The sequence below is a fragment of the Poecilia reticulata genome, chromosome 4 (assembly GCF_904066995.2).
Source record: "Poecilia reticulata chromosome 4, P_reticulata-male-v2, whole genome shotgun sequence".
NCBI classification, from domain to species: Eukaryota; Metazoa; Chordata; class Actinopteri; order Cyprinodontiformes; family Poeciliidae; genus Poecilia; species Poecilia reticulata.
In genome coordinates, this window is record NC_088833.1 from 13,012,613 (window position 1) to 13,084,701 (window position 72,089).

Sequence of the window (72,089 nt, forward strand, 5' to 3'; positions counted from 1 at the left end):
CAGTTCCCATTGTTAATTAAATAACAAATAGAAACAATCTGACTTTGTCTGATTTTCTTTTTTTTAAATGCAACACAATGTTGAAATTTCTGCAGAGTGCTTATAAAAATTAAGGAAAATCTGATCTGAGTTGAATAAGTTTTAGTTTTGACATACATTTTTATTCATATATTTTCTCAATTTAGAGAAAGAAGCCTACAAGAGGGAAACCATCCAATATGCAGTTCTATATGCCTTATCGTCGGAGGCCAGAGGAAATTGGATTCAAGATAATGAAGGTACAGCAATTTGTTTTACTAAAGTATTACTACATACCATTACTAAACACATAATATGTGAAGCCCTGAAGCTGATGGGGTGCAGCAGCAGCAGCAGCAGTAGAAGAAGAGAAAGAGTGCCACTTCTGGCAGCTAATAACATGAAACTGCTTCAGTTCACATAGGTTCACCAAAACTCGATAATAACAAATTGGAAAGATGTTTCCAATAGTTGGGGTCAGTCTTTGACATAAACAACACAAAAGCATGGTTCCATCTTGCGTTGTATCTACAGCTGTGGTGGTGTTGAAAATATTTTCTTGGAATGATTTGAGCTCCTCAGTACTAACTGAGCAGCTGTAAACACCACAGCTCAATAGTAATACTGCAGTTCACTCATATTCATCTTTTTATGAGCAGATTATGTCCACTGATGGCTGTTTCCAGCAGAATAATGGCCATGCCACACAGCTCAAATCATTTCAAACTTTATTTTCTTGAACGTGACGAAGAGTTTACTGTACTCCATACGGTCTGCGCAGTCATCAGATCTCAATTAAGTAGAGCACACTTCGAATGCAGTGGAACACCCTAGATGTGCAGCTGACAAATCTGCAGCAACTGTGTGATGCAAATATGTCAATAAGAAGCAATATATCAAAGTTTCAAACACCTTGTTGAATATTTGCCAGTCAAATTTCAAGCAGTTCTAAGAGTATAAGGGGCTTAAACCGGGTGAATCTAATAAAGCCACCAAATGAATGTTGGGGAAAACGCAAAGAATTAGTAAGAGAAGCAACAAACAGAGGAATGTGAGCAGACAGAGAGGGACTCAGGCAGTTGTGAGCACTTAAATCAAAGGCGCCTGTAAATTTGGAAAGTGGAAATGGAGGTTGGTAGTAATTATCTAGAAATTGAAGTACATTTGTCATCAAAAATATTCAGCTTCCAAAGACATTCAAAATTATATATTTTTTTCTCTTTTGCAAAAGAAATAATGGTGTTGCTTTAAATCTTTAAATATCAATTTTTACTGGATTCTACTGATTAGCTTTCAATGCAGTTGTGCCATACAGCATTGATACTGCAATTAGCAAAATGCAGAATATGTTCATGTGTAAGTTGAATACTGCAGCATTTTAATAGTTGGACAGAGTACAAGAGTAGTTTGTGCTGCTACTGTTTCACAAACGATAAACAAAAAAAGTCCCAAACATTTCAATAAATGATTTAACAACTCAATGAGTGACTCCATATTTAGCTAGATAGTTTTTTCCAAGTGCAGGTGCAGACACATCTGTGTGTAATCCATCCTTGTGTTTGTGTAGAATTGTTCTGCATGTATGGATTTACAGCTCGTTCCTTCACGGCAGCTGTACAGTGGCGCGGGGCAGAGAAGGGCCTGGTCAAGGCTGCTTCCTCCTCCTGCAGCCCTAAAGGATACAGCCTGCTGACAGATACCTGCTCTGAGCTGACAGAACACTTCCTCTTCCAAATTATGTACACATTTAGCTGACACACTGTATCCACAGTGACTTCACATACGCACGGACGGCGGCTGCGTTGCTCCTGTGGTGTTTCTGACGCAGAGAGGCTGCTCTACAGGTTAAGTCAGAAAGTATTACTGCACAAAGATTATCACTAGAAATTCCCTGCAAATGAAAAATATATTTCATTAGAACACAGTTACTTGCCAGCTTGCTGAGGTTAGTAGGATTTCTACACTTTCAGCTGCTGAGCTGTAGCATATCTTTGGTTTGGTTAATTCTTATATATTTAAAGACGCACACCATTTGAAAAGTGTGTCTTTGCGCCTTACCTGAATGCCTCCTACTGCGTGCCCGTTAGTCTTATTTTATTTTAGACATATTGTAATTATTATTGTTGTTGACTATTTCTATTACACTGTTATTGCTCCTTAAAGTTATGATGTCATCAAAAGTTAGGATGTGGTTTAGTACCACAGTGAATGTTGGGACCCTTGCTAGCAGGAAGTGGTTGTTGTCTGAGAAAGTGTTGGTTGAGTTGTCCTCTGTGAGCTGCCCAACTACTGTTAGAACTTAAACCAGGTTCAGCTCAACCCCGGCTGTAAGCTTCTCGATAATAATTTGCTCCACACTGTTGTGGGCATTCCTCATGTATGGAATGCAAAAAGAACACATAGGAACAAAAAAATGTAATGCAACAAATTTATTCACGTTCATCAAAAAAATATGACTGACTGCAGCAAATCCATGAACAAGTCTACTCTGGAGCATTTTGAGTTATTTACAGTTTTTGAAATCTTTCCAAGGATGTCAAACACATGGAAATCAAAAAGACTCGTGGGATAAAAACACGATAATGCATCTATATTTAAACTAAAAACATGAAAAAATCATTTTAAAACAATGCAATATATATTATATGCTTAAATATGTAGTTTGTTGCATCTAAATAAAGAAGTACACCTGGCAGGCAATTAACTTGGAAAACAAGTTTTTCTCTTTTAAATTAATTGGTACATTTATAGTGTACTGAATCATTTATTAGGCCATTTATATATTTTTGTTTTTATTTTACTTCTGTCAGTTTCTCATTCTCAGTACTTAAGGGAACATGATAGACTTTGACATTTTAGCAGGATTCTGATATTGTGATTGATAAGGTACAGTATGGATACATAGCTTACAGTTAGTGATGCACACTAATCTCTATTGTAAAGTTTAAAACATTGTTTTGACATTCTCTTAATGTGACTTTCTCTCTACTTCTAAAATAAAAAAGTATTGACCTATGGCAAGGAGACCTGTAATAAGCATTTGGCGTGACAATTACGGCAGTTGAAGATAAATCGGTATTAGCTACAATCATCAACAGGTCAGAGTTGAGGTTTACAAAAACTGGAGAAGAGAAATTGGCCACAAAACTCTGATAAATATGTCATTTATTATCCACATCACAAACATGCCAACACACTTGCTTGTAATTGTCCAAAGTTTACATCCAACCCTCTGCTATTGGACTTGTTGGACAGCAGATTTTCAGCAAAGCGGTCTCATCACGGCACACTTCAGAGTCAGCATGCCTGAACTCTGTCCAGAGAGCTGTGGTCGTTGTCACAGGAGCTCATTGTTATTTTGGAAGCAGCATGTGTTTGTCTTACTGCGGCTCAGGTTTCCCATTCGTCCGGAGAGGCTCGGCTTGCTTTGGTCTGTGAAGGGAGTCATGACGGATGGCGTTCCCCTGCAGTCCCTCGCTGGCCCCACCTCTCTTTCAATTTTTCTGAGGGCCAAAATAGAGAAGACAGCGCTGCAGCTGCAGTGAAGTGATCAAAGCAGGTGTTCGTTTTAAACCTTTAAGTGAGTGTGTATAAATATGACCTCTTTTTGGATTTGTTTTATAAAGGCATGGGTTTCCTTGGTTAACTTTAAGCAGTATTTAAAAAAAATACACTTAGGTATTTGTACAAATGTAATACAGTTTGGAGGCGTTTCCAGTGTGTCTTGGCCTCTGGGAAAGAAACTGTGTGTGATCCATAAAGCTGGTATCATGGCTCTGCATGTGAACATGAACCTACCCTCTTACACTTCATTTGTTAATTGATAGAGAAGGTTAATTACCTTGATCAAAGGTCAGGAGATTTAGTATTCTGAGGCTGGGCTGTAAGATTTGAATTGGACACGTCAAATGTTTGTAAAATGAAAACCCGATGCAGTCATGGGACTTTAGCCAATTAAGAACATTAGGAAAGTTTTATTCTAATCGACGGTGATATCAGTTGCAGACGTCCATATTAAGCTTGATGAATATTCATGAAAACTCATCTCAGAGCCTATCGAGCGCATATTAATATCAGAAACGTGTGTCTGGAGTCCAGAGACGTGATCACATTTCCCTCTAGCATCAATCCTAATATGCAGATGAATGCTCTTTTAAACCTAACACTGGCCTCTGAGGTACATTTGATATTTCATTCATGTGAACAACTACAGAAAAAAGGAAATGGCTAAAACAAACAAAAATACCCAGAATGCCCAAGTGTTAAATCTCTTGAGGTTGTGCGTAATTACCCTAAAGAGCACCGTACCTGAACACCTCCTGCTTCCTGTCAGCAGTGCACACACGCAAACACACACACACACAGGACAAGAGACATATACCGGCTTTACTTTTCTCACACACGGCGTCACAAAAAAACAAACCAAAAAAAAAAAAAAACATCTCTTTTCTTACTCTCTCTAAAACACACTTAGACATTAACACAAATATAAACGCACACACACACACACACGCACACACACACACACACACACACCCACGCACACACACACACACACAATACTTAGGCCAATGCATCAGCAAAGAGCTCTGCGGCTCTGTGGCCAACCGCACCGTTCACAAGGGAGAAATCTTCAGCTCATTTCTGACCCAGGCTGCCGAGGTGTTAATTGCCCTCCTGAGTTGGCAGAATTTTCAGGGTAAAAGGTGCTATCCTTGATGGATCAGCACTGTTGCCACCAGTGACTGATTCTTTCAACTTGGATGTGTAACATGCATATCCTATATCTCATTAAAACAGCCTGTAGGAAAGAGAGATCAGGCACATTTGAGTAGATCCATGAATGTTTATTAAGATGAGTGGATGAGATGAACTTATATTCAAATGGCAAAAAAAACCAAAACAGGTTTTGTTTTTAAACGAGATAAATTTAAGATGAATGTAACTGAGTTCAGTGGCGGCTAAAGAGGTTAGAAAGAACACAGGAAACTGATGAGTCTGCAACTTTTACAATTTCTGAGTTAATTTTCTCAGTCAACAATCACAATAGGTTTTTGCTTTTTGCTTGTGCACTTATCTATGTTTTAATTACAGTACATAAAGCAATACATAACACACAATCCTATCCCACACACCATGGGACTCTTTCCGGTGTGCTGCAGTTTGTTTTCATGTTGCTGAAAGACTTAGCTAAGATCTGATTATGTCTTAGTGACTATTTACAAAGTTCAAATAAATAAGCTTAAGGTTTTAAAGACAAGAGAAAACCTGCATACATAATAGGATATTTCATTTTTAATTTCAACATATTTTGACATCATGATATATTTGTATTAATTTTTTACTTTAATATTCATCAGAAGGATGCGAAAACTGAAGATTTGATTGTAAAAATTTGAATTTCTTTATTTTAATGTAAGAGTTTCCAGTACAGAAACACATGTTGGATTAAGCAACTCTTCAGCGGATCACACAGGAAGCTACTTTAAATTATGTTAATTTAATAACAAAAAAAAGTGTGTGTGTGTCTGGAAAGTCTTTATATAAAAACACTCACGCATCCAAATTTGAATATTTAACATGACAGACACAGTTAAATTTATTGCTTGATCATGTTTTAAATGGTAATCTGATCTGGCATATGGTGGGATAATCTCTGTAAAAAAATTACTTCTACTTCTTCAATGTTTATTGTTTTTCAAGCTGCTTCATGTTCGCATCTTGACATTTTACTCAGAATGTCCTCGCTGTTGGTAACATTATATGTTTTGTGGAGAAAGTTTAAACGGTTCAAAAAAAAAGCTCCATTTCTAAGCTATTTTACAACAAACTCTAAATTCACAAGCATGTGCATGTTGCAAGTACCCACAGCACTAGCTCCACACAAGCTGAGATTTAGTGGCAAAACATGTTTAAAGAGGGAATCCATAAGCACACAAATACAGTGAAAGCAGATCCATGTGCATTTGGCATTCACACGTGGAGAAAAACTGACATTACCAATTTGGTAACGTTTCTCTCAAAATCTCTCATGACCTTACATTTTTTTGCTTCACACGTTTAAATCTTGGCAAAACTTCCTATTTCTTATGAAATTAGTATGATCTTCTCTCCAAATGCCCTGAATATTTGACTGCATACTTTCACAGGACTCCTGTCAACTATTAGCCGTCATCAGAAACCTAAAACACTGCACAGTATCCTCACCATGAGCACTTCATTTGTGTCACAGAAACAGCTGAACCGAACTTAAAAAAAACACTAAGCTGTTCATAATAGAGTTAAAATGATTAAAACAGTGGCATAAAAATATATATTATTTGATGCACTACAGCTATAAGAATAATCTGCATGCATTCAATCCGACAACTGAATTGTCACTTGATGAAACTCACCATTATTGTTGATGCTGCCTGCTTCTGCACATTCTAAGACACAGAATGACGGCAGGTCCTCTGAATGTTGATGCTCAGTCATGTAAGATTCATTCTGGCCTTGAGGATAATTTTTGTTTGATATGATTGATTCCAGAGAGAAACGAGTCCAACGATGCAGCTAACCTTAGCAAAGCGTGAAAAATCGACTGAGAAAGCGTGCAGCATGACGGAAAAATGAACATTTAATTACGTGTAATTGTCCATTAAGAATAACTTGATCTGCTGAGTGGAGCTCATTCAGTTAACAAGTGGCTTGTTAGAGCCATCAGCTATTTGCTTCCTGTACTTGTTGCTTAATTTATTATTTGTTTTTAGAAGCGGTTTCACATGCTTTTTCCTAAGGCTTCTAAGTCAACAAATGGTGAATAGAAAATGAATACTAGAAGACGTAATTTAATAAAAAAATAAAAAATAGAATAACAGTTAAATGTCTAAACATCATATGCGGTATGCTTGGGAGACAGAGACAGGCACAGACAACATGAATGCAGGTATATAGCTCATTCAAGCACTAAAAAAACCCACACAGCAGGGGATCCTGTGTGAAACCCAAGATATATGACTCCAGGCCCACTCCCTGATTTTCCAGTCCATGGGGACATTATGAACCGGTTCCAGGCCCTGTGTCACCCCTGTCATCGGTAAGGAGTCCACTAAAACACCTGTTCCACACATCTGGGAACTGGCAGCACAACTCGGCTACTACATTCAAGATTTATCTGGGAATCTGAGCGTGTTTGCTCGCTCCTGTAAATACGTGCATAACTATGAGCAAATAGTTCAACGTTGCACTAATCACAGTTTTGGAGTTTTTAAGCTTCAGTGTTAAATAAAGGATGCAGAATTTTTTTTCAATCTGACTCATTTATGATGAATAATATGCACCCTAATTTTATTTAGGGTGAACATGTATTACAACTGAGATGTTAAAAGGAATATTTTTTAATTTCAGCTAAAAGCTGCAAAATTCAAATAAGCTCAAATATATTGGAAAAAAGCCGGTTTGCATCAAAATATCTATACTGACTGAAGATAGGTGCTGTACCTATTTTGGTTATTGTAGTTTTAATCACCATCTCATTTTTTGCAGCTTGAAGTTTATTCTAGATCACTCACCAAACCTGTGTGGTCTTTACTAAAACAATACTGCCATCTAATGACAGTCTGACTACACAGGGCCATATCCTGTTTGTGAATGTAGTTTTTTCTTCTTCGCCTGTACACTTTTAATTTAAGGTGAACAAGGTGACCAAAACTTGGGAAAAGAATGGAAATATGTTCATTTGAGGCCTCCATGACGGACTGAGGGTCTGTTTAGGATATACTCCAGTCTCTTACACTCCATCCTCAAGGTTTAGACGGAAAAATGTTTAAATGTTATTGCAAAAATATTTTATGTTTTTTTTCCCTGTTTTAATAATACTTTAAAATATTACAAGATACCTAAAAAATTATACAGACTATCTAAAGGATTTCCACTAAATGTATTTTAGAAGACTAAATTATAAAAGGATTGAAGAATATAAAAGTAAAGAAACTATTTCATCTAGATTAAACTGTAGCAACCTTTGAGAATTTACATGGGTTTATATCAGCAGACTGAAAAGAAAGGTTGACATTTCATGTGAAATTAATCCTCTGCAAAAAAGGAAGAAAAAAAATGAAACAACACCACAAAAAAAAACAGAGTAGGGAAATGTTCCTCCTCATGCTGGATGACCTTTTCTGGAATGAACGTATTTCTGCTTCACATTTCAAAGCATTCACATTTCCCCAAATCCCACAGCCATCAAAAGAGATTCCATCTCAGATATCCTCTTTTGTACAGATAGCTGAGTCTTTCTACATCTATGAAGGCAAATTTCAGACTGCAGTTAAAGCTGTTATTTTACATGTGTTGTTTCCTAAATGACTAAATCCAGAAAAACACTCACTCTCAAGGATTATTTCTCTCTTTATGTGCATTTCACCCCAGTTTGGGTCCATCTTTTGTAAAAATTAAAACACCAAACAGGCTGAGTTCATATAATATGATGGATAAACACGAGTTATTTAGCTAAGGATTGAGAGAGTGTATTTCTCTTTCTTTCTATTTGGATTATGGCAGGTGAACAGGTTTTAGCAGAAAAATTAAATTGAACCTGTACCACAGAATAATACCAAGAGCACCAGTAATATTATTTTAGGTCCACTTTTCTTGTCAGTTGGTTGGAAGCCACAATGGGTTTTTTTCCACATATTTTATATATATATATATATATATATTTTTTTTTAATAATTTCAACAAATTTCCTTTAGTAGATATTTATCAACATTTACTTTTTTTCAAGATATATTCGAGACATATTTAATACATTTCCAGCTCTAAATAAGCTTTATCAAGCTGGACAGAGGATAAAAATGACTTGGGATTGTAAAGGTTGCAGATCCCTCGATTAGCATGTTTAATTTCTGTTTAAATCGAAATTCTGATCAACTTATATCTTTCTGAGAAAATTCCCTTACAAAACCAAGATTAGATCCTAAGCTTCTATACTTGAAATGGGAATCACAAAAACAGTGGTAAAATTAATTTACTTGCAAAATTAAGCAGGAAAAGAATATCAGTACCTGAATGAACACTTTAGGTTTGAAAGTGTTAAATTCAGCTTTTTTGTAAAAAGTGAGGACCTGTAATTTACGTATTTTGTGTTGTTCGGTGCCAATGTTACCCAAATATGGTTTGCAGAAAACAAATTTCCTGAGTCATGGTATATAGTGAGGAATAGTAAAAAGGAAAATATATATATACACTGAAATAAATGCCAATTAAACTTAATTTAAATAAAACGCTACATGTATTTATTTATTTTTTTTGGCCACTTGAGCACATTCGGAGAACACAGCTGCATACACAGGCAAAGAAACAGAGAAATATAGTTCTGCATCACCCTGGGGCACAATGAACCTTGAGCTGTTATAAAATGTGTTATTCAATCAAGGAAGCGCACAACACAGGCAGCTAACCCAGAGCTGCAGGTCACTGGGAGGTCATCCACTCACTGGCGTGTCGTCCACTTCACATTCATGTCCTCAGCCCTTTAATCAAATCCTAAAACATGTATCTGCAGCATGATTAAATGCATTATTGCTGCACTAAAAAAATGTTAAAGGGTAAGTTTCGGAATATGAGAAACATATATTCATTTTTTTTCTTTATTATGGTCAAGTGTTTGGTTGTGCTATTGCATTTTTACCTATTTTGTGTAATTGTAAAGTTCAAAATGCAACCTTCTTGAATAAAACCTATTTTTTTTGTCATGTACAGCTATGTCACGCCGAATATTTAAGATTTTTTTTTCTCTGAAATGTACAAAGTAGGACTGATACTGTACATGCTGAATCATTGCCTATTGACCATAAAATGTGTGGTTCCACAGAGTGGCCAGCAGCCGTATGTTTGCTGAAAATGGTGTCAGGGCTGATAACTCATCCCCTCTTACTGGTCTCCGTCTGAGTCCCCTCTCCACCATCCCTCTTTTCTCCAAATAGTCTGTCCCAGAGGGTCCCACGGGAGCATGGTCACCCAACGGGGACCTATTAACGGAGATGGAGGGCGGGGGTGACAGAGTGGTAGAGTGGGGTGAAAGAGAAGAGTCGGAGGCGGGTCAAATCACTTTGTGGCCAAGCAGGACTATCATTTACTGTAATTCAGATTGTGTCAGGCTGAAGGAGAGGGAAGGTGAAGTGGTGTGGTGTGGAGCATCCTGGCTCTCATCAATCTCTCCCGCACCCCACCTATCAAAGACAATAGCAGGCTGACAGTAGCTGTTGTATGGGAGGTTAGGTACGGGAGATGATATAACAGCTACTGTGAGGCCTATCTGGTTGGAGTTATTCAAAGAATGTAGCTGTGCAACATTTCACATTTGATGCACAGCGCAAACCAAATAAAGGCTCAATACATTGAAAGTTGCTTTTCTTCAGCTTTTTGTTCAAAGTAAATTAGTAATTAGATTTTTTGTGAAGTATCTACAACTGATGATCAGTTATGGTCATTTGCAATTAATATGTAATGTTCCATTTAAAAAAAAAAGAGCAATTAAATCAAAGTATGGGCTGAATTTAATACCTGAAAAACAAAAATATTGCCCAGCATCCATAATCCCCTAGATACCAAGCTCTACCCTCAGCACAATGGAATCAGTCTGGCGTTGTTCTCCTTATAATTGCCAAAGACATGTCCAGATAAGGTAGCATGATTTGCTTCCTAGATTTGTTTTTAGATTTGTCGCTGCTCTAGAGTCCAGATCCAGCATGCTTTACATCGCTGCATTTTGCTTTCCACTCCACAGTTGTTTCTCCAGATGTTAGAATTCTGTTCCATGAAGTTCTGTACTGTCCTTGAGCTAATCTGAAGGTTACAAGAACTTCAAGACACGTGCAAGGTTTTGGAATGCCTAAGTTGAATAATTTGGAGGGCTGACCCAATACCTTTGACAAAGTATTGAGTAGGACTGATGGTGTGATGGGGACATTTTGGGTACAGTATAATGACACTTTGATGTATGATCTCTAGGTTATAGTAGAAAAAAGGACAGTAAAAAGACCCCTCTCCGATCTAGCAGAAGCAGCAGCATTTAGTTAATGTAACTCTAACAAGTTTGTCTGGGTGAAATTAAAAAGCTCATATTGAACAGTACTAATTTCTGGGGTGTCCATCAACTACTGGGACACCTGAGGCTCAACATGAGCAGTTTTCTTGGAAAAGTCCAACTTTCTCCCTGGACTCATCTTCAAGTAACCCTAGGTAATGTACTAAACCCCAAGTAGCCTGCTGATCTGTACCATGGTGCATGAATATCCTCAGCGGTCATGACATTGCCCCCTGTGATTAAAGGAGAACACTTTCTTGATGTCTGTTGATTGTATTTTTTTTTTTAAGTAGAACTAACGCATCCAGGGTTGCAACACAGACTTGCATATAACACTTCATATTTAACAAATCAGCATTTCCATAGTGACACCTGACTGTAAAACGGTCCACTACAGGGTCTCGCATCATAACTTTGTGTCCATCCTGTACATTTTATTGCCTCCAAAGGGCTTGGTCTATATGTTCATTTGATGAAACTTAGTTGCAACAAAACCTAAATGTATGATTTTTCTTTATTTCCAGTATGCCTTGATGTTACTGTCAAATGTTATTATAATATAGTGTTTTAAGATGGGATTGATTGTGTCCAAATACTGGAATCATTTCTTATTGGACTGCTATGGCTTTACTTGTCACTAGAGGGCGGCATCTTACTTTTTATTGACATTCAGCAGGAGAAAGAAAACAGCCAAACAGCATGGGCTTAAGCCACATGTTTCGTTCTTTTGCTTAACCTCTTCTCTGAAGGGTTTCTGCTCCTGAAAATGCAATTAATCATTCAATTTAAATCTTTCTTTTCTTTGTTAAATTCAAAATTTGTAAAAAAAAAAATGTCCCCCTCAAAATTGAAACATTAATTTTACAGTCAGCTTGCTTCCAATGTGCAACATATCTACTCTTTGTACCCTGTTGGTTATGTTAGAAATGGGATTTGGGTATTCTGTGAAAAACTGACAATAATCAGCATGCTTTCTGTAATTGTGATAATTTAGCTGTGTCATCGTAAAAAAGTATTAATTATTTTATCAAAAGATGTGTCAGAATAAAAAGTGAGATGGAACTATTGCAGACATAGAGTTGATGCTGTCAACCATTTGTGCTGCTAAAGACACCAAAACAGACATGGGAGAATTGATCATGTTCTTTAGAAAAGGTAAACAATTTAAATTGACACACACACTAGTCTGATGATTGCAGAATGGCAGAGGGATCGACATAATAAAATGTGCATTACTAAAACAGCAACCTACAAGGCCACATTAAATCATTTTAAATTGCATCCGAGTTGACCTGATTCTGAAGTATACCTCATGTCGAAATCCGTGCAGACAATAAGGAGATGTAATATTTTTCTGCTAGACAAACTGTGAAGTGTTTTGATTTGTTTCCTTTTTTTCAGCATTTAATTATTTAAGTACACGAGTGCTAATAAGTCAGTCTGCAGCAGACACAGTTATGTCCTTTGTCTATGTCCCACCTTTTAACAACAGTGCTCCTGCTTATGTTTCACTCTCCTTGAGTCTTCGAAGGCTTTGGTTTTGTCACTCATCTGGTAAGTAAGGTTTGCGGATATAAACCAACACGTCCCCAGCCCAAAAATAAGCCCTCTATGACTCCAGCTTTGAAATGGGATCTTAAAAACAAGAGCTTGGCTCAGCCACACTCTTTAATTAGGGAGGCCCACAGATGCCTGTGTTCTCGTCCTTTTTACACACACACAGACACACATATACGGACGAGTACACACTGTACACATTGAAATTGCACTTCAAAACATTTAAAATATTATAAAAACAGAAGGGACCAAACAGAAGAGCACAACACAATAGATTGTGTATTTATAACACCTTTTTCCGACAGATGACAAGTGTTGTTTTTTTTTTTTCTTTTGCTGTGAACTGAAGCTGCCTGTGCACTAAAATGCCATGAATGGTTCCTTCCCAAAAACCTCGCTGGCACACCCATTGGTTTCTGTGTTGCGTGAATGAGCTTGCTGTCATTTTCTATCTATGCGCTTTTTCAGTAACGTGTCACATGATCACCAAGACAGCGCGATGCATTCTTTATCATGCTAATGTTTTTCAATATTCCTCCACAAAGAGCGTACATTGCTCATACAAAAGATGGCTTCTCACAGACTTGTTAAAGACACACACACATACGGACTTGCACACACACGCACACACACACACACACACACACACACACACACACACACACACACACACACACACACATTTGACAGAGTCCCATTTCAGAGGCCAGTGACAGTGATTTCTTGTCTGATTCACTCACTGATACAAGGAGGTTCATACACTAACTTTAGGGACAAACATGTGTAAACAAGCACAATCATTTATCCAACTGAACTAAAAAAAAAGGAAAACATTCTGGTGTCCAAATAAAAAAATGATTGTGCTCATTCATAGGGCCTCAGGATGAGAGCAAATTGATCTTTTTTAAATTTCTTTCTTTCTCTTCATTTGCAAATTCACTCTGTTAAGAATTTGCATCCTAATTTGTGTCCTCCATGTCTATCCCATAAAAAGCTTTAGTTATTTACTAATTTCAATAACGTTTTGTTTTTTCTGCACTAAAACTGTATAGATACATAATAGCACTGTGCTCACATTTCTCTTTTGTTCTTTTTTTTTGTCCAAACAGATTTTCTTTAGTAGGCTATTATTAGCAGAATAAAATGGTATATATATTTAAATATATATAACCTGGATATTTAAGAAAAAAATGCACTGTAGTCTAAATATATGATACATCAATCAATCATCTTTATTATCCTGAAGTGGCACTTATTGTACTTTATGAATGATTCTGAGTCCCATTATGAAATATTTTTCTAAAGACTTTATGCAGCATTGTGTTAAGTCATTTCACAATTCTTCTGTCTTCAATTTTTTTGTTAGGTTTTCCATGTTTTTCTGTTTATTATGGCGATCCAAAGCTGCCGTCTGAGGGGAACGCAATGTTCTGAAAGTTGTCCTCACTTCAGGCTATTGTGTAAAAACACAGATGCACACAAACGCACAGATGCATGCATACATGTGCAGTATGCCGCTCCCCCTTTGCATAAATTGACACATGGAGCATATAATTCTCCATGTAGGGGCCATTTAAGGGGGCATCAAGGCCCATTTTAAAATCTCATTAGCAGGGCAGCTGCACTTTGCACCCCATGCTGGTGATTGGGGCTCTCTTTTTGTTTTGTTTTTATTGTACTTGGGTCCCATGCAGAACCGTTGCACACCCGCCACCTTCCCAATTCTCAGGCCTCTAAAAGAAATAATGGCACCCTCAGAGGCGAACATCGGGAGGTTCAGAAGGTCGGATACTGCACATTTACTTTACTGAGCGCATAGACGGATCGTCTCGCACTGTACTGTAAGATATAATACACTTACAGTAAAGACAGACCAATTACAGTCAAAACACATATAATTATGTTTACACAACTAATTTAATAGAAAACAGCTGATTTATTTGTCACCAGATCACAGGTCAAAGACAACCACACAGTTCATATCCAGGCCATTCTATAATCAGTTTTAATCGGTCTAATTCATTCCAATGAGATATAAAGATATAATTAGGTGTAACTGCAATTATATCAAACCAGTTCAATCAAAATACAATACAGAAAAATAAAGTTTATGCTTTTAATGCCAAATGATAAAAATCTGTATTTCAAATAAAACTGAGCTGATCACATCAAGTTGTTGACTTTGCAGGAATTCATCTCTTGAGCAAGCATGAGGTGAAATTGGAGACTAACACCTCAACTTTAAAAAGAAGAAATCTCCAGGACAAGAAGGATCAGTTCAGTCGGCCATTTGGGGATTGATGAGATAGAAATGAAAGAGGAAAAGCATAGAAGAGCTACTTCAGTAGATTGTGTGGCAAACAAAAACAAAATAAATATGATGTAATTAGAAGCAAAGCTCTACTAAGGGCCAGGAAAGTCCCATGGAATTTAAAAGATCTGAAGCTGAAGTTGAAGATTTAAACAGATAAGAAGTAGAAATTTTCTACGGTAATCAGAAATAAAGAGTACTTAATTGCTGGAATAGCACAAAACTAAGTCTAAGAAAGAAAAAATTGCTGACAAAAGAAGCATATGTGCTTTATGGGGAAATAATCCTTGTTGAGTTTTAACACATAGGTAGTGGCAGCAATAGTGTCATCAGTCATTTCATTCGATAAATAAACCTGGATACAGAAGCACTGAACTTGGAGTACTTTGTTTAAAAGAAATACAGAGACTATAAATAGTTAATTGAAGCAGTAGCTGTTTTAATAACTTTTTCATGAGACACAACTAGTTATTGCATAACTAAGCTACAATTTATTGAAAATATAAACAAAGGAATTCAATGGCATCAGTAACTCCATCAGTTACTTTATTCATAAAAAACAAAGCTAAGCACAGAAGCACTGTGCATATAACATAAATTTAGAGATAGAGATTGACACAAAGTTAATGACGTCAGCATATCAGACAAGTACTTACCATGTAATTAAAAAGAACAAAGTTTATCAGAGAAAGCAGCAATAGCTTTGTCAAGGTTTTTTTGTGCAAGGAGCCCAGCTGAACACATGAGCCTTGAGCCAAGAGTAATTTCTGTAGGAAAGGAAAACAAAGACCATAGAATGTTTTTTTTTCTTTTACAAAAATAGCTCTGCTCTTCCCAAACTCTTCCCAAAACTAAACACAGAATCACTGAGTTAGGGATTCCCTCTATTGAGAGGAAACTTACATCTAACTATTAACAGTTAATGGAAACAATAGCTAAATTAAAGAGTTCATAACAGTTTTGTCACTGAAAATAATATTTTTATTATGAAGCTGTCACAAGAATGCATGATTAAAAAGAAAAATGTTAAGTGTCATTGGAAATACATTTTCAATAGTGCTTTCCACTTAAACAGCCTCTGCCCTTTGCTAAAATCTCTGTGAAACAAAACATCCCAGAGAAAAAACTTTAAGCTCCCTGAAGCTTACTTTTTGCATGATGGGAGCTACAAATCACAAAGTGTAAAAGGGTAAACATCCTAGGTGGCTGGTACACACCTTTGGGCACAGATCTGGCACTGTCTGTACAGAAGGCAATGAAGGGTGAAGTAAAAGTGGAAGTGTGAGAAGAACAGCAAATAAATAAAACAGCCTGTCAAAATAATTCAGCAAAGTGTGGATTTTAGCAGCAAGTATTTTTACACTCAACACAACCTCAGAGGCTGTACTTTGGGAGAAGGTCATGCAGGACAAAGTAGAGAAGTACCGTAAATGAGGTGCTGGCAAATGTCTTTCTTTTCCCTACACTTCCTGTCCATACTTCCTAAGCTTTGTTTCTGGAATTCCTCTTCTAACACGCCTTCTTGTCTTCCAAGTAGTGCACAGCTGGGCATCTTTAAATTAATAGCTAATTATATTCCCAAGAGGGATGAGCAGCAGTGCTTGAAATAAAATACTTCTCTGTTTAAGTGAATGATGTTAAAATATAATGAAGTGCAGCCTGTGCATATTTTGTTTGGGTTTTGGTAAAAATGGCTCTACAAATGGGAGGAGTTGTGTTTTCCTACAGGCCCCTCTGAGTGAGTCAGTTTTGCTTTAGCGGTTATAACTGTATGCCAACAGCAGGACTTTTTTTTTTTTTCTTTTTTGCTCCAGCTAAAGCAAATATTGGTTTAAAATTCAGGCAGTGCGCAAAAACCTTTAGATGGCCAAAAACATCTGATATAAACTTAGAGTCAGAGTTGTCAAAGTTATAGAGTCTGAACAAAATTCCCTTTTAGATCACTAGAGGCCTTAAGTTCTGTTTTAAAAGCTTTATAGTTTTATTTGTTAGCTTTGTGTGTGTTGTCTTGCAGAAGCACTCCCATATTTTCATGTTTTGGCAGCCATTCAGGGGTGCCTAAACTCTTCTTCTCACAAAGTTCTGCCAATTTCCGCAAAGCTCGTCCTTGGAGTTGCAGTTTCCAGCCAAGCTTCCGCAACTTTAAGAAGTTGCTGAGATAAAAAAATTGAGACGGAAAATTTTCATCAAAAGACAGCGTTCTGCAGGACTTTTGCACCTCCAATCAAATGTACTCGCAATCTACATAGATTGCGTGCGATCTGGCCACATAAATGCACATACATGTTTTTTTGGGGGGTTTTTTTCTGCTTACAAAATTTAGCACTCCTTACTTGGAATCTTTGTAGATCAGTACCATAGAATGTGTGTCTCCTAAGTAATTGCTGAATGTCCTTGCCACAAAACGTAAAAAGAGCCGAAGGAGGAGAACATCAGATAGCACTGTGCCCACCTCTCCACACGCACATGCACCACATCCAGCAAGATGGACTGATAGACGTGATTCTGATGGAGAGAGTGTGTACTTGAGACAGGATATTAGAATGGACATTTCCTTCTTCCCAATGCCAGGGGCAGGGCCCTCTTCCATTTGTCTTCAATGTGAAGAGACGCAAGAGAAAGATAAAGACTTGAGCTGAGCTGACAGGCCGCTGGAGTGCCGACCTGCTTTTGCTGTTTTTGATTTGATCCGGAGAGCATGATGCTGATGGGGAGTTTTCTTTGGGATGATAGATGGGTAGAGATGATGCACGTATAAATGCCTGAGGTTGTATGTATTTGATGGTGAGGAGCAATAATTGTACATTAATTTGTCCTTTGTTGAGTCATGTCTCTCCAGGCCAGGCAGAAGAAAGAGGCAAAAAATAGAGAGATTAGAAGCATCAATAAAAACAACAAATAACATGTTGGAAAAGCACACAACATTTAGGTATAATATTTACACTGCATGACACTGAAATATGGACAGGATTTAATTTGCTTGTGTTTTTGTCTGTTGGTGCAGATATGGGTGCCCTCGATTAGTTTTGTAGGCTTAGTGCAAGTGTCTTGCATTCAAAGTCTTCCATTTTAGAAAGAAGCAGCATTGTTTTATATATATATATATATATATATATATATATATATATATATATATATATATGGTGGTGGATAAAGAACAGAGGAAAGCCGTTGTGGTGGATGTAGCAATACCAAGTGACTACAACATCAGGAAAAAGGAGCATGAGAAATTGGAGAAGTACCAGGGCCTCAGGGAGGAACTGGAAAAGACCTGGAAGGTGAAGACCACAGTGGTGCCTGTAGTCATCGGGGCCCTCGGGGCAGTCACCCCCAAACTGGAGCAGTGGCTCAAACAGATCCCAGAAACAACATCAGACATCTCAGTCCAGAAATGTGCAGTTCTAGGCACAGCCAAGATACTGCGCAGAACCCTCAAGCTCCCAGGCCTCTGGTAGAGGACCCGAGCTCAGAGGATGAAACAGACCACCCGCGGAGGGTGAGAAGGGAATTTATATATATATATATATATATATATATATAATAAACTTTATTGCTATTAGTTTACCCATTACATTTATTTTTTATAAGTTTTCAATAATGTCATTGGATGTTTCTTTTTTCCAGTTCATTTAGTACCTCACTCGAGCACTCTGCGTAGGTAAGTATGTTTATTTTAAAAAATCTGGGCCAAACAAATTGTACAAATAATTTATATGCTGCTGGAAGACATTATAAGAAACAAATGCAGCATGACAACAATGCATCACCTCCCATCTGATTGGCAGCAGCTCTATTTGGATGTTTGCATTTGAGTGCCAGAACACCCAAGTTACAGTGTATGTGTTTCTGTTTGAGGGGATCCCATATGGGAGAATGCATGCATGCCAATTTCACCCATGGCCTACTGGGGAAACGCATGAAGCACTGTTCCCTACTGCCGAATGACTTAATGTAGAGAGCATTGCATCAGTCTGAATCAAATTCCTGACACATTATTAGATATGAACCCTGTAAACAATCACCATCCACATCCGACAACTCCACCATGACATGCTTGCATGTTCTTCACGGAGACGTTCAGATGAACAAGTGTGGTTAACAAATTACATTCACCGTGACCACTTTTATTTTTCATCAGCAGCAGCTTTCATCTGACATGACCTCATTAGGATGTAAGAGTGGATCCATATTTGCTCTCAGTGCTTAGCATGTGAACTGACACATAAGTTACATAGTTAACAAGCAGCCACGCGTGAATGAGACATGTGAACCGTAATGTAATGAGCAACATCCCGCCACATATGTCTGCTCGTCCCACCCCATCCTGGCCTTGAGGCACCCAGTGCCTCCAGAGCTGAACCAGATGAACATGTTTTACACAGCAGAATTGAGTCAAATCCCAAATTTATCAAGCAGGTTTCACTGTGTACATTTTGTGTCACTCAGTCTGTCACTGGGTGTATATTAAGGCTCATTCTATATTTAATGTTGGCCTGCGATGGGATCTGATTGATAATTTCATAACGTTATGATATTCCAAGAGATTTGATATGTAAGAAACAAAATGTGTAAATTGATCATTTCTTATTCACCAGCCTTCTCTTTACATTCATCATCAAATGTGTCCTGTTTCATTCGATTGGCTTACGCTACAGATTATCTTGAGTGTCAAACTGAATCATAATGGTGTGGCTTTTATTAAGTGAGACAGTGACCTTTTCTTGTTTGTTTTTAAGTAGTCAACTAATGAGTACCGGTTTGTTCCATAGCATAAGGAAAGTAGGTCAGCATCAAAATGCTGTAAAATAAATTTTGTATCTTGTTGTTCAACAAAGAAAGGGCCGCAAAACCAAATGAACAAATAGACAAATGAATCAGGAAGTAGACGGAGAAGAACTAAATGGATAGGAAGAGCTTTTGGAGTACATTTTTCAGCAGACCCTGTGACAACATTGATGAATGCTACCTATGTGGCATTTGACAGTGACTGATTGTGGTTGCATTAAGCGACTTCCAGGTCAGGATGTGTGAAGAGACAATCTTCTGTTACTCGCTTTTTATCAAGAATAGCTAATTAGATTTTAAAAAATAAAGCTGTGTAATGTTTCGTTTTCTAATTATTAAGCCAGCCTAAGGCCTCAAGCCAACATTATTTTAGCCTAATATACATTATGATTGCCACTTGTTTCCAAATAAGTGGCAAAATAAAGAGGGCAAAATAAAGAGGGCAAAGTTTCTTCGTACTATAACTTCAGGAGTGTGGGAACTCTTATCTTGTCCATCTTTCCATTCAGGGAAAATCACAGTAGGCAGTGGATCAAATTTTTGATGCAAGGTTCTGACAGGGAAGCTATGTAGGAATTACAGCTACTTTTAAAAATAGTTTTGACTTCAGATCAGTGAAGTATGATCTGAAAGAAAATTCTGGCACGGATTTGTTAACAGTCTTAAAAGAAGTATTAACATGTCAGATAGGGGGAGTGAGCACACAGAGGCAGCATATTTGTGAATGGGTTATCACACATACAGACCTTGTCCCTGCCACCTAATACTCACGGCAGGGTCCAAGGTAAACACAGCTGTGAAATACCCTGGGTGACTGCACAAGTAATAAATCTGTGTGACTGCACTGCTGCTACTTCAGGCCTCCCTCGGCTTTCTATCTCTCCATTTTTAACAAAGCGACAGTCGTACAGCTTATGTAGGCAAATGTAAGATGGCAGCAAACTGAGATTGGCAACAAAAAATAATTAAACCTACAACATCTGCAAATACTCTCACCTTGGCCTTTTCTGTCCTTCCATATTTACTCTGAGTTTGTTTGGTTTGAAGCAGCATGCTGCCTGGAAATAAAGCAAATATTACTACAAGTAAATTTTGTGTATGAGCAGCTCCATTTAAGAACCTGAAAAGATCAAAAAGACAAGCTGACTATAAAACACTGTTGCCAGAGAATAAAACTGGCAACAGTAAAACTTTTTATGTACTTTATGTGATAACAGTTTCATCACATAAAATACAAACAATGTGAGTAAATTGTCAGCATTGTAATTTCTGCTAATCTGACCAACAGTCTTCATGTTTTAGAGGCAGACAGCTTACCAAGAAAAATTATTAATTAAAAATTATTAATTCAGACCATCTCCAGTGAAAATTATACTTTAAAATTTTAGCAACAAAAATTCTTTAGTATTTGGAATATGAAAAAACAGTTAAATTAACTAAATTGGTAAATCATTCATGTTGTGATTATTGTGAGCATTTTCCTTGCGTATAGCAAACGTGTCTCAATAGTTGTTTTTTTATAGCAATCTCTGTCATGCTTTGTCACCTCACTGTGGACATCTCTTACAGGCATTTGAGTCCAGATACAGGAATAGCAGCTTTGTCATTCCTCTGACATTTTTGTTTCTCCTGTCAAGAGGTGTTGAATAACCTTGAAGAAAAAGTAGTGAAGGAGACCGTGAAATTTTCTTTTTCAAACTTTACATGCCCAAAGCGCCCACCTAACACATTAGCCCTGCCCATGTCAACAAAGTCAGACTGAGGCATTGGCTGAGTTGCCAAGAAGATATATTGATGCCACCATAGTCTTAGGTTTGTTTTATGCAAATGTCGACTTATTTTATTCAGTGCATGTAACTGCGAGAGCCATACAAGCTTATTCATTTGTTTCAAATGTATTTGAGTGGGAACACAATATAAAACCATATTTTGTTTATTTTGTATAAAACATATTTTGTTTGTAGGGGCTCCAGTCAAAGGTTAAGCTTTTAAAAGTCAAGCTTTCAAATTAATAATACTATTCTCATTGTCTGGCATTAAGTTTTGCTAATTTTTTTTCTGTTTAGGTACATTTTAGAGGATTTCTTTCAATCCTTTTTAAATTTAGATGTATTAGTTTTAAGTGTTCAGTGAAATAATTTTTTTAACTAACTGGATCAAACATTTGAAATGTCCTTTCAAAGGTTTCTCTTGTAGTTTGATGGAATGGTTGCCTATTCTTTCTGAGTAAACAGAATATCAACAGACCTATAGCCCTAAAACACGAGCCCTGTTATCTACATTTTTACGGGACAGGCTGGTTTAATTCGAAAAACCAAACTCAATTCAACTGAATCTAATTTATTTTATCCAATATAATACAACTAGATTAAGAGTCAGTTGTATGCAGTTCCAATTTACAATGCAGTCACATTCAATTAATACGCATCTGTGATTTTCTGTTTAACAATACACAGCGAGTAGCATGAAGCCAATGACTTTGCAGACAGCCCTCGTTCTGAACTAGCATGTGGTGACGCTGGAGAGTAATAATTACTCCCTTTTAGCAGAGACAGACATCCAACAGAACGTCAGTCCACTGAAAGTAGCCATATGTTAGTTAAGAGGATTGGAAGGAGTCATAAAAGAAACACAGAAGCACTGATCCAGGAGAGCATTCAAAGTAAATGAGAGTGCACAAAACTACCTGAAATATAGTATCTGTTATATAACACGGGTAAGAGGTACTTCACTTTTGATCTGAAAAAATTTATGTTACCACCGTTGAAACGCACGGCCCATTTTAATAAGAAAGTCCCCCCTTCAGTGTCAGCATGTGCTCTGACCGGCTGAGTGTTAAAAACCATTCTACGATTGCCAATTTTATTATTTTATTTATTTTTTTATTCTGTTGAGAATAAATAATTCTGTGTTTTCCTTCTATCTCTTTTCGCTAGTTGCAAAGCTAAAGCTAAAGGACATGACATGTTAGGAAATACCCTCAAAGCTAAGATTAAAGGATATGACACACTAGGGAACGCCCTCATTAGAGAGAGGCTAACAAAGAGAATGGAAAACTTTTGTTTGATGCCATTTTGTTTTGCTAGCCCTTAAGGATAGCATGAACTATGGACCGGCTGTATTTTGCTATTAATAAATGGAATTCATGAATTCAACTCACTGACTCTTCGTCAGCCTCATACATCAAGAACTCAGCATGGAGAAGAATAATTCTCCACAATGCACAAGCAGTTATCAGATTTAGAGAGCAATTGCTTTTTACGCATAAGACCAGGTTTATTTAATAGTTTTTTCCCATTTTAAATTAATCTATTTCTTAAACAGTTTTTTTTTTTGTAATTACTCAGGCTATATTTGAAGAAAATGTTCAAATGACACGTGTATTTTCTTATTTTAATGCCAATTCTCACTAGAACAGTTTGAATCAGCTAAATAACAGGTGAGGGAAATTTGACCAAGAGGAGCTAAGTAATAATGTTACCAAATGATTAACTACATATTTCTCGTGCCAAGAGCTTGTGTCATCAGGACACAGTTGGATTAATGAACATAAATTCAAATCTAATGTTGCATCCAGACCTTTTTATACAATTTGTTAATTTCTTCAGTGACAGTCAGGGGACAATTTCAATCAGGTTTTAAAATCTTTTTCATCACGCGAAACAGCAGATGGTGATTTCTACTTTTAAGACTGGCTGATTGTTATGAACACACATTTTAAACAGCAAGGGAAGCACAATTACTTGGTCGTGTTTTGACAAGATGTAAAATACATCATTTAAAATCTTACTCTACTGTCTCCTAGAGAGACTTTGTCAGTCACAGCCACAAATAATGTTTATTTCCCATTTTTAAATAGTCCCAAATACTTTGGTTATGAAGATTTTGAATGCGCAAAGGAGCATCTTTCTGTCGATTGAGTCGCATCCAGAAGCGCTTCTGTGGCTGCAGAACAGCCTCTGGTATTAGCATGTATAAACAGGCTTATAAATGGAGCACTATTTCGCTGTTCATTTTCATCCTCTTAACAGTAAACAAGGCGGAACAGGCCCTGACACCCTGAATAAATAGAGACCAATGCACACAAATTCAGCCGCACCGAGAAACCGTGGGGGTTTGTTTGAGTTAAGGTCAATCCTGTTTAGATTACTTTGGTCATAAGCCATTTTTTTGAGTTTTGTTTGCTGAGCTTTCTCTGCGGAGGATCATGTATTCATGTATTCTGAAATCTGACGTTGTAATGAATATGACAGCGTCTGCAAGGGTTGTAGACTTACTTTCGAGGTGAGCTCTGTTTGTGTGTCTTGGAGAGGGCTCGGGGTTTACAAAAGAATCTGCACAGAGGGTGCACTCTTATGCAGTATAAATAAATGTACACTTTGCACAGACCCATGGGACCATGGCTACTTTGTACTATACATTTATGCATATGTTCAGTGTGTGAAAATTAATCTTGTCATGTGCTTTTGTCAGTTGTACTACAGTCCATGTGTTTATGCTACAAGAAATTTAAAGGAACTAAGATTTGTTTTAACAACTAAAAGCTGACATGTCACCATATATCAATTATACCAGCATTATTTTTTTGTAGTAACTATACTTGAATTTACCTAAATGTCTTTTAAACTTCTACTATATTTGGTTAGTTGCTCTACTGAGAAAATAATAGAGCAGAACCACAGCTTTACCCACTAACATTTATAAAACTTACTCAGGACTGATAACAATATGTCTGTTTATATGTTGTTGTTTTTTTCCCAACTCTGCAGAATTAGCAAAACTAACTGCAACTGCAAGCACTTTGCAATCTTATCTGTGTTGATTTGATTTGATTAGATTTGATAGTGGACTCTGGTTAAAGTAAGAAAAGAAAACTGCTTACAGTTGCCGTCTTACTGGAATATCTCAGAACATCTTCTAAATGGATCTGAGCATAAAAAAACAAAGTACATTTAAATCAGTTTTGTGTCCTTTCAAAACATTGAAGTACGTGGGATGCTTGTGAAGCACACGCATTTTCTATAATGAAGTAGGAAGGATATAAAATACATGATGTACAACTACATCAGGAAAGACTGTGCTGCCTGTGTAGTAACATCCCTGCTTTCATTTCATTAGATTTTTTTTCTGTTCTGGAACTTCATCTTTTAACAGCTCCCCTCGCCTCATTGTGGATTGCTTCTGATCTATAATCCTTTACATATCTATTTTCTACAAAAATCACTTTGTTCCATCACTACATACCGGCTTGATATGTTTTTTTTTTTTTTTGTACCTGCTTTTTAAAGACTTACTATTTGGATTTAGGAAAATGACTCTGTTCTTACGGATCAAAGAAAGATTACTTGCACTGAGCAGTGTAAGTAACCTTACACTGAGTTCAAGAACGTCTTAACAGAGACCAGATATGTTTTAACCAGACTTTGGCTGGCTGAGGTTCGGACTGGGCCACGGAGAAATGCCCTTTGAGGGACTGAAGACTGGAAAAGCTGAAGAAACACAGGGAAATAACCTCGTCACACAGAATGCTATTTGGTGAAGAGTTTTAGAAGAAGTGCTGATAACTTGCACTACCTGCACACTGGCAGGCACACGTGAAAGAAAAGGAGCGTAGCACACTGCTAAGCGGAAGGGGCAGCAGAGGTACAGGGCATGACAGTGATATGTGTTATGGCCTTTCAGAACTTTTCAAAGTGTCAGCATTACTGTCACTTGCCAAAGGCTTTTTGAGCAGCACATGATGTGTTCAAGAGCAATTCAGTTTAGAGGGCCTACTAGTTGGATTGCAGAAATCTTTTATATAGGAGGTGCATTGTTAAAAATTTGTTTCCTGTGGAATCGGTGTGTAAAAACAATAATGTGGAAAATATAAGATTAGATTTTACAAAAGTGACAGACTATCCTTTGAACTTTTCAGTTCAAAGGCAGAGCTGCACTCAAATGCATGGCAGTAATTTTAAAATTGAAGACAGGTGTATTTTACTGCTATACATAAAACAAACTCCTGTCTGGGCAGCTGGATGAGTTGGGAAGTTATGGTATCCATTCAGTAAAACTCAATCAGTCTCCCTTTAATAACACAGATTATAACACTTGAGACAAAGCAGCATGTCATTGTGAATGGCCCCCTTTTGGCTCGCGCCAAACAAAGATGTGACTAAGAACGAGGATTGAAATGGTAAATCACTCGGATACGTCTGCCTTCACTAACATAGTGCAGACACCCCGCTCCCTTTAGCGACCTGCTTTGAGTTATTTATGATGTCGAAACTAATCTCACTTAGTGCTACAGGCTCTCCAAAAAGGGGACCCTCCTCCTGAGTCGACTGCCGAGCAAGGGATGAGGAACAGATTGAGGAAAGGAGAGCAAGCGCAGAGCCACCGAGGACTTATTCAAATCCTCCCTCATAGATTAGCAATCGCAGCTTGACAAGCCGCCCTGCAAGTTATAATTTATTAAATTTTTTTGGAAATCGATGCTGCTTCTTACTAAGATGTCGGAGAAAAAAAGGGATGGGGAGGTGGGGTTGGGTGGGGGGTGGGGGGGTAATCCGTTTGGAATTTACAGGCGATGAAACATGAGACAAACTCACCAACATGTCATCGAGTACTGAGGATGGAGGAAGTGAAGTATTTAAATGAGGTCTGGAGGCATTAAGGCAGCTGTCATTCTGATTGGCGCTCTCTTTCTTTGTTTGTCCATGATGATTAGAAGCTCCCACTGTACGGGCCTGTAAGACTTACAAACATTATGCTTTATGTTTATTACAAACATCATGTTTTATGTTCACACTGTGACTTTGTATAAACATGTTCATCTTTAAATGTATAGTGTATACATAGTAGCTTTAGCTCAGTGTAAAATTGATATCCCAACATGTTTCAAAAGAAAAATGCAAATATGGCCTTGATGCCTGTTCTTCTGTGATTTCTTTCTCTCTTGACAAAGACTTAACCCATTAAGATAATCTTTCTGCTAAAACGAACAGAACGTGACAAGTGGTGTCTGACGGAATCAACACATCTCCATTGTTGCAGCTTCCTCACTGGGACAGTGTTTTAAACAGATAAACAAAGCGTGTAAGTGAAAGCCAGTCACCAGTCTCTCTCTGCTAATGCTGTCATAACAAAAAAGTTCAGTTGCTTTCACTAATAGGAATAGAAAAACCATGAGAAGTAGCATCGCTACACCCAGTACACAATATAATGATGTTAAGAGATTTTCATAGATGCGTTTATTGCAGAGTTCTTCAAAAGACAATTTTAAACCCATCTTAAGTGCATTTTTCAAACTTAAACATACTGCTCTTGAATGAATGAATAGGCATAAAATATTAGCTTTAATTAGTGATATGCTTGGCTATTCCTAAGCTTTACTGTTTTTATTTCTTTGTGTACAAGGTCCATACAATGATAGAGATTTTCTCATTTTCTGCATATAGTTAACTTTAAATGAAACAAATCGGTTCCAGTTTAAGTGCAGACTTTCAGGTTTAATTAATTTAGTGGGCTGAACGAAAAAGATTGCATAAAAACATGAGGAACTGAAGCTTTTTTTTTTTTTTACACATTTTCTTTATTTCAACCCTCAAAAGGGAGAGAATACATTAAATAACGGAACTTTTTTGCCCTTTTAGATCTTCTCTGTAGCTGCTGAGTTGATATATTAAAATAACAGCAAAGTATCTGCGGCAGACCAGGTCGATTATAATCTGAAGAACTTTAAGAGAAAAATGTTAGAAACTAAAGCATCAAGCAGCATAAGGAACATGGTGAGATTTGTTGACGGTTGAGTTTTTTCTGGATTCAGAGTGAATGTGTGGTTTTTGTTTTCTTTATGAAATACTACTTAGTTTTCGTGTATTACTATGTTCATCTTCAAAACTTTCAATAAACCAACCAACCAACCAACAACCATTTGGAGGCCTTAACTCTATGACATTTATAAATATTTGACAACAGATGAGGGGTCTCTGTGGGGCTCCACTCTGAGCACCACAGACAAGTCTGCTAATAAAGCAAAGACTATCAGTATATCCTGTACTGAGGACTGCACAGAGTATCCAGACAGCAGGGAAAACACACACCTTCCAAGTGATGCACGCAAATAGATGCACAGTCTTTGTTTTCGCTCCGTTTCTCACATAGCGACACATGTAGACACTCACATCCATGCAAAAAGGCACACATTATCAAGTAAGAACAGCAGCAAGAGTTTGTAATTCAGTCATCACAATCAATAATAGAGAAAATGAAAAAGCAATTAGATGCTTTGTTACCAGCAGTGATTGCAACGATACTGTGTGAGAAAAGCTCCGTTTCCAAATCATTCCCTTGCATTTGCTCTGACACTTGAGACAAATAGTTGGAAGTAAAATAAGATTGGGATGGCCGGTGTGTGAACAGTCAGAGAATTCTCATTGACTAGATAAGCAATGCAATGTGTGTGCTTGTCAGCGTGTGTGTGTGTGTCCTAGCACGCGTTTGTGTGCATACCTCAGTCATCTTCCCAGACAGCTGTTAACCTTCCAGGTTTGAATGAGAAACAGGTGTTGGGGCCAAGCGCACCCTCTCTGAGGAAAAAACAAAGGCCGTGTAATCGCTGACACATTGCTAATAACGTACTAAATATCACCCAGTGAGGTGATTCAGAATGTTTTGTGGCTGAGTAGTTTGTTTACTGCTGTAGCATGTGTGAATAAAGATTGTAGCACACCTACTGTGTGGATTTTTAAAAGCAAATTAGTGTTTTTTTTTCCAGAGTGCCTTGCAAAATGAATCACACTGGCTTTTTAACATCTTGTAACGTTGCAACAATGTCAACAATGTTGATGCATTTTACAAGATTCTATGTGGTAGATCAACAAAACGTAGAGCTTAACTGTAAAGGAAGAAGAAACAATAGACAGCAGTTTGTTTGCTGCAATTTACCATAGGGATGGTGACACACTGCATGTGGCGGGTTGGTGTTCTACTGCTACTAATAAAAAATAGATAAATAAAGGGGTGAATATATGTGCACGAATGTTTAAGTTTTTCATGTGAAAAATCAGCAGAAAAGATGTAGGAAAAGAGAATCAAATTTCTTTTTAATTATAATTCATATGTGAATTACAAAAAGAATATTGTTGCAACTTTGTGTTCACAGCACTGACATTGTTTGCACTAGTCTACATCTGTGTGTTTTTTATTTGTGATCACCTTTCTCCCCATTCTTCTTTATATTTCTCAATCCCCCTGTCTTTCTGTCCAGTTCTTTATCTTCATCCCGCTGTATTACCACGTACTTAGCAATTCCCTTGTAGCCTTTTTTTTTTCTCAAGCTCCCCCATTTTTTTTACTCAGTGTTGCTCACCCACCCGCACCTTTGATCGCCCTCACCTTTCCATTTTGCATGTGTGCCAGGATCTGAGGGCCAACGACAGTGTACAGCCCAGTGGCCTAAAACTGAATACTTACATAATTGCCAACTGTCTCCAATCATTAGGGGCAGCCCTTAAAAAAGATATGCTTTGCCGACAGCTGTGTCCCCTCGCCTTTGCCAGCCTTTCAAATCGCATTTGCTTTAAAGTGCTAGTCCATATTATTTTTAACCCTAAAGCTGTCTGTGCAATGTAGACAACAGCAGAAATTTATAAAGGACACATTTGTATTCAGAGTTCTGGAATATGAAGTAGATATAAAAAACATTAAGAACAGCAAGCCCGACTCCATGTGAGCCAAACCGTAGAGTTTTTCTCAGGGGATTTTTTTTTTTTAAACCACAATAAACTTCAGCTTAAGTTGATATGATTAATACAATAGGCAGGTGCAGCCAACGTAGCCGCAAAAGAAAGCTAAATGTAGTTCAACTACACAGAACAGCAACATAGAACTGGTCTGTTGTGAAATTTAACAAAGCATTATGTGACACTGATGTGAACATTGTTAGTATAAACTGTTTTAAAGTCAGTTGAAATAGAACAGTTTGTGGAAATAGTGTACATCTCTAGATGTTAGCATTCACCATTAAAATGACATCATTAGCTCATGAGGATCTTCCTAAAACATGTGAGGGAACAATAACCAGTAGAAAATTCACAGAACTTTACACAGGATACATCAATATTCATAGTATATTACAGTTTCAAGTTAGTCGAGCTCATTTTTGTGCATTTTACCTTCATCTTTTACTTGCTGTTTTGGTGTTGTTTTTTGAGAAACCAACCTTCCCCATATCCTGCCACTTTTTGATTTTTGTATTCTTTCTTTTTAAAGAGTGTACATTTCCAAGAGGACAAAAATCACTCAATGAAATAACTGAGTGTATTAGATTTTGTTCAATTCAAAGTTTAAAGTATCTCAATATTAAATAAGTTGGACTTTGCTTAATGCAAGATAAAAAAACAATTTATATTCAATCTCTAGCGCAGCATCCTTTTATCGTTATAATGCTGATGCACTGGATACAAGCTACCTCCTTGTATCGATGCAAAATGGTTGCTCTTAACATTCCTGTTTGGTTGCAAAAGGTGTTTCAATAAAACCTTTTTTTTTAAACCCAGAGTTCTTTTTGTCCAATCTTGTGCATGAAATGAAATGTAAAATTTTCTTGTGAGATATTAAAAGTGATATACGTTCACATGCAACTCATTTGTTTATAAAACTACTGACATTTCTTTGCCAGTTCCTGCTGAGAGAAGAACGTACATTTCATTTCCTTACTTTCAGAGAGACCTTGCACTATATGCTTAGTGACAGCTGGGTCAGGTCCCCACATATTGAGGACACAGCTGCCCTGCAGACATGTGCTCATGCACAGAAACACGCATGCACTCATAAATGCGTGCACACACATAAACGCAGACTCCCATGCACACAGCAAGCGTGAGCAGGAAAGCAGAGCAGCGTAGAGAAACATACAACCACATTTCTGCTGTCTGACATAAAGCGTATCTGCAACAAGTATTCAGCAAGCAGCGTAATGTTATACTTACTGATTTCACATCAATGTGTGTAGACAAATTTTAATTAAAAAGAAAAAAAAGAGTTATTGAACTTTGTATCCTTTAAAATAGGTTTGAAAATTACAGTAGGAATTATATTAAGAAATTTGAATATTATATTAATTTATTTTTGGACAAAGAAGCATGTTAGGATAGTTTTCGTGAGAAACTTCCCTACATGCCCATCTGACTGGGGCCTCAGTTAAATATGAAAAAAACTGAAAGAGGTTAATAAAGCTGTAACTTTAAGCACCTGTAAATGGACTGAAATTATATTGTGCTTTTCCAGTGATACTGACCTCTCAGCTGCAGATGACTACTCTGCCCACTGTGCCACAGTTACCTGGAAATTGGTTCATTTTTAGCATAAAATTTGAATAACGTGCATTACATTAAATTACATTACATTAAGTACATTAAAAATGTAAAAAAAAAAAAATCTCATATGCCACATGTTGTAAAAGGTTATTTGGTAATGTTAACTGGAATTTGTGGACAAAAATGCAATTTTATAACTTGTGTTATATGTTTTTATTAAGAAAGAAAGTAAGAAAAAGAATGAGATTCATTTGTATGTTATATTCACATTTTCCTCCTCCACACTTTTTTGCAGTAATATGCATTTCCATGATATGATCCATGGATATTGCCACATCCAAAACGTTACACGCTAAGAAATGTGAGAAAATAGTTTCATTCCTGACAGATGGCATCTGCGTATGGCATGAAGCATGTAGGTCTAAGATAAATAAAACCTACCATGGCTAATCAAAATCTGGCTCTGTGCTTAGAAAAACGGTGACCTGCTAAGCCTTTTGTTGAGCTTTGAGTCATTATAGTAGATTCTTGCTTTGTTTTTCTTTATATGATGAGTATCAAAGGCCTTACGTGAGAATTAATATGTTTCCACTAATTTGTAGTTTCAGCTCACTCACAGAAGTTTAGCTTCTTATTGTGTATTTAGACATGAAAATGTTTATTTGAATTTCTCTGTGATTCTTAATCTTGAAACTAAGCGTGTAATCCTTATTTTCTGTGATTTTGTGACTAAACTATACTTAAAGGGTTTCATTATTCTAGATGGTAAAGTATGTTATATTCATAAGGTAGCTAACTCCTGATCTCTTTGTCTTACACAGAACTGCAGAGGCAGTTTCAAAAAGCACTCACTGATGAAAAGCAAATCTAATTTAAGAGACTAAAGAAATTAGTTTTCTTTTTTTCTTTCATGAGACAGAAATAAGTATGTCAGAAAGATGGTGTGTAAAAGTCCCCTACCAGAAGCTCCTAGGGGCTATGAATCAACCATGAAGGATAATCAAATCAAATGCAAATGCAGTTTGTGTGAAATTTTTTTCTGCACTTGATGCCCTAAGGGGCCTTTTCAGTTGTAAGAGGAGGGTCTGTACATAATGATGGGTCACGCTTGAGGGTCCTTTGTAAACATGGTGAGTGGGAGTCCTATTCTTGGGGACAAGATGGAATTAGCCCAAGACAAAGAGAGGTGTGAGCAAGGAGCATGAGGATGTCTTTTGCAGCCCAACCAAAACTACACCGACAAATAATATCATTAAAACTCAACACCACCAAAGAAGTCTTCCTGATTTCTTTCAATTCATTGCATGCATTTCTAATAAAAAAATGCTTGGTATTATTTTTATACATTTTACACACTACAGAAAAAAGTAAGTACGGTTTAAGTGCACATGTCTGAGCCGTTCAGTCTTGTCCTCTAAAACAGGTAGAAACGAGATTAATGACACCTGTGAGCATCAGAGTAACGATGCCGGTTGCAACCAAAGCAGAGACCTCAACGTCAAACTTCAATGCTTGTAAATCTCTGCCTGCTTTTTTCACAGAATTCTGACTTTAATCTCAGAATTCTGACGCTAATCTTCTGTTATCAAAAATCTGAATTCTTTTTTATTTTTTTTTCAGTGGCCCTAATCATCTTCCATAGGCATCACGCAACTTCAACAAATCAAAACAATAAATGATTGGATTAATTTAGCTGCATTAATTTCTCCACTACCATAACGTGTCTATTTAAATAGAACTTAAAAAAAAGACAGAGATAGAATTCAAAATCTTAAAAACAGACACAGCACAATAAAATCCAACTAATCAGTACAGTCAATGTCACATTATGTTAAAAGCCAAATCTTCCATTTAAGATTTAAGAATATGCAAATGCAAGGAAGTCCCATATCTCTGAAAAATAGTTTTCAGTGGCTAATGGTACAGGAAAAAAAAGAAAAGGTTCATTAACAGCCTTGTGGCTCCAGTAGGTCAGCACAGGAAAAGGTACTGCTGTGGATCCTTAAACTTCTTTAGGAGAGGTTGCATTTCATACACTGATGAGCCTCTGAATCCCACCCGTTGCTCCAAGCATGAAATCAGCATGCCATTATCAATTGTTTCAATCTAGGGATCTAAAACTACTAGAACTACATAATTTTCACAATTGGTTGCTAATTTTTGTTGTTGTTGTTGTTAAAAACGGTCAACATAGCTGATTCTGTGTTGTTAAGTTGCTTTAAAACACAAATGAAAAAGTTTCAGGATTTACGTTTTTCCTAGGAGTCCTTTAGTTTGTAGTTGACTCTCATTTCCTGTATTTTACTAAGAAAAGGTCATTTTAAGACTGGCATAAAATATATAAGATAGCTGAGCAGAGCTCAGGTTTCTTCATCAGATATGCTTCAAGTCCTTTGGTACCTGGCCCAATATCAGACTGCGATTAATAAAGTTAAGACTAAAAAGTCTCAGCGCTGGAAAGATCTCAAATACACACAGTTTAAAATGACACATATAGACTTTATGCATTGATTCATACTAAGGTATCAAATATTTACATATTACACAGGTACATAAAAATGTATGATATATATATATATATATATATATATATATATATATATATATATATATATATATATATACACACATTAGCCTATCAAAAATTAGAACATGGTGAAGCAACATTATGACTGTCCACAGTGAAACAAGATAGACATAAATCTGGACTAGAAGAGTGCCAGTCTTATGAGAGTTCTCATGTGGCTTTTATTTACAATGGTCTGGTCAGTAGTGTTTCATACTTTACTATAATTTAGTGAGGAAATGACCAAAGCCATAGGTGGTAACTAATCAGTAATTGACATGTAGTTGCTGTGAAAAAATGTTTTTGGAATTTGAGATCTTTGTACAATAGAGCAGTGCATTATTACTTATATATGTATAAATAAGTACACAGTGTAAACTACCCCTACAGTGACATTATTTTCTCTGTTGGATTCCTCAAACAAAATCTTTTGTTCAAATATCTAACAATTTAAAATTTATTCTAAACTCTCATTTTCTTGCTCTATTTTTGATTTTCATTCTTTTTTGTTGTTGGTAATTTTAAAATATATGGATTTTGCCTAAACAAAGAATTTATTTGAGGACGATTTTTCACTTCCAGGGTTAGGAGCCATCAGTTCTGTTGTTTTTTTTTTTAGTTAAATATTTTCAGTATGCCAGTGTGGACATATTAAGAAAACCTTCAGACTCATTATCACCTTTTTTGTGAACTGCCAAAAAATAAAACGAAATGAGTGTTTTGGGTAAACCTTTTGACTTATGTGAAGTTAGCATCCAGTTTGAACAGTTGAATTAAAAATGAAGTCACGTTGAAAGCAAAACGATGACATTCAAAACCACGCGGAATGAGGCTGGTTCATCACAGCAGGATGCCAAGACCGTCATAGTTAAAGGCAACGCCCTCGCAGAAAAGAGCAAATGGGCTCTAAACACGTTGAAAGGCTTACTACAAAGAGATCTTGAGTTTACTACTCTTGAAGAACCTCAATAGAAAAGAGTAGGAAACAATAGTGGGTTAACGTGATTGTAATTGTGGCTTTGAGAAGGACCAGGCGATTTCTGTTGTCTTTGCCGTTCCTTTCCCAGTGAAGGGGAAGTGAGGCGTACTGATGACAAAAGTGACAAGTAATTGGGAGCACAAAGGAGCTGGTTAACCATGGCCCTAAACTTCAGGAAGTGTTAATCAACTGAAACCTGAGGCAGCCAAGCTACTGTGCAATTTTTGCCCGGAGGTAGATTGGATTTTAGCAGCTGGAACGTAGCAATGGGCAGATTGGGTTATAAAGGATTTGTTAAGTACGGCTGATTTGCTTGATTTGCTTCTAACATATTTATTGAGACTTCCTGCCAGAATTTCTTTTCTTCATTAGAAGATAACTGGAGCTTACATTCGTAATGCAATGCTGAAAAGAGCAAACCAAAATGTACTGTTGCGTACAAACTATTCCTGTCCTCTCTGTTGTGATAATATTGAAGACACTGGGTTGTACTCTTTTTCCACTTTAGACACAAATTAATTATGATACGCCTTCACCCTCACAGCTTAAATAACACATTGTAGGTTTGTTTTATCCCTATGTGGCACAGCCACGAAAGAGCACGACAACAGCGGGATCCATTTAAAACATCCAGATTAAATACTAAACAGATTTTCTGGGCACATTATAACGGCTCTGTGATTCCAGTGACTTGCAGTGGAATTTGCGGGTTCGGGAATAATGAACTGCCCAATCTTTGTGTACACAAATGTATCTTTAATGAGTAGTGTCCCAGTTGTTCAATTCATTACAGAGGCTGTCTAACGCTTTCATCCTGTGCTCACCCATGTATGGCCTCAAACCGTGTGTGTCACAGAAGTTGCTTTGTGTGACTCCCTGTGTGCGCAAGAGGAAATAGGGAAGGGTTAGTTTTAAGTATGAACACATTTGTATTAAATATTTCTGCCCTTCTAGCTTGAGAAGCCAGCCTTAATTAGCACTGTCTGCCCGAGTCAATGCCATGCACGCCTGCCCACAAATAGGCAACAACAGCATGAAGCAAGAAAGAGCCTTTTCACCTTAAAGCAACATTTTCTTTCCCATGTGCAATTTTAGTAAGGGCTCACAGGCAAAAGCATCCCTTGATTCCTTTCCTTTGGAAGATGGTGACTTCCAGCCGCTGCACTTCAGACACAAGCTTGAAAAAGAAAAAATCCTTAACTTTTAGGCTTTCTGGTAAATGGCTCTTGTTCTCAGTTTTTTGTCCCTTTTTAGGTGGACGCTGAGTAAACTAGTTAGGAATTAAGATTGAGAGTTTTCATGGAATGCACTTCTTTATAATACATCCAATGAGCACCTCTGAGGGATCAAGTTCAAGCTTATCTGGCTGCTTTGATTGAGATTTTATGTGTTGGCAACTTTTTCTATCTACTCACTCCTAACACTTAAAACTGTTGACTCAATGGGAAATCTTTGAAGAGGAACTGCTGTGACCCTAATTAAACATATGGAAAAACTGGGCACCCACGCACGCACACACACACACACACACACACCCGCACACCCCCGCACGCACACACACACACACACACACACAGCTTGAATGTAAAGCAGGCCTATAAAAATATTCCATACATTTTCTGTGGCCAAAGCCGACCTCAGAATGTTAAGAATTTCATTTGATGTTTCAATAAAGTTGTAACACGGCCCCTCCTGCTGCTAAGACATCTTTTTAGTGTCTCACTATTGTCTATCCTCAGTCATAGTGTTTAGAGAATCGATATTGATCCAGTTGTAGTCAAGAAAAATGAAACAAAATGATTATGATAATTATCTTAATCTAGTCATCTGACATACTTTCAACCAAGCCAAACAAGTTATGCATCACAAATTAAAGAGGACCCTATGATATTTGTATTGTGTTGTGAAAAATGAATGAGCACCACTTATAGTTTTGTGGAAGATTTATTTTCTGAAAAGCTTTGACCTGCCGAAAGTTATTTTAGCCGAAGATGATTTTTCTTGAATAACTGTAACACTGGAATATAAAACCAATCATTTTTCCTGGGCACTAATTAATTGTGCATTTTGGGAGCAGAGGCAACGTTTTGCATGTGTGCGTGTTTTTTGTTTCTAAACAAAGATAAGTTGCCCAGGAAATTAACATTTTAACCTGTGCCACAACTTCTTGTGATGGCAATTAGCGTGGTTAGCATTGCTAACTCTAAACATCTGTCTACATTTATAGTTCCTAAAGAACTGAGACTTTCCAAATGTAGAACATTTAGTGACAGACCGGAGATTAAAATGTCAAAAGGATAAAGCTTAGCAACATTGCTGTAATAGGTTTCAGTCTTTCTGTTGTCTGCAATTTTATTGCTCTCCTGACTGAAGTTGGACATGCACCATTAGAAAACATGGTTTCTAGTTTCTTACATGTTCTTTTTTTTGTTTTTGCTTCTTTGATTTGCTTTTCAGACATTTCACTGATATTTTAATAACTTAAAATACCTCATACAGAATCTATAACAGTGTAATACAAGGCAAAGTGAATAACATTTGTCAAGTCAGTATATGTGGTATGGTGTGATAGTTTTTATAGTTTATTTTAGAATTGTATTCACAAGGCTGTTTTGAAGGAAAAGATCACATGCACTTTCTTTGTGGTCCATACGAATAGCAGATACATCAAACCAATAAACCAATACCTCAAACAGAACTCTGTCTCTGTCAAACTGCTCCTAAAAAAGTTTTTATGGAAAAGATCTGGAGTGCAGACTGAGTAAAGCTGGGCAAAGAGTGAAGAAATATGACACTTTTATACTTTTGATAAGCAACGTATGATTCTGAGCATAAAATAGAGTTAGTGATGCCACTGGTCTGCAAGCTCAGCACCAAGAGCCACTGATGCCGTATTATTAGTGTGCAAGATGGAGTTAGTTCAGTCATCACCCAGTGTGAGGTGGCGGCTGTCTTTGCTCGTCTGGTTTCTCCCCTGCTCCTCTCTCACTGCATTACCAGCGGGGAGTCGCCTCCCAAAGCCTGAAAAAGACACACTCCATTAATTCTACTGCAGGACCCAGACACAGCTCAGATGTGCGATAAAAAGGAAAGGGGAAAAAAAGGAGATAGAACATCCAGCTCAACTAAAATTCACTGAACAGCACTTTTGTAAAAAAAGAAAAAAAGAAAATAATGTTTTTACATATTCTATATGTTTGTGTTGAAGCACACATTATTAAACATGTATGCAGCAAGGAATGTCTTTCAATCTTTTTGTAAACTGAATTTTGAAAAGACCCATAATTTAATATGAATTAATATTCTTAACTGGCAAAATTCAACAAAAGACGCATCACTGAATAACATTTATGAACATTTGAATCCAAATGTTTTGGCTATATATTTACCAAATAGTATATGGTGATAAAGCTGCTTCTTTAGTTTTGATGTTTGAGATTTAACCTCTAATACTGACAGATTGTTTGACACCGTCATGCGTAACATCATCTGCAATTTGTCACCTTTGCTGGTGAAGTATTTGCAATGCACTTGTAAAATATCATATAAAATACTTTTTTTTGTTTGTTTGTTTCTGTTGCACTCGATGTTGACAACAACTGCAGTTTTGTGCTCTGCAAAAAATATTCCTTTCTAATAAAAAATTTAAGTGAACTCTAAACTGTCCTTCCGGTGATTCATATACAAAATTTTCTCTGTAGGTTTTGGACTTTTGTTGCCATTCAAGAACACATTAATGACCAGAGGAGTGAGGTTATTGATTTATGCTTTTTCACAGGAGGTACAGGAGAGCAATCAGCCTCTTCCTCATAACATACGGTGCATCAAAATAATTGGCAGTGTCCAATTATCCTGTGATTCATGTTCAGGAGATCTGACAAGTCAAGTGAATCCAAACTTTTTAAATCAGGAAGCCTCAAATATGAATTATAGATGGCTGACTGAATAAAACCCAGCATTTGAGAAATTACACAAAAACAATCTAGCTACAGTGACACAAAATGTCAGTTATTTTTGCCTTTTTATATGCCTAAATGTTTCATATAAACATGTGTTGAACCACACAAAAAAAACTTGGCCAAAAAAATAATAGCTGTTTTAATAAGACAATTTTAAGACCAACAAAAAGTATTTATAAAGACCAAAACAATCTGACCCTATGTAAAAAAAAAAAATGAATAAAAAAAATCTAACAAATTGATTGTTCCTTAAACCTGACAACCCTTGACCTTGACTGCTGGCATTTAAGCTTTTCACCTATGTCAAGCAATTTTGGCCCACTCTCCTTTGCGTAATTATTTTAGTTAGCAAGCGTGAAGGGTTATGAAACAGCATCCTAATCAGATTTAAGTCCAGACTTTAACTTGGACACATAAACCATTTTCTATCCTCCCCTACTTTGGACCATTGTCCTGCTGCAAAAACAGACGCTCTTGATCTTAAAGTCAAAAACTGACAGCCAGATGAATCACTTAAAATTTTCTGATGAAGAGCAGAATTATTGGTTTCATCAATAATAGCAAGTCATCAAAATTCAAAAACAGCAAAGTAGCCCCAGACTATCATGTTTACCAGGAGGCAATTACTTCTTCATATCAGACCAGGTTGAGTTGGATTTCTTTTTCTTCTCTGAAAATATTAAATCACCAGTTGAAAACAGTTTACCAGTATTTCATATTGGTTGGAATAAAACTATTTAAAATTGATGCACACTGTGATTGCAGTTAATCATGATCAACTCCTTAGAGAATCTTGCTCCATCGTAAGGTAATTTTACACTAAGATAGATGTGTATATAATTTGTATTTTGTAGCCCACTCTCACTGATTAAGGTTTTTACCGTTGACTTCTGTCCAGGTCTTGCAGTTATGTTTCCGAATGCATGAAGTGTTTGGATTGATCAACCATAAAGTAATGAGGTCACATGAAAATGTCAGCATCAATTACTCATATTGCATGCACTAAAAAAACAGCATAAACAAATGTAAAAGAAAACGACTAACGGAATCAAGAACATTCTATGTCTGTTTCAGGTAGGTCGTCCTAATTATGAATCATATCATTTATGTATCCTAACATGAATTATTGTCACACAAATGTTTTCATATGGTGTAGAAATCCTACTTAAATTATTCAGACAAATAATATGTATATAATCAAATTGTCTGTAGCCCAGATGTAGTTCAGATGGACACTAAGTTATGGCAGGTGTAAAAGCCCATCTACATTCTACAAAGAAAGTTATACTTAGTTTGTAATTTGCCTCTCTTCAGCTATTAGCGTCATAGTTTCACTGTCTCTACACTCTTTATTGAGTGTATAGACGGCATATTTGTACTGGTTTTCAATTCTAGTCAGTACACTAATATGAACATATTGGCCAATGGAATGTGCAGAGTCCTGCCCTGAGGACACTGTAAACAATGTGCACAGCTGTCACACCCACCTATTTCCAGAGATGGACACTGAGAAAATTGGAATAAGTAACAAATGTCTAACATCAAGATCCCACATGAAAGATCAAGAACCATGCTCAAACACTTTATAGGGTAAGGACACAATGACAGGTCAAGCTTGAGACAGAGCATTTGAAAAGAAAATGTCTTCCAACCATGAAATGTCATTGCTGTCAATCACTAGGCAGATTTAAACTGGCATCAGAGACGGTACAGAGTGGCTTCTGTCAGTTAGGACATTTCATTGTTGCTTTTGAAACAGAAGGACCTTAATTCAAACAAATAAATACAAAACTATGCCTGGGAGTCTATAGTTTGATCAATGTATTCAAGCCCATGATCACATTGTCCATTTGATTCCAATCAGGGAAATGTGATTATTTCTGATAAAGCCAAGAAATACTAGTAGGTAATTTGCAGTGGTGGGAAGTAACGAAGTACAAGTACTTCGTTACTGTACTTAAGTACAATTTTCGTGTATCTGTGCTTTACTTAAGTAGATTTAATAATGTATACTTTCTACTTTTACTCCACTACATTTTACCGTAAGTATCTGTACTTTCTACTTCACTACATTTCTAAAAAACTGTCGCGTTACTCGTTACATCCAAGTCGCGTTGCTCTTTTTTTCCGTTAAAATGTGAAGTTCAGGGACTTAAGGTGGCGCCGTAAAATCCGAGCAATAACGTGACGTAGTGTCTGTTGTCATCCATCGGCTCCACCTTTACTCGCACGCGGAGCTCCAGACATGCGCAGTAGTTTCCTCTGAGGTGGGGGAAGATATCTGTCTAATCGTCAGTAATATAATAGCGCTGCATAAATCATAAGATATGGCGACAAGTAAAATCAGCAACGCTTCGCTTTCACAGTCGGTGGGGACTTCGTCCAACTTTTAGCGTCACTTTAAAAGGAAAGCTTAAAGAAAGGTAAGATCTGTGGACGTGAGGCTAACAAAGCATCAGGTCCACAGAGACACATGTTGCATCTGCGATGAAAAAAAGTTGTCACTCATGCACTGAATTATTGTGTGGAGGTGTTGACTGAGGCGTCGCAAATATGGGACAACGCTGTGATCAAAGTCTGCAATATAGTGGTATGACATTCAGGAACGATCCGATTCTTCTGGACGGATCTTTACTAAGTCCTAAGGACTGAAGCTTCACTGAGAGCCGTTCTTTGTTCTTGTGTACACTGCAGTAGACATATATATATATATATATATATATATATATATCTGTCTTCTGCAACATTGCTACAGGGATTCCGCAAGGAACCATCTTAGGTCCGGTCCTTTTTAGTTTGTATGTTAACAGTCTTCCTGACATTTGTCCTGACGTCAATTTGCAAATGTATGCTGATGACACCATTGTTTATACATCGGACAAAAGCGGTACTGTTGTCAGTGAAAAACTTCAGAGCAGTCTGCAGAGATTATCGACATGGCTAAAGGACTCTTGCTTAACTCTAAATACAAACAAAACAAAGTGCATTTGCTTTTCAATTAGGAAAACCACATTACAGCATTTGAAAATTCAGATCAATGGGGACCCTATTGAACAAGTATCACAAGAAAAATATTTAGGAATCATTCTAGATGCTCAGTTAACTTTCAAGAGCCATGTCGATAAGATCTGCAAAACTGTTGGATCAAATACAAATTGCTTTAAAATCATTAGACATTGTTTGACACTTCACTGTGCAGAGATGTTTATGAACTCACTGATCCTCTCACATTTTGCCTATGGAGCTACTGTCTGGTCTCAAACTAATCAAACTACTCTCAAACCTCTAGCAAGTCTTTATAATCGGGCCTTAAAGGTTTTATATCAAAAGCCAATTAGATTCCATCATTGTCGCATTTTGGCTAAATTTGGAATTTTGGATTTTACAAATTTCCTAAATTATAACGTTTTAAAACTGATTTTTAAGTGTTTAAATGGACTAGCACCAATACCATTAAGCGATTGCATACAGACATTGCAGGGCAATAGCAGATCTACCAGAGCAGCTTTGGATGGAAATTGTAAGGTTCCCTTTCGAAGAACCACTTTTGCTCAAAGTGCACTGTCTGTGAGAGGATCTGCAGCTTGGAACTCACTCCCTGTTCACTTAAAGTCTGTAACCAGTTTTAGTATGTTCAAAAATCAAACAAAACTCTGGTTATGCCAAAAACAGACCTGTACTCATTTTTAATTTTTTTTTTTACACTTTTCTGAATATATTATGTTGTGTTGTTTCAAATGATTTCACTTCAATTTTTAGAGTTATTATTTTTAGAAAAAGCCCATCTAGGGACAAGTGCTGCGAATTAGCTGTTGCTATTGCACCATGATGCTAACATGGGACTGCTGTTTTATTCAGTTTGTCTATGTAAATGTGTGTCTGTCCCTATCAAATAAACTTGGAAAAAAAAAAAAAAAAAAAAAAAAAAAAAAAAAATATATATATATATATTATATATATATATATATATATATATATATATAGACATTCATTTAATCGCTGAATAAGTAAAAGTTGAATGTATGAACACAGAGCATGCTCATTGCTCATTGATTGATTTCGTCTCCTGTCATGGTGGCAAACATTGCAGTGGGAGGGAGGATGAAAACAGTCACGGTGCTCATTCTGTTTAGTTACTTGTTGCGCCGTTGGACAGTGTTCATAGTTTAACTTTATTTACCGTTAATTGCGATGTTTCAGTTGTGGTTTCTGACATTGGCAATATGGGCAACCGCCCAGGGCTTATTTTTCTAGGGACAGCAGGAGACCTCTGCAGATTGTAGCACAGCGATGAAAGCAAAACAGAATGAAGTGAGTTTTAATTGATACTGGTTAAATATATTTCAGCTCTAAGTATTTAATATCTAGGTGTTTTTATGGGAATGTGGATCTTTTAGATCAATTTGAGAACCAATTTTGATAGGTAAACTTAATTTTATTATGTCATTTAGCGCGGGGCCCTGGTCTTGGTCTCGGGTTCGGTGGTCTTGACTACAACTCTGCTACATGGCTCCTTGGTTGCCTCCCCTCACCTTCTTTACATCCCCTTTCAGTTGGATTTCTTTCTAAATAAATGTGACTAATGAAGTTCATGTTATGTTAGGACAGGAGACAAAATGTTTCCATCCCTGAAATAATGATCCATAGAATCACATATCTAAGTCTAAACTGTTACAGAGAATAAACACGATTAGAACATGTTTAATCTGTGGCATTGTTCATTAAAATGACACATTTCTGATGTATTAAAATTAAATACGATCGGCACACTTAATGATATTAGTGATTAGGTAATGCATTCAGCAAGTACTTTTACTTTTAATACTTAAGTATTTTTAAAAGCCAGTACTTTTTTACTTTTACTTAAGTAAAATGTTAATGTGGTACTTTGACTTTTACTTGAGTACATTTTTGACTGTGTATTTGTACTTTTACTTAAGTACATTTTTTGAGTACTTTCTCCACCACTGGTAATTTGTGATACTTGTAAACTAGGCTAGTGAAAGCTCTAAGATGAACATGGTGGTATAAATTGAAATTAAGTTATACTCCTTAGAGTGTTTGTGACGCACACACACACACACACGCACACGCACACACACACACACGCACACAATTCTGAAAAAAACAGGCAAATAGTTAACCTTGTTGACTGAAAATGTTGGAGGTTTTTGGTTTTGATGGATTTAATAAATAGGTTATCATTTAGTCTCTGACCAGTGGATGCTTAATCTGAATCTAATCTAAGAAAAAAAAAACTGGCCAATTTCAGCTTCTGGTCAATCAACTAGAGCATCTCTAGCTTTCTAGTGTACGCAGTGAAAAAGTTTGTTACCTTGTTAGATATACTGTTGTACAAAAAATTGTAATGGTCTGAGTGACAGCTGTTCCTGCTGCCATACATCAGACAAGTGGCTAAACGTTACCAGCTACGTCAGAGCTTCAGATGGAGTACCACATCAAGGAAAAAATGCTAGTTGTATCAGATTTCTATTAATGCCAAAACCACTAAAGTGGATCATACCACTGTCTGATTGCAAGGGGAGGAGAGAGTTGATGTTAATCATTTGTTCTGTTTTCTTTTTCTTTGGAAACATAGTCCTGACCCAAAAATGATTTTTTTTTATAGGTCAATTATCATTACCTTTCTGACTAGTATTTTTCACTCAAGTCTAGCATTCAAGTTGTATTGTAAGTTTGCTGGTTGGTATTTCCTATTTTTTTGTGAAAACAATGATCTAATCAGCCACTAATTGAAGGGTAACCCCTCGCACCCCTCTGAAAGCTAAACCCCACCCCTCAAGTCAGAATCTTTATTTTATAAGTAGTGTATTTACGGTATACACTGTATAGTGTACTTGAAGCAGAAATCCCCACATATTTAAAAAAAAATTCAAAACAATTTCAAAAGATAGTTTTAAATCTCAAAATAGCAAATGCAACCGGCAGACCATAGCTCTTCAAGAAAGAGCTAAAATCACTGAATACATGTAGATTTCATTCACAGCACTTAATTGAGTTAGTCTCATAAAATCGTACTAAATTATACGAAATGTGAAATGTAATGTGTTGGATTGTGGGAAAGTGTAAAAACATTTGTATCTCAAAACACAGTTAAAGCCGTTTTCTTGCAGTGAATGTCAATTTCACTTGTCAAAAGACAGATACTTACATGCATAATTTGTTCTTCTCAGTCTCAAAACAGAATTTTATTTTAATTTTTTTGCAGCACATCATTTAAGTGAGATAAATGATTTAGGTGAGATAAAAGATAAACTATGAGCCAGAGAAGGAGAGGCTACATCAGCTTCTGCTTGGATGAGCATGTAGGGCACGGATGCACCACGCGCCCTGAGGTGAGTGTAGAAGGGCTTTTTTTCTTTTTTCTTTTTCTCTTTTTATATATACACGTCAAGCAAGCTTCACTGCTTTCTTGTGACACAGCTCCTGCCTCAGAGAAGAGTCGGGCCTTTTTTGAATTCTGAAAAAAAAAACGTGTATTGGTATAACTGATTAATTGTTTAAAATAAACATATTGGTAGTTTTTTGTATGTAGCATCAGTAGAAGTTTAATCGGTTTTGATTTGAAGCATTCAAAGCAAATATTTATTTATTTGCATTTGAGCTGTTTTGATAACGGGCTAGAGCCCATTATCTAGTCTTACTCATACTTTAAATGTTATTCCTACCTGATGGACATTCCTTTAATTTAAGAGAAACAATGGTTAATTTATTTTCTTCTTTAAAATGGGACATTTCCCTTCAAAAGTATTGATATTGCTCATTTCCGTGAGCGCTCCATTCCTGACAGACTGATGGCAGGCTTGGGAGAGATTCTTCTTCGGCAGGGTCAGTGCGTCTAGCTTGATGGTAAGGTGGATGGAGGTGAATGAAGAACAACACTGGAAGACAAACTGTTATAACCATCTAAAGAGACAGAGACAGAAATTCACCTTCCAGTAAAACAATGTACTACATAACAGCCAGGCTTCCAGTGAGATGTTTTCATGCCTCCATGTGTTAGAATCACCCCTTGACCTTACAGATTTAGATCCAATTGAGGATTTTTGGCGACACTGTAGAATTGCTTTTTGCATATGCTCCCCATCCAGTCTGACTGAGCTTGAGCTGTTTTGCTAAAGAGCTCCAAGAAGCATTTGCAACTATGTCAATCTGTAGATGTGCAAAGCTATTTTGAGACATATCCAAAAAGACTTGTAGCTGGGGCCTGAATTACACACACACACACTCGCATGCGCACGCACACACACACACACACACGCACACACCCCCACACACACACACACACACACACACACACACACACACACACATATATAAAATGGAATGCTATGTTTACCAAGACCAACAGTGCATGCTTTGCTTTGGTCTTTAGATGATTTCAAAAAGTCGAATAAATATTATTTTCAAATATGATGATAGTCCAGATTACAAGTCTGTCTGTTATTTTGCTTGCATGAAACTGAAAAGTTTGGGTAGCGATGCTTTAGGTGCCATGCATGGCGTGGTGTTTATGCAAATGTTTGGGTTGTCAGGAGACAGTGCTGAATTTAACATACTGAAAGAGATTTGGTTTACTCTGTTCTTGGGAATGTGACCTATCAAATCTTCTGATGGAAATGAGCAATCCAATCCTTATTCCTTGTTAGAAATCCTTGGTGAGATTAGATATATAATTTGAATATGAATAAGACTATCTGGGCTAATTATAACCCCTCATTCAGCTACTCAGTTTGCACAGAGCAGTAGCATTTGAAAAAAACGACTGGAAAAGAAGAAAAAGACAGATGATTGGAAGATGAGCGCAAAGAAGAGGATGGAAAGGAGGAGGAGGAGGGGGTCGCAGGAAAGAAATGATGAGGAAGAAGTCAAAAGATCAATCCCTAGTTTGGGATTATCTGTTCCCCGATAACATCCTCCACCCCACCCACTGCCATGAAGATATGCTCTCTTTCAGGGTAAATAATTCATTCACCTCAACATGCACACTTACACACATATACGCAAAAAGCACCTTCACTCATACCGCATCCCCCATGCAGATAATGCTGCTGGCCAAATTTATACCTAGCTTTATAGTTACAGTCTCCAAATGCGATTAGCGCTTATCTGAAGAGAGACCAAACTACCGTCATCATCGAGTTCATCGTCATATCCATATTCATGTCTTTTAAATCCCCTCTGGAGTAAAACTAAAGGGATTGTAGCACCTGAAAACACTTAGCTCTTAGTAGCGGTGGAATGATTGCAGATTCCTCTATTGAGGTCAGAGCTCAGCATAAAACATTTTCTAGAGTTTTATTCTTGCCAAGAAGCATTGTTTGGGGAAAAAGGTTGTGCAAACCAAACATTGTAAAAACATCTTTACCTTTAGCTAAGCAGCATACTTGATTCAAACTAGTTCACACTTTTCCACATCAAGATAATAGTATAGGCAACAATGTTTCTTCTTTAGAATCACAAATTCTAAAAAATTGACGTGGTGTCAAACTTTTTTTTTTTCTCATTTTAATAAGTTTAAAGAACACATCCATTATATGAAATTAAAACAAATATATTTATTTTTTTATTTGTGAACCTATTCAGTCATCCACATATGAGTTTGATATTGGAGGGTATTGCCTCTGCATCTTGTTTATGCATAAGCAATAATGCTTTAGAAAGTGGTATTTCTATTGTTGATCTGTTTGCTTTTTCATGTACTAAAGTTTGTATGATCACCTCCTGTGGTTCTTATCCAAGCATTTTGCCCAAAACCAGTCAGGGCTAATTTGAATCTCCAAGAGTGCTTGATCACAAAGCCTAAGCAATATAAGTTTTGTCCTGTGTAATGATGAAATGTACCTCCCATTAGGGCAGAGATCCATGTTCTGCCTAGATTTTTGTGACTGTGTTTGTTCATGGCAGGAGTGACGATAAGACTCCCAGTCAGAGGGTGGCACCAAAATGAAGGGTCAGACCATGAGCAGCAGAAAGAAAAAAAAACAACAAAAAACAACTCTGAAGCTTGTTGTACAGGCATGCAACAGGGTGAAATATGCCATTAACTACCCCTTAGAGGCTGTTAGTGTAGTGAACTTAAAGTATGTAGTGCAGTGGAAAGTGTAGATCTCGGAGGTTATTTTAGCTACAAATTGTGTAAACAAAAAAGGATCACGTTTTTTTTTATTTCAAGGACCAAGAAGCTCATGTACATGGACACAGAAAGGCATGTCAAGCCCTTAGGGTGACTTATATGTCCAAAAATAACTCAAGGACAAGAACTTTGAAAACAACTGTATACTGCATTTCAGTTTATTAAAGGTAGTAGTACCCTTCAGGAAGTCATCTGATCATGGTAAGTAGAAAGCCAAATTTATTCAAAACACAACTAGAAACATTCAAATGTTAGAAGATGGAAAACACTCTGAGTGAAATGCTAGATTAAAATATTGTCTAAAAGATGAATTGCAATGCTGCACTACAGGGATGATTAGGCTATGAAAATAGTTATTGTACGTGGGAGGACGAAGAAACGAAAGAAAGATGTTACAGCAAAATAGGTCAAATATCTGCATTCACATTGGCAGACGTTAAACTGTGTACCTCTCTTTGTTTTGTCTTTTATGTAGCCTTGCATCGTACACCCACAGCTATTTTAAAGAAGTAAGAGGGGTGATTTAATTGGCTATTATTTATTGGTAAAATAAATGATGGCAACACCATAATACTGGGGTGATTATTTAGATTTTTGTTGTTTCTGTCTGCCTTATTTCTTGCTCCCATTGATTCGTCATCATGCTTAACCTACTGGTTAAGCATGATGACGAAAGCAGAATGTCCAGAATGCAACCAAACTCCATTGCTGCTGTCTCCACACCTGTTACTAGACTGTACATATTTTGTTGCTATATTAACCCTTTCAGTTTTCCCGTTATTTTAGTATTTTTTGAAATAATTATTATTGTCCCACTGTGCTATAGAAATGTTGTGTCTACCTCAAGTTGGTTGTTGATCTCTTCTTTGACACATTTCCTTTATGATCTCACAGATAAATCCTCTAGTGACCTGCCAACAACTGAAATACGCTGTCTTGACGGTAACTATTGGCCTCCTGAAGATGACGCTTCAGCCATTACTTCCCTGTTTTCTGTTTTTGTCAGCACCCACCTGCCCGATTCCCTCTGATGATCAGCAAGCCAGAGGTCTCAACAGTAAACCTTTGAGAAAAAAAAAGTGTTAAAACTCCAGTAAATAATAATGCTCTTTTAAATTACAATTATTTACCAATTTAACCTTCCTCTTTTTTTTTCTTTATCTTTTGTGCAATTTCCAATTCCATTTTTCAGCACTTTGCTTATAACGGTTGTTTGTCAACCTGAACAAAGTCAAATGATGACTTTAGACAACTTCCATTTATCACATCATTGTGTTTTCAGTTATTTGAATTACTTAGATGATTAAATTTGAAGGAAAATAATATGGTGCTTTGTTTCTGATCCAAAACCACAAAATGAAATATGTGGTGAACTTGCAGCTTTGCCTTTTCTTACGTTTTTACTCATCCTCCTTCATCTGTCATTGTAACTAATGCATTTTGAGATACAAAATAGAAGACCTGAAGCCTGTGTCGTGGCTTCAGGTCTTCTATACTACTGTAACGAATGTTTCCCATCATCAACCACATAGACCTACCCTCAAAACCACGGCCTCAACGGTTTTTTACCGCTTCCACCTCCTTCTTTGCTGTGTGTGTGCGCGCGCGCAAGAACTGCATGCAGCATGCAGCTGCTGAAAAAGCATCTGAAACCCTGATAGCATCATCACACAGGAAAGAAGCTAGAGAGCTAGACACTAGCTTGCGTTGCTAAATTTGGAGGAAAGGGGAGAAGTGGAGTTGAGTGCTGCATGAAATCTGTCTTATTGTGGAAAAGACAGATGTTCCGTGAGCATGGGAACCCATCAAACCTCTTCACTGTGGCTTTTTTTGTTGAGGGCAGGATCGCAACGTGTCCTTATCCAAAGTTTATCACTACTAATTAGCAACGATGGGTGTGTAATGTGTGTAACTGAATATACACACAAAGGCTTTATGGACGTATGAAAGGGCGGGTGAAAGACTCTGCTATGTAGACATGCATTCACTCCCAACGTTTAGACACTAAAAATAACATCTGGTGATGCATCTACCCCCTTTTTATGATTTATGGTTTATTTGTATTCGAAGCAGGTGTCTGAAGCAATGGCATATTTTAGTTTCTTGATTATTGGTATTTCAGTAAAAAAAAAAAAAAAGCAAGCATTCTTTTTTGTTTCAGTAGACATTTTAGTTGTTAATGACATAATATTCAGGAGGACCACACTGCACAAGAAATGATGCACCCTGAAGCAAGTGGTGTTTCTGTCTCCAAGAGCCAATGCTTTGTGTCAAATCAGAAGAGCTGACTCCCATCGAATGAGAGCATTTATGCTTTCATATGTCAATGCGGCAGCCCATTCTTTTACGTTTCAGGTTAAAGATATTATATAATTAGAATTTGTTGTTTGACACTGTACACACGTACTAGGACAAGATAATATATATGATAATAAATTATTCTCATTATTATGATTGTTTTAGGTAGATTTGTTTGCAGTGTGTTGTTCTCTTGTTTTTGAGCTAAATAAAAATGCAAAGTTTGATTAAATTATTGCACAAAAGTAAAACAATGCCTGCTTTCATAACAGAACAAATGCATAGAATTAGGCAGGTATAAGGCTCTCAAAAAACACTAAATGCAAAAGGACTTATCATAAATCACCTTCTTATTTGCCAAGTTAAGCTAAAATATGAGGCTGTAAATGTTAAAATATTATGAACAGCCAAAAGGACCCTTTACTAGTCGACATACACTACAAATACAGGCTGATGTGGAGCTATGAATTACATCACAATCTTTGCATTTAATACTTTTTACAGTTCCTTGCACACATGTTAGGGGGGGTGTATTATGCAAAACAACTTTTTTTTTAGCTTTATATAATGTTATAATGTTTTCTCTCATCAAAAGAAGATACCTAGAGTGTTGCTCTGATTCTATTATTGAGGAAAGCTTGAATCTCCTGTGGCAGCCATTCAGAGGTGCCTAAATGCTTGCTCCCACAAAGTGGTGCATATATCCTCATAGCTCCTCCTTGTAGCTGCAGTTTCAGCTGAGCTTCCGCCTCACAGAGCTCCCATTCCTTCCCTGCACAGCTCCACCAGACTAGCGGCAGCAGATCTGCGCATCTGCTGAACTTATTGCACGAACTACCTCTCAGTTCAACGCTTTGTGTTATTTACAAATTAGTTACATTCTGGGGTATTAAAGGGTGAATATTCATACAATGCACAGTTATGCATTAAAATTTGTGATTTCCATTAGACAAAAAAACAAAAGTACACATGTTGAAGAGCCTTTAAATGCCATGCATTACATTTTCATATTTATTTAGTGGGCCTCAAACAAATGTACCTTCTCCTCCTTCAGGGAGTCCTGATCACCTAAACTAGAAATACCACAATTGTTTAAGATTCAATTGAAAATGCATTCAATATGAAACTTAGCCAAGTGTATGCGATCCATAAAATAAATACAAGGAAGGGAAATATGTATATGGATAAACAATAGAGTACAGAACTATGCCAGTGTATTCCACCACATTTCCTTATAGCTAAGTAAAACACTTTCAACTTCTTTCAGTCTAGTTTTAAGGAGTCTCTTGAAAGCATGAGAAAGGAAAGTTTCTGAAATTTGAAGTTTTGCCTCTATAAAGAGAAAGTTCCTTCATCCTAACTTTTCAGTAATAATTCCCAAGGCAAGAGATGCATATCTTCTCATAATCTGGTTTACCAATCATCTAATCTAATGTGCTGTGAGTGAACTTTGTTCACACCCCAAATCTTCTATCCCTGTCCCCTCTCCCATGCTCCCCCTTCCCCTTCTCTCTGACTCCACTGCTTTCATCACTCCACATCCGCAGGGGAGATGTAAAGCTTTTGGAGTAAATCAAGGCTCTCTCCTTCATAAACGCCTGTGCAATTAACTTAGCTCTTTCTCCCTCTGATTTATGGCAACCATGTTGGGGACTGGAGTCGGTCACAGGCCCTCTGGGTTTCAAAAGTAAAGACTCATTGGCTAACTTCCCTCACACTCTTTCGGAAACACACACTTATGCACACGCATTCACACATGGAACCGCAAAAATTGCTCGCACATACGCAGACTCATTCACATCTGCTGCTCTGAAAAGAAAAATGATGAGTGAAAGGAATAAAAGGGCAATGAGCGAAACAATGCGTCCTAATGACAGAGGAGTTGTTGACTGGAAGCCGCTGCTTCAATTCATCTGACATCGTGTCTTGGAAGAAAAAAAACGTAATTCACAAAACACTCATGTAAGCTATAAACTGAATCCATCTACAGCACTTATGTAAAATAATAATAATAAAAAAACATTTTTTTATATCACAATATAAAACTCAGCATGATGTAATTATATATTTTTTTAAATGACGACAAATGTTCACATTTTAGGATCAATACTTTCAAAACACTCAGTGTCTAAATGTTATGAAAATGATAGCCAATACATCAAGTTTTTTTTAATTCTCATTGTGGTGCATGGAAATGTTATATTACTTCAACTGGTATCCCTTTCCTATTCCCTTGTGATTAATTTCACAAGACACGGAGACTAACTTAATGCACGTGATTTCATTCAAAATATCACAGTAGTTAAGAAAAGTAGGCATAAATGTGACGATGTCAACCGAAGTGAAAGAGACACTCAAATGTCTTACACGTGTTGCACAACTCTGCATGCTGAGTGGAGAACACCTGTAGTTTTGGTGGTTTTATTTCTTGAACTGGAACCAACTATATGGGTGTTTTGGACTTTGAAGTTTTCCATGGTATTATAACCCCTCTCTAAGCAAGTTCAGTAAGACTATTTGTAGGTATACGGGGGCGGGGGTTTTGCAGAAATGATTGCATTTCTTTTTTTACTGTAAGGTATAACCTCAGATGTTTCATCCACCAACAGTAGTACACTCTTCCTCTGATTGTTCATAACTATAAGTTACCTTTTATTGTAAAGAAAAAAATGTAGCAAATATTCATCATCCATTTTTATGTTATATAAAACTATCAATATGTTCAATGAAAACAAAATTGAGCAAAACATGACACTCTACTTGGTAATACGGAAACAAAATAGCCGAATGAGGCTGTGGGCAGTGGGATTAAGGTGAGCTTGTTGAGAAGACGGTGTTTCTGAAACAGCTTGTCTCACTTCTGAGAGAAGTACAGCAGAGTGTTGTGCTGAAGTGTACTTGAGCAAAATATTAACATATACCACACATTATGTCACTTAAAGTGTTGCAATAGATCTTTGACCGATTAAAGAGCTGCTTCTAAATGTGACTGAAAGCACCAGAGTTCATTATACACTCAGTTACTATTTGCCACATCATAGAATATATAATCACTCATACTTTCCATTTGACAATAGTTTGGTTTTATAAAATTTGTTATTTGAGCCCACATATCCTATTTTACTGTATTTTTTCATGTAACTAGTATAACTGCTTGTGCTTACTAGTTTAGTAAAAATAGAGGGGAGTGCAGACAGTGGCAGATTTCTGATTTTGTATGCTGCATTTCTTTTTTTTTTTGTTCAGATCCTTTGTGTTCTGTTTTTAGAGAAGCTTCTAAATTTAGCTCAGAAACGTCCGTGATTTTAATCATTTGTTCCCGAACTAGCCTGTAAAGATCAACTTTCACATCCTTCAAAGGCTTTGTACTTCAAATGCACCCACAAATCTCCCAGTTTGTCACATTGCGACTCCCAGAACGTCTCTGATTCTATTTGTGTCTCTATCTATTTACTTAAATGCATTTCAAATGTATTGGCTAAGGCCCCTCCCAAAACCAACCCACATTTCCAAAGCCTGCTGCGCCCCCGACACACACTCTTTCACACACTCTTACATACACACACACACACACACACAGATGCCCCTGAAAAATGCTGTGCCCTGCCCTTGTCTGGTATAGCAGCCTCACACACACTGGCTTCATTCTTCCATGCTATGGACCGAGAAGGCTGATGTGTCTGTGTATTACTGTGTGTTAGAGTGCATCGGTGCATACAGTGTAATGAGCATTGTGGGACGTCTGTTTGCGTGTGTGTGCATGTGGAGGGCAGTGGATTAAAGGAAGCAGTTGTGTGTTTCATGTTTTTCTAGTGATTACGCCGTTATAGCATTTGTGGTCAAGGCATAGACTGCAGATGGACTTCATCCAAGCAGAAGGCTAATGTGCACATAACTATTTGCATGTGACAGACGCAGACAGAGCATGTTGGGATGTGTGCAGGAGTATTCAGGCAGATGACCTTCTTCAACCACCTCTCATCTCCCGACCAATCCAGAACACCTCGATGTGCCCCTCCTCAAACTCTTCCACTCCATCTCACTGTGATCAGGCTTTTACACAATATTCCTAGTCAACCTGAAAGTTAAACACCCACCATTCCTGGATGTTAGGAGCACTACTTTGAAGTTCATGACAGGGTATTTCATTTATTTTCAGCCATGCTTTGAGCTATTTCCAGCTGAGTGTTTGGGGTCATAGTGGTGCATTAGGATTCAAGACATACTTCAAGACTTACACAAACCTGCTCTTCTGACACAGCTTAACCAATTGTGTTCCAAAAAGCTTTTTTTCATTCTTCTGTCTTTTGTGCGGTGCCTACAGAGAAACAACCAAGTAGCCATTTAACAATGTAGCCTTCTGTTGCATTGTGTTTACAGTTTTGTACTCTTACTAACAATTATTTTTGCTACATGTAACCACACTGACATCCAGTATTAAAATCATTGATCCCTCTGGGTTTCTTTGTCTGTAAAAGGCTGTTCCAGTAATCTTGAAGTAATCTTTAAAATCTACTTTTAGAAGTATTCTTGTTTTTCATTTCATTCTTGTTATTTTGCCCGTGGATCTCCAGCAGATTATTTGTTGGAATGTGTATGGCAGATAGATCGCTGTCTTTTTTATATAGCATTTAAAGAGTAAGCTTTTTAAACCACTGTCCTTGCTTATAACGATCTTCAGTAGAAATGTATGTTTTGTTTTTGTGTTTGCTTTTTTTGCTAAGGTGCACTAAATGTAGCAATGCTCCACAATGAAAGGAAAGAAAGGGAAAATCCAAAGCAGGATGCTTTTGCTACAGCAACAAGAGAAGTAGAAGAAAATATGCAATTTTCCAGCACTTTTTCAAAGATGTTTAAAAATCCTTAAGATAGTTTTTGCAGTACCTTAATTTAAGTGTTTTATTCATGAAAACCACATTTAATTTAAGTATATTCATGCCGTGGTGAAAAAATCTATTACATTTTAATTGTAAATATACATAAATATGACATATGACCCATTTCTGTTAAACTCCATCCAAACTGATAGTCAAGTGAGTTATGCTGAGTGTGTTGATCTTCATTAATTGAAACAAAAATGGATACACGAGAAATTTTTCTCACCTTAGGTCCTACATTTATACACTTGGAGCTATAATTTAATAATAATAATAATTTAAAAAAATGAATTAAAAACAAACAAAAAAAGAACAAGGACTAACAAACATGCCTGGACGCAGGCACAAGTTCACATTTCCACCACACACATTGAGGAGGATGGCATGGAAACTATAATCTCAAAATATAGTGATATAACTACTGCATTTTTTCAATGTGTGGGGACTGGTTTTACTAATTTTTTTTTTACATATTGTGATCAAGAATGGCAAAAATGTGCAGGATGTTGTAGCATAAAGATTACAAAACATAAAACAAGATGTTTAAAAAAAATAACAGATTAAAAAACAAAGTAAATGTTTTGTTTTCTTTACTTTTTCATGTGTTTGTTTGTTTGTTTTGGACTTTGTGTACTGTCATTCAAACTGTATTTTCCATGCCCTGTTTGCTTTACTTTCTTTAAAATGTAACAAAATGACTTTGCTCTGTGAATGGCAGGACTAGTGAAGGCATTTACATAACAAACTAAAATGTACCATGATGTGCCCTGACATGCTTAAACTCTAAACCTAAAGCTACCCTTGGCTTTCTCTTTTCTTCCACCACTTGGGCACTAAATCAGAGAGACAGAAACATAACAGCAGCTTACCTTGGTGTCAGCCCAAGGCACCAAGCGCTTTCTCCCCTCCCTACATCTTCACTTTGTAGCCCCTGCCAAACACTGTCACCCCAAATCTCCCACTAACCCGCCTCCTTATGGCAGCAGCGCTCACAAGGCGACCACAGTGGCATGGCGGAGCCACACGGCACCATCTGCTTCAGCAGGACACGTGGTGGAGGGAAAGGATGGGCTTCCTCCATGTGCACTATCCCCTCAACCTTCTTTATCCAAATCCTTTTCCTTGTTTGCCGCAGCTCCAAACCCCCCAGCCCCCTCCACTTTCTGCCCTCCCTCTAAAAAAAAAAAAAAAAAAAAAAAATCCTGCTGATAATTTTTAAGGAATGAAGAGTCCCTCTGTGGTTGGATTTATGAACTCTTGTTGTAGTCATAGCAACCAGCTGCAACTTGTATTTTAGGAGGGGAACAGGGCGGAGTGAAAGGGATTTTGGGTGGGGAGAGTGGTAGTGAAATCAATGTGTGTGTGCGTGCGTGCGTGCGTGCGTGCGCATGTGGGGGTGTGTGCGTGTGTGTGTGCGTGTGTTTTCATGGTGTTGGTAATGTTGTTGGGGGAGTCCTGAGGAGAAAGAAGAGGCATTGTTGTGTTGGCATTCAGTGTGTCAGCAAACCAGAGTAATTGCTTGGTCTTTATAAAAGGAGATGAGCTAAAAGCTTGAATGTGTGAGATGCATTTAAAAAAAAAAACATCTCATAATAGAGGATAAAGGGAATAAAACACTAGGTATTTATATTAACTGTTGAATATTAATTTAGCCTCTTTTAGAGAAAAATAATGAAAGGGTCAATTCAATATGCCTGCATGGAAGCATGGGGAGGCAAATGTTATTTCTAGCTGTCCCTTCACAATGCATTTTAGGTGCAATTAACTTTTTATGTTTACCTCGCTCTAGCACCTCCATATTGTTTGCCACGTGCAAATTCAAGAAACATTCTGTGTGTGATCTGTTTACTGTCTCGCTGGCTGTGTTTCTGCAGCTCACTCTGGGATGTATATATCTAGCTTTTAGCTTCTTATCAAGCTCTTGCAGCGTTCCCCGTAAAGCTCAAACTCAACCACTATACAGACATACTTGCTGTGAAAAAAGAGAGAACGAGTAGAGAAATAGGAAGGGAGGGAAAAAGAAAAAAAAAAACTCCTGACACCTCAGACTCCACTTCACAGCCAGTGAAGGAAGAAAGTGTGAGCAAGCCGCTAAGCCTTTCCTCCCCACAGCCGCCTGCAAGGTGAAGATATTGCTGCTCACATTTTGGACAGATGCGGAGATCCTTTTGCATTGTGTGTGTGCATATGTGTGTTTTACTTCAGATATTCAGCTGTAGCTGAGAATTTTATATCTTTATTGTATACGATTGTTTAATTCAGATAGTGTGGGTTTTTTTTTTTAGAATCAAAATATTCTAAACTAAATTTCGAATGTTTTGTTCCTCTTGAGTGAGATTTCAATTTGCACACCGTTGCAGGCAACTAAAAATTATGTCGACATTAAGGGAGAATTGGACACTTGCTGAGAACAATAGATGCTTGCTGAGGTCTATGTATCCCAAATGGCCAATTTTGAGAGCCTATAAATGGTTTTGTTATGCTCAAATTTCTAATTGCACAGCAGGACTGTTTGAGTGCACGCTATGAAAGGGTCTGTGATTGAGCTGCAAGGGGAATCAAAACAAACATACTGTTAAAAACGGCGGCCCTATTGGGTGTAAAGCTGTGCACTGTGTCAGACAGTAGCAGTATAATCAAACATGACATGATCCTATTGCCCTCCCGATGTCAATCGCTATTGGCAAACACTCGGGATCAGAGTGAGGCCAGGCAAAAGAGAGCATAGTCATTACTGTTTGCAGACTGCAAAAAAAAAAAAAGATTTAAAGAACTAAAAATAAAAACAGCAGATGAAATTACACAAAACGAATAACTTGGAGGAAGTCTTGCTGTCTTGTCCAAACCCTAAACTCATGACTTATGCACTTTCATGTTGCATTATATTTAATTATAGATCATGCTGGGGCAGCCCTTAACAGAGTCTGCATGCCTCACAGGTACAAACAGTTGAATAATTCAGCAGTTGGCATGTGGGGTAGGATGTGGTGTGAGTGCAGTGGGAGAAAAAGCCCGCTGTTATTCAACTCTCAGCTTCATCTTGCTGCGGGACAAAATGGAGATTGAGCGAGGTTAAATATCTGATTTTTACCAGCTTGTCCCAGGCCTGAGCCACTGGAGGTACATGTATCCGGCAGAGAGAAAGAGGGAGAAGAAAAGTACATCAATGTTTTGGTTTACACCAGACTGACAGCAGCTGGGTGGTGTTTTATTTTTAATGCCAGTTCATGTCATCGGCAAACCACTTATGTTAGAATCAATTCAAACACAGACCAAGCTATACAGCACACAGTTATGTCCAGAGTTTTAGACTTTGGCATGTCACAAATGGAGATTTGCCTGCTTTCCTTCCCGACCAAATCCATTACCGTTATCTGTGGATGCCATATCATCTTAGACTCCCTCCATTAGGTGGGGGAAATTGCAAATGGAGCTTCGTGTATAAAGGGAACCACAGAGAGAGAGGGAACAGTAAATGTTGATATTGGCATTTTCTTTTCTTTTATACCTTCTTATTTTAAGGAATTTTCTAGATTTGTGTAAACCAAATAAAATTAAATCCAGCTGCTGTAATCTAAGATACAATGGGTGTTGGATGTATGTTTGATGCTTCTTTTTCTGCCTCCTTAAAAAAAAAAAAAACAAATGACATAAAAACATAGACTGCCCAAAATTAGTTTGAAAACTTGATCGTTTTGCAAAATAACAGTGGGAAAAGGCAAACCTAGAAAAACCTATTGCAGTCCTGTTTTCTATGGCTTTCGCAACATTAAATGCCTAACTGAGGCATAAATTCATCTGGCGTTCTTTTACAGAGACAAAATTGGGGCAGAATGAAAGCTGTCTTTTCCATTCGTCACAGATATAACCAACGTGATTTGGCAGAGGATCGTCAGTGCGGCTTACAGAGCTTCTCTTCATTGAATTCTGAACTGAGGGAAAGTATCAGTTTTAGTGTGTACATTTGTTCACAACAGCCATTATATTAAATCACACCCACAGATGTTATGGTCAGATGTAAAATCTGACTTTTTTAATGGTTTTATATTCTGAGGCTTACTGTTTGGTAAAGCAATCATTCAGCTTGAACCTTTCAGGGTTTGTCATACTACACCCACAAACTTCAATGTGTTTTTTTTACTGAAATTTTATTTGACAGACCAACACAAATAACTGTAAAATCAAGGGGAAATGAACGTTTTATTTGTAAAAATTGAAAATACAGATTTTTAATGCTCTCTTAAGTCTGGAATTGACTTTCAGTGACCAGATCTGGATGAGTATAGAACATATTTACATTTTTAGATGTATTTTCTTTCTCTTCTCATGCCTTTTTTTCCTCATTTGTATTATTCACTTATTGGGTTCTTTTTCATTTGTTCGTTCATTCCTTCCTTCCTTCTTTCCTTCCATTCTTTCTTCTTTCCTTCCTTCTTTTGTTCCTTCCTTCCTAGCCAGCAGGTTATATGCTAGTTTGCATGATATGATATGAGGAATTTGTTTTGTCTTATTTTTGTGACATTTGGTTCACACTCCTCAAACGCAGTTTGTTGTTTGGCAGCTGCTATTAAACAAGAAGTAGAAGAAGAACCAATCACAGCACCTAGATGACAGCATCACTATTGGCACATTTGGTCAACCAGACCTCTTCTCTAAGATAGGACTTTCTGTTGATTCCTAACTCAGAAATGCTCTCAACAGCTGACTGAATCACTCAGAGTTAGTACTTAGTAGCAGAAACTTTTAGGCTAAGTTAGATGTCTTTTAGAGGACTGAGGATGTTTGAGAATACAATCCCCTGATTATTTGACACTGACTCTTGAGGACTAGAGTTGCAGACCACTGTTGACCGAGAGTTTAGCCATGCATTTTACCAATCCGATATACATAAAAACTGGGTTTGATTAATCCTGTTCTTGCATTGAAAGATTTCCCTTAGTTATTCAGATTTGTGCTCACTGTTTTGATTCAAAAATTGAAACGTAAATAAATGCACATAAAAAATGTCTTTCTACTTGTGCTCGTCTAGCACACTAAACTGCAGTCAACGCTGCAAAGAAAATGGTATTTTACTTCTACAGAGCTGGCACACTTTGGGAAAAGACAGGCTACAGACACGATATGAAAAAAAGATGCTTGTAGTAAGATTTTAGTGTTTCCAGCTGCCGTCTCTGCTGACTGTGCTGGGAGGAAGCATTGGATGCACAGCGGGAGACAAAACTGGGAGGAATGTGTCCTGCTCCTTAGTGGTTCTTGCTGAAATTCAACAATGAAAGGGGAACTTTGGGTATCTGTGCCATCATCTTCTCTAGTGTAGTAAGTGCAAGAAGAAAGGATGACTTTGCCTGTGGCTTGTTGGATATAGCACTACTCTATTAGTTTAAATCTTTTGGAATTCATTGCGATGTACTAAAAGTAAATTCAGGAAGCATGTGTTTTATTTGAATCAGACCCCAGGGGAGAGATAATAGTCACTTCTGTTTTGGATTCTCCCCATCCCCCCCAAATCTTACTCTTTTACTTTATCACTGAGAATGTATGAGAATGATAGAAAAGTGTAAGAGATTGTCTTGTATGTGATAAAATAGAGATTGGTTATGGGACAGATAAAAGGAAAGCACGGGACTGAGGGAGGGAGTGACTGGGAAAGAACTGTGCATGAGAGAGGAGTGGATGTAAGGAACTGAAAGCATCCGGAATAAATTCCCAGAGATGGCCACGCATGGCTGAGCTGAACTGGCCTGAATCTGGGAGGTGGAGGGGGGCTGGAGGAGTTGAGAGGCTCTGCATGTCCAGCTGGACAGAAAAAGAGAGGGAGAGGCCCCCAAGCACTGACAGGTGTAGCCTTCCACTCCAGCTGAGGCCACACAGCTGACCTGGATCTCTGGATATTTGTCTTTATGTATATTTTTCTCTTGCTCTCTCTGTCGAAACATGTGCTGACTTAAACTCCAGAAGCTCCACTCATAACAATGTGCAATACTTGCTCTCAGTTCTTCAAGTAGTCATCCAAGTTTCCCAATCAAATAACCAAGGGTTTTTGCGACCAGATAGGCCTCCTCAGTATTGTATTAGACCCTCTTTTGTGTTCAAAGCTGCCTGCGTTACAACTGTCATAACTTCAAAACTCTAGTGATAAAGGCATGGTGATGTTCATCAGCAATACTTAGGTAGGCTTTGAGATTTGAACAACACTCAGTTGATGGTAATGGGCCCAGTGCAGAATATTTGGGTTCATTTCTGACCATTCCCTGTAGATGGCCGAACTGAATTTGCCAGTAGATCAGCAGTTTCTGAAGTACTTGGACTAGCCCTTGACACCAATGCCATATTTAAAGCTTATTCGGTTCCCTTTCTCTTTGTACCTTTGAAGCCATTCTTACTGGACAGGATATTAAAACTTTCTACTGTTTTGCTTTTTATAGAGTATAGTTCATCCATTGATCCATGGGACATACCTACTTATCTATGAAGGGATCACCGGGATCTATCTCCAGCAGTTTTTGGGTTAAAGCAAACTAATATCTGCTGGTCAAGTAGCCTGACTATCTGCACAGACAACAGAAAGACGTGCTACATAAATTTAGTATGCTATTTGCACAACAAGTATATATTTTTTTTGAGGTACGACCTTAAAAAGAGTGATTGGTGGTGCTAGTTTGAGTTTCATGCTCTGACAGTCTGTTTTTCTTTACTTCATTCTGATTAGCCACCCCTCTTTTTGTGTTGTCTGTGGCATTGTTTTCAAAAATGTTGGAATAACATTGTGAAAACAATATGTTATTTGACAACCAAGCCTAAACAATCACTCAGAACAAAACTGCAAAACCAAAGCTATAAGGGACAATCAAAAAAGGCATTTGCTTTAAGAAAAACCAAAGTACACCGATGTGTATGCAACTTAAAATTGTTGTAATTGTCATGATGCAAACTTAGTCACTTATCAGGCAAATATTCTTTATTGGGTGCAGTTCTGTTTGGTCCATTTCAAAGAAGATATGATACACATCCCATGGCAGGTGACACCTTTGGCTGAGACATCATGAATTATGGGATGACAGCAAGTGTCTCATAATAAAATCACAATCAGGCTATAACAATTAGACATCTTAGATCTCTAGACCCAACGGACACCACAGAATAGCTGCCAATAACGTAATGAATGCAATTGCCATAGGGATATAAACCAAGTGGATAATAAGACAGTAATGATGCAATAAGACTCCCAAGGCTTATCTTTGCATGTCATAATTCTTGGCATTGTCAGTGCTTCTGAAATTTAAACCACTTTTCCCATAACTTTCACAGCTTCCCACCATAAAGAGAGCAAAGCTCTTTTAATCAAAGCCCCCCCTCTTCCCCCGCTTTTGTCTTTGCAAGATGAAAAACAAGCTGAAGTGATCTTGTTCATTCACTCCAATCCAAAGCTTCGGTCCTGTTTACAACAACAATGTAGCTGACTATCTGTTGTCCGTTGATTTACAAGAATTTAAACATTTCCAAGTAAATGTCATTGATAACTCAGGATGTTTGATGTAAAACAGTTGCTTCTTATTCCCCTGGCAACAATTTTTGTTCTAGCTACCCAATTAATTATTAGATTCCCTTCCTAAAATCAACATGGTAATGATTAACTGTGGTTAAAACGATACCCACATCACATTCAATAGATGGCTTATGGTTATTGCAGCTTTTCTTTTTAATATCATGCTGCGCAGAAGATCACTCCCTATCCTCTTCGTGTGAAATGTCATAATATCACCATATTTCAATAAATTTACGTTTTGATATTTTAAACATTATTCTTCTTTTTTATGTTTCATCACCCAGACTACTTTACCATGCACAAATGTCAACAAAATTAAAACGGGCCTCGAATTAATTCAGTTTGCTATCCCCGCCTAATTAGGGGATGTGACTCTAACCATAATGAAAAAATGAGTATTCCAAATATGACAAGTAAAAATGATAAGGTCAGTGCTGCTGAACAAAGAGAGTTCATTTTCCACAAATTGACAAAGGAGGAGGTTGCACTCATGTTCAATTAGCAATGAACTGGAGCAAGTGGATGAGAACAGATTGATTTGCAGTTAGCAACAAAATTAATCTCACCTTGTAAAGCAGGCAAGAGAAAAAACACAAAGGCTGTCAAAATTCAACGAGAAGCTTTTTGGAAGTCATGTTTATTCCTTGTCAGATGTTTTCAGTGATCTTAACAGCTCTGCGTTTCCATGTGTAACATGTGTTTTATACAGATATGTACATAAATGTAATGTCCCTAAATGCATCACGCTTATGTCTATGTTTTGGGAAAATTGCGACATTAATTAGTTTCTACATTTCTAGACATTTTTGCAGAGAAGCGGTTTGTCTGTTTTGCATTTTCTTGTCGATTCCAGAATACAAAAGCCTCCCTCAAAAGGAAACATTTCTGTAAGCACTTCTGTTAACACTTACCACTAAACTGCACAACTTTTATTACTTTGGGGACCGGCCTTTTTGGCTTTGTTGTCATATTTGTCCATTTCCACAAATGTGCAAAAGTGTGAGCAACTGTGGATACACACATACGCACTTCAATGCACACAACCAAGCCTCCTCTTGCACGTACAACCCATACTCATCCAACTGCACATGCACGTACACTCGGGTGGATACTATCAGTCGTGCTCAGCTGAGGCTCCGGGCCTGTCCGGTCCCCACGGCGTAGCGCTGACCAGGGGAGGAAGAGCTTATCTCGCCCCCAGGTCCATCCCTCGGCCCCAAGCCTTGGCTTCAGCAGCAAGTCGGCAGATGCCATGTAGGCCCCTGGCGTGGCGCATTTGTGTGGCCAAAGCATATAGCTTATAACGCTTAAGGGACAGGCATTTCAACCAGACAGACGATCTTGCCTGTCTGTGCATCTGCGTGTAAATGCGTGTGGTTGTGCCGACCACACAGCAGATGGAGGTAAAGGCTCTTAAAATGACCGACTCGCAGCTGTCCCACCTGAATAGGTTGGCTGAACGTTAACCATGCCTGATGTTCTGAACACAGTCAGTGATATGTTAGATTATGAAAAGAAAGAGATGAGAATAATCATGATGTGTTATGCCTTTCAAAAATCACATCAAATTAAATATTTCAAAAATCCACGTATTTTATTAGGGTTTTATATGGTATAAACCAATGAAAAGCAGCACATAATTGTTCAGTGGGAGAAAAGTGAAAACATTTTAAACTCAGAAAACTGTGGTGTTTATTGACATGAAACCTGCCAGAATCAACTATGTTCAACCACCTATTGTTTTCATTGCAGCTGCTCTGCAAGCTCAGCAAATTTAGAGGATAAATTTGCTTCCTACTCTTATTTCCAAAATAGCTGATGCTCAGTCATATCTGATGTGTAGATCATGTCTGGACTTTGAGTGGGACTTTTAATTCATTAATATGCTTTGATTTAAACCATTCCGTTGTAGCTCTGATCCTATGTTTTGGTTCCTCCTCCTGCTGAAAGGTGAATTAACGGGCTGTGTTCCCTGTCCATGCAGAAATAGAGTTGTGAGGTGTGAGTATTCAGCCTCACATAGTGTTTTTTTTACGTCAGCCAAAATATTTAATTTTGTCCAAAACACCAAAGAAGGTGTTTTTACATGTTTACATGTTTTTTGTATCGCCTGCATGGCTTGTTGCAAATGAGTGTGAGTTTTCCAGTGTCTGTCTTTCATCAGTGGCTTTCTCCTTGCCATTTATTTGTGGGGTTCACAACTAACAGTTGCTCTTTTGATAGATTATCTAAGCCAAGCAGTAGATCTCTGTGGCTTCTCCAGAGTTACCACTGGCCTCTTGGCTGCTTCGCAATACCACGTTGCTCGACATGTCAGTTCAGGAAGACCGCCACATTTTTGTAGGTTTGAACCAAGATGTGTCTAACAATCATAGGAATTGTGAAATACTCCTTTTGCTTTTAGATAAGAGCTTGAAATAATGCTCTTTGAGAATCTTACAACCTGGATGTTCCAACGTTTGTCCTGACTTGGTATGTCTCATGGTCTTGATGATTAGTTCAATTATGTTCTCTAACAAACGAGGACTTCACAGAAGGTTTTATACATGTATTACATTTTGCAGAGAGAGGTACCTAATTTATAAATAAGACAACTTCTACATGCCATACACCGTTTTATTTATAAAAGTGTAATAAACAATGTTGTATTTTTCTTCCATTTTGCAATTATGCATTATCATGATGCTGATAAAAAAAGAACATTTGTGGTTGCTCCAAAACAAAATGTGAGAAATACTAAATGTAAATATGTTTTTCTGATATCCTCTGCAAAGATTAGCTAAGCTGTGCAGTTTTGCAGAAATAGAGCTCACATAATGTTTGGAGATACGTTCACACAATCAGCATTGTGCAACTGTCTCATATTCTGGAATTAACAGCCATGAAATCTTTGTGAAACATTGCAGCATTATCACCAATCATAATCAACATCCTTCTCACAAAACTGGTTTGTTTTTCTAAGGCAGTGAATGTGAGAACAGGTGTTTTGGAATCCATGTCTGAAAGCTCATATGCAAGAATTACAGATATGAGGTTAAAATCTTTGAAAAGCTTCTTTCATCTCGGCGCATTATGCTAAGTATTCACAAAACATTGCTCTAAAAATAGGGCTACAGCACATTGCAGATTAGCCTGTGTCGTGATGGGTGTTTTAATACGGCAGCACAGTGCTGTCTTCTCCTTTTGATTGGTAGTGCTTGGAACGCCACAACTAAAATAAGATAAATGTTTTTTGTCTTTGGAAAAAAAAAATCTCCTACTGAAAACGTTTGGGCAAACCTGAGGTAGAACTAGCCTTTCCGAGGGACTGCAGCGGAATAAAAGTGATGCCACTGGAGTTTATTTTTTGAGTGTGGGCATCTTCCCCTTGGCTGTTTGAAGGTATTAAATAGAGAATGACATCTTAGCTCTCTGGGCGAACTCTAATCACAGAAGCTGACAGCCAATGAAAACATTGACTTGCTCGATTTTGCTCAAGTCCTGTTTCAGCAAAGACATCCGTCCTCTAATACCGCAGATTTTATTTTTTTTGCCTTTGATGTGCAATCACACATTCACATGTGTCCCGCTCACAGACTCACCCAAGCACAATACATTTGCTGAAATAAAGTCACTGCAGTGTATGTGACCCATTTTGCAGAGGCAGGGCTTTGCTTTCATAACAGCGGAGTGTGAGGGAACGAGCAAGTGTATGAATGCATAAATGGTGTATTCTTGCGCCGGGATGCTGCTGCACAACAAGCTTTTAAATCTTGAAAAGAAAATCATAGGTTGGTTTCTGGTGAGAAATGCTACCGTCATGCGTCCAGTAATAACGCCGTTAGTCATACTTTACTGAGGTTATGGGCTATACGGAATCAAAAGCTGTAGCGAAAGGTGAGAAAAAGGGGAAGCATTATAATCTGTTACAAAAAAATAAAAAATATATATTGCATGGCGTGTAATGTGCGATATATTTCATGTTTCTTAAGTGTGGCGACAAACCTCAAAACCCTTCAACATGCTCCTCGAGCAGTTAATAATCACTGTTTCACGGTGTTGGAGGACCAAAGCGTAGATAATGTTTTGTATTGCGATAACGCCTTGCCTTATTCCTGCCGCCTCGCGTTAGCACAGGAGACAAACGGAACAGGAGCATCGCCTTGAAGCCATCCAAATGAGGGTGTCTGCAATGGAGTGAAGTGAACTGAAGTGAAGAAGGAGGTGGAGAAGGCAGAAGAGGGAAGTGGAGAGCAGTGGGGGTGAGGGGTGGGAGGCAAGTGCCACAAAAATCAGGGAGAGGCTGTTCGACCCTCGCGGCGCATTACGGCGGCAGTCAAGTGAATGTGAAAACAAGGGAAAGCTTTGCGGAATATCGATTTAATGCTGCAGTCTGAGCAGGGGGAAGATGCGTGCTCCAGATTACATGCGCTCTATTTCCCACCCATACGGGATCCTTGAGCTCCTCTGTCTCCACACTGTGGAGGACCACAGAGAGACGGGGAGAGGATGCTCTTTTATGTGCCGTTTCCCTCTGTGAAGTCCAACTGTGTAAAGAATTAATGCGGAAATAAAGAAAACTGCGGGAGAACACAAATAGTAGGAACATTTTATGCTAATTTGAGGTTTTTCAAAGAGAATACAAAAGAGGCCACTTTCTGGTGGTTACCTCCATATCTATGGATTGCCTCCTTCTCTTTTAATTATCTCCACATCTCCTAAATAATAAATCAGCTTGGGACCTTATCAGGATGAAAGAAATCTATAGCAAAACCGGTGTAGATCTTGCTATAGCAGCAAAACAGGAGGAACATATTTCAAATTGGCCTTTAGTTCTTTTGAAAGTGAAAATGTAAACGTGTAAATGTCATTAACTGTGAGATATGTGTGATCAGAAAATTTCTGATTTTTTCTTAGTATTTATCATGCTTGTGAACATAAGTTGCCTTTGTGCTCTACAGAAGATGGCTGCATCAAATATATTAAGAAAATAAATTCTTAATAAGCAACCATGGACCCATTAATGAAGATAATTATCCATGAAAACTATTCTGCAGATTCTGCTGGATGAGTCACAAATAGTGTAATGTAGAAATATTCTAAATGCTAATGAAACTTTTACTTTTCACGCTACATCAAAGTCAAGTCAGGCTCCCCCCTCCCCCTCAAAAAAAGTGTTCAGAGTTCACAGGGCTACATTTCAGACTCTAAATCACTGGGGGGGTTGATACAAGGCTGCCATTTCACCAAGGTGTTCCATGAGCAGATTTTCTGTGGCATATTTGCATGATCAATCAATGGGAAGTGGCCCACTCCATTTTTTGATTTGTAAATGTGAAGTTGGTCTCTGATTCAGATATATGTGCTAAACTCAAGGACTATTTTATTATACATTCAGGAATCTGAACTGTACTTAATAATTTCAAGTTCAAACTCTGCAATGGTTCGACTGGCTAAACCTGCGTTAGGATAGTTGCTATATTTTGCAGTGTGCTATATTTTAAGTGCTATGCATTCAGCACCACCATATTGGTAATGTATTTAGCCAGTTACATAGACTAACTGCACACCTGTTGTGTATCTTTTCAGATCAGATGTGAGGACATCGTTCAATGGTAAAAAAAGAAACTGACAGGATAATATTGTTTGCTTATAACCAATACTGTCATCACAATTTTCAGCAACACCATAGCAATTAAATACTAGCTGTGCTTGAATCTGATTGGCTACCCTGCCTGGACATCCCCACCAGAACAGACTGTGGAGTAAAGAGAATAAATGTTCAGAAAAGCATGCAGCTAAAGGTAATCTGAGCCAGTGATGTTTACCAAATATAGGTCAGGATTTTCCCAATATATAGTCATATACACTTGTCCGACAAGTTAAAATGAAAATATTCTTGTCTGGCTGTCTGTCTATCTATATGTAGATGTATAGGTATAGATACTTATTTATTTATTTTAACTTGTCAGACATGCTTACATGTATCCTGACTTCTTACCAAATCTGTCTTGGTGTGATTTGATCAGTGGGATTAGCATATTGTGCATGTCTTCTACTACTTTTATTCCTATTTTAAGAGGAGGAGCTTTGACTGTGACGGCTTAAGCTCCTGTCACAGTTGACATCCAACGTCACAATGTCACTGGTGTAAACATCTAACTTCATTAATTTCACATGTGCTCTTGGTATTTGTGTTATTCCTGAAGTCAGCAGCGGTTTTCTTTCTCACCTCATCCTACTTATTGAGAAAGGATCACCTGAACCCAAAGATGTAAAAGCCCAGTGGAAAGTCAAAACATTTGTTGTTGTTTTTTGTTTTTCTTTAAAATTACAACAAACTTCCTTGAGCTATTTGAGGTCTGGAATTACAGGGATTTTATTTTATTACAAAGCATTTATCATTTTCTGTAAAGAAAGTCTCAAAATGAATGATCAGGATTAGGAAAGGCTGCTAGCATTTTATGAAATAAAACTTTTGATTTAAATGCATCAGCAAAATTACAGGGACTAAAGATTTTGATGTGGCTTTTTAATCTTTTCAAGAGTTGCATAAATAGGGTGGAAACGCAGGGACTCACTGTGGATGATATCGGTCCAAGAAATCAAATTGCTATAAATTATATTGAGGCAAAATTTAAAGCCATAGCCATTTATTGAAAGAGTTGCAAACTGATTTTTCTTTTTTTTTATTATTATTATTATTATTATTATTTATTTATTGTAATACTAAAAATATTTGAAATGTGTCCTGTAAATTTATCCAGGAAACCAGCCAGGAAATTGAGGGTGTAAATGTTCCTCTTTCACCCTTGACCAAAGAGGCAAACCAGTGGATAGAAAAGCCTAACATCTCAATACCAATTTGTTACTTATGCTCTCCTACCGCCCACCCCCTACCCGCTCTTGCCATGTTGAAAATTATGAACACTCAGACTCTCACATTCTTGCGCACAGCCAAGTGAGGAGGCGCCTCCGCGTCCGTCCTGGGCCAATGGCGCGCAGGGTAGCCTTATTATACTTCTACCCGACTGGCCAATGGCGCAGCGCTCCCCGCTCACATGACGCCTTTCTGTGCGCTCTCCAGTCCTTTCAGGCGCTCAATCCCGGCGAGTGCAGGCATCACTGAAGACCTGACATCGGAGGAAATCGGACGTCCGCTCTTCTCTCCCTGCAACTGACTGACCAGGTGTTCATCTTAAACAAACTTTATCTCCTTACGATGAGGCTGACCAAGCACTCCGGCCGGCGGAGGATGAGCGCCGCTTTTGCCGCTGGAAGATACTTTTTGTGTCCAAACGGGCGAAAGGCAGACAGCGAGACAATAACACCCCGAAGTTATTGTAATAAATTGTAAGTGGCGAGATATAATATTTTCCTTTTTTTTCTGGATGCTCTTGTTCGCAAAAGTAATGACTTGACATCAACTTCATTTTCAAATGCATAACTTGTTTCACTTTTGCATGGCATAAGTTCTGTTCTTTTTAAGAGTTAATTTAAATAGATATTTAGACGTAAAAAAAAACAACAAAAAAAACCCTACCTTCATATGCTGGTGTATCATAATACATTTGATTTAAGTTCATGTTTGAGTAATCTGAGTTTGCTTGTTTTTTTTTTCCTGTCTCTGCATTCTTTGTGTGTGTCTCTGTGAATGTCCTCATTGTGAATGTGTGGCTGTCTCCGCGCAGCGCCATAGAATGAAATATAGATAAAAAGCACACAGTAAACCCGCTGACCCCAGTCAGGCAGGCAGACAGGCAGGCAGGCAGGCAGGCAGGCTGTGCAACCGGTCCACACGGCTCAATGAGGACAATTAGGGGGGGCCGACAGGAGAAATAAATGGAGTACTTGAGGCGCACTGAAACAGGTCTGCACTTCACTTCAAACCGCCTGACGGAGATGAAGGTGAATTTTAAGTCTTATATCGAGATAAAAAAAAATAGTTCTCCCCCCCTACCCTCTTACTTGTTAAGTAAAGTACCTTAAATGTCAAATTTCAGTGAATTGGATTTCACCTTATGCACCTTATGGGGTCAGTGAACCTTTTTATTGATTGGAAATTGGAGGGTGCTGAGGGTCATAGGTAGGAGGAGGGAGTACAACATTTATGTACACTCCAGAGTCAATCCAAAAAATTGGCGCCCTCAGATATTTTTACATTTTTTAATTTTTTTTTTGTACCTACTACACAATCAGAGGGAAAGAGCAGGGGACCGGGGCCATTTGATGTTTTGAAAGGCTTCAGATGGCTTTAATTAGGACCTATAAAATCTGTCTGCCCCGTTCTCTCAGGCAGCGGTCTGGAAAAGCAAGAAAGGGAGGGGAACGGGTAAGAGGAGAGAAGGAGGGAAAAAAGAATAGCAAACCCGACACAGAAAGTCACTTCAGTGGAGGATCGTCTAATCAAAATTTTATAACCCTCCTCTTTTTCTTCTTGTCGCTCCCTCCCTAGACTCCCACCCTCTGTTTCTTGATGCTGGTGGTATGTAGGCAGCGCTTCTTATTCCCCTCTTTGTCTGGCTGCTGTCTTATCTACTCTCGCCGACCCCATCCTCCCACCAACCCTCAAACCTAACTATCGCCTACAGTACGCCGAACCCCAGACACCTGAAGCCTAGACATAATGATCAAGAGAAGTTTCAGTCTGTCTGAAGTGCAGCCAGTTGTTTTTAGGTTTTCGTCTTCTCCTCCCACTTTTTCCCCGCTCCTGTTCTCTTGCTGGCCTGGCTTGCCCTGCCTGTCCCTTGCTCCTCAACCCCAAATCAAGACACATTATGTTGTTTGTGAGTTCCTGTGTTTGCATGCAAAAAGGGTTGCAGTTTCAGTGCTACTGTGCTGCTGTCGCCGTGCAGCCTGTATGGATATTGGATGAATGTGGGTGAGTCACAGAGCTGCAATAGACACACACGCAAACGCACTCTCATGAGGAAACATCAAAGACTTCTTCTGCCTTCTATTGTGTGAGTGTGTCTGATGCAGATTGTACTTGTGTTCTCCCGGCAAGCATATGTGTAAATGTAGAGTTTTTGGTGGTATGCTCTGTGATTCGCTTTACATTTTTTTGGTCTAGTTTTACTATTGCTACAATTTTGTTTCCAAACGAACCACAGGAAACTTTGATCCATGATTAATATTTTTTAAAAATATTTTTTAAGTTCTTCCTTTTTTGGCTAAATTAAATGTCGATGTGGAATATGGTCCATAAAACATCAGAACATCATTTTTCAAACAGTAAAGTTAAGTCCGTTTTAAGTCTCGGTTGAGCACTCCATCTCTTGAACAAAGACTGATTGATGATGCAGAGAAGTCCTTACAGTGGCCCGCCGCAAGCATAATTCTTTTCAATAGTCATAGAAAAAACAACATTGCTCTCCATCTGAAAAACGCATATAAATATGAAAAAAATGTATATATGAAGGTATATTTCATATTTATATGAAGGTATATTTCATATTTATATATGTATTGGAGAGAGGATTGTTAAATCTGAACATCTGAGCTGACCAGTTGGCAAAATTTGGATAGCAGCTATGAGCTAAATTAAGTCATATTTCCGACATATTTTGAAACCACTAAGAAAGACAAGGCATGAAAACATTTCTATAGACATCCTGTGTTAAGGTAATGATTAAGGTCTGTTGAAATCTTATTTCTAAATATATAATATGGCAAGCTAAAAT

At 37.6% G+C, this 72,089-nt stretch overlaps 2 long non-coding RNA genes across 4 annotated transcripts in view; one reads left to right on the forward strand and one right to left on the reverse strand.

Annotated features, from left to right (window-relative positions):
- Nucleotides 1-11,360: 11,360 nt before the first annotated feature.
- Nucleotides 11,361-57,135, reverse strand: LOC103463450 (uncharacterized). 3 transcript variants are annotated; one of them, XR_014087264.1, is made up of 7 exons: nt 55,751-57,135; nt 54,249-54,322; nt 37,522-37,611; nt 31,027-31,070; nt 28,239-28,313; nt 26,336-26,481; nt 11,361-20,800 (listed from the first exon to the last, which is right to left on the reverse strand). It is a non-coding gene; the product is annotated as an uncharacterized LOC103463450 (long non-coding RNA). The 3 variants fall into 3 exon arrangements; XR_014087262.1 differs by having other exon boundaries at nt 54,243-54,322; nt 55,751-57,134; XR_014087263.1 differs by lacking the exon at nt 31,027-31,070 and having other exon boundaries at nt 28,239-28,315; nt 54,243-54,322; nt 55,751-57,134.
- Nucleotides 57,136-69,166: 12,031 nt separating this feature from the next.
- LOC103463451 (uncharacterized) overlaps nt 69,167-72,089 on the forward strand; it is a 33,745-nt gene continuing 30,822 nt past the window's right edge. The window contains exon 1 of the long non-coding RNA XR_014087265.1: nt 69,167-69,759. This is a non-coding gene — a long non-coding RNA (uncharacterized LOC103463451). The remainder of the gene's footprint in view (nt 69,760-72,089) is intronic.